Genomic DNA, 72089 nt, shown 5'->3' with positions numbered 1-72089 from the left:
CTCCGGGGTAATAGAACACAAAATTAATCTATATGCCGATGATATTTTACTTTATTCATAAAAGCCTGCTATCTCCTTAGGGGAAGTATTTAACTTAATAACTAAATTCTCACATTCATCAGATTATTCTATTAACTGGACAAAATCAACACTACTACCTATTACAGAAAATTAATGGAACCCTGCAAGCCAGGACCCACACTACTCATTTCCTATAGGTAATCTAAAATACTAAGGCATAAAAATCTCACCTAAATTAACTCATTTAATTCATTTAAACTTTATTCCACTTCTGGATAGTGTTGGAGGATGCTTTTTCCTCCGTGTGTTCCGTTTAATTTCGGGTAGTGAGAATGTTGGTTATCCGAATACAGGCTGGAGACGATGAACAGTTCCTTCAAAGCTTTTATTTGCAGAATATTCCGGGCACAAATGAGTTACAGACAATGGCTGTAGCAGATCACAAGTGTGACGTTACAGAGGACTTACAATATTCTTATACTATCAGAAGGACGGTACCACAAAGTTTCCAGTAAACAGTTCAGCAAGGTTAACTGATGAGCCGACGTGCAGAGATACGCGATATCACTCAAGGACACATCTGGCCACAGAACAGAGCTCAACTGAGGAAATGAGGAAGTTATACAGTCATGACTAAATCTGGGCAGAAAACATACACAATCCCCCTTTCGGACTCGAAAGAGTCCGACACATGAAATGAACAAAATTAAAGAAAGGTACCAGCGGCATCATTGTCGCAGACGGCTGGCGCAACATTAAGCAAGGGTTGTGTGGAAAGATTGGACATCATCATCTTATCAGTAGAACAAGAAGCAAAAGCACGCAATAATGAAGATCGCAAAAGAGGAATAACGCATCTGAGGCAATACAAGATAAAAAGTAACACCATAGCAACAGGGATAAAAAATAATTAAACCAGACGGACCACAAAGGGCCTGTGGAAAACCAGTCAAAAGGAGAAAAAGATTATTTCTTATCCCGAGACATCGCTGCTTGAAGATTCCGTAAATCTTCCAATTGAGGTTCGATGGACTGGTGAATTTCGTCCGGGATATAAGTGGTTGGTGAGGACACACACACCACCTGTGGAGGCCGTGAGTAAATCGAGGGCCAATTGATGTAGTAACAACATAGTACGCATGGCATCAATTTCGGTATTGTAACTTTGGAGTCATATTCATAAAACACTTAGACCTATAATCAACAGTTTCCAAATGGAGAGCCAATTTCTCTACGCCAATTTGGGGTAATAACGAGTTAACAATTTTAGCTCCTATGGTTGAATGTTTATATTCATCAGGAGCATTGGAACCCCAGACTGCATCACGAGAGAGCGTCTGATGCGTGTTTGACGTGAAGGAATATCTTCTCTAGTTTCTCCAGTTATTAAAAACTTATGATCCGTCACTCGGATAGGGGCACACACTCCTTTCCATCCTGGAGGAAGGACATAATATGCAGATTTACCACACAACCACATACCGCCATCCGTAGGAAATGTTCCATTGGAATGTCCTGACACATTACAAGGTGCTCCTTCCCCAGAAGCTGCGGCGTTCCCCCTTTACACTGAGTGGAAATATTTAAGGCGCCCAAAGATATATTACCAATGTCTTGGGTATAACATTGTTCGTGAACATAATGAGTGTGGTTAAAAAACACTTTCACAAGATTTTACAGTGGAGTAAGCATATGTGTACCACATGTTGATAGTTAAGGGATGTCCCCTGTCCATGGGGTGCCAGATGTCCGGGGCAGGATCATGAAGGAATCGACGAAAGCGTTGTGTTGGTGAGCTGGACGACCAGGAGAAACACACCAAACCCAGGAGAGAGGCTGTTGCAAGTCTGAGCGGGAATGCCATGGTGAGACGGGAGGAGGGTCTTGCGCCCGTTCTACAGTGATGAGTTGAACGCAGTCGGCTTCTTCAAGACCTTAGGGTTAGACTACCTGGTCCGAGGCTGATTCACCGGGGTTATTCTGCCCGTATACCATGAAATCAACCTTTGTTGAATGATGTCATCAACAGGTGGCAGCTGACACTGGACCAGTAGACGTGGTTTTCCGGTCGTCGTCAGGTGGTGGGATCGCTGAGCCTGAGGCGGATCTGGCGGGTCGTGTAGACGAGATGTGGAACCACGTGTCCCCCTGTTTTGTGGAAAACACTACTTCACCTTTATATTTTTATGCAGGATCGTGAGTGGTCGGCGGCAACAATGAATACACAGAGACTTGATATACTTTTGCTAGAATAACTGTGTCTTTTATTCCCCGCATATAGCAATCAACATTTATACTGTGCTAGGATAATCGTACGTTTTATCCCCCGCAAACAGTAATCAACACCTGCGCTGTGCTAGAATGATTATACCTTTCATTCCCCGCAAACAGCAACAATCACGACTCGATTTGCTAGAATGGTTATACCTTTCATTCCCCGCAAACAGTCGATTTGCTAGAATGATTTTACCTTTCATTCCCCGCAAACAGCAACAATCACAACTCGATTTGCTAGAATTATTGTACCTTTTATACCCCGCAAACATGTTTGCGAAGCAGGGAAGGCTGTAGTATAAACAAGGAAGAGTTCCCAGGCTGATCCCGCCCTTTATTTACAAATTGTTGGGCACCTGTATTCGTACAACAGTTCAGGACAACAACATATCCTTATATAAGAGGTTACATGAGGACATATCAAACCATGGTTATTTTTTCCCTTCACCCCCTTTTCTTCAAGACGGACTATTGTGGCTCTCCGCTCAGTGACCTGGAAAGGACCTGTCCACCTAGGTTCAGACCATTTTCGTTTAATTACTTTTAACCACACAGATTCACAAATATTCATTTCGAGGGGAGCGTCTGGTTGTCTTTCTGTCAAATGAGAGAAATTGATGGTTAGTTGTTTGAGCCCAGGTGGGCCCGGAACTTCAGCCGCAGCCAATGGAGCCGTGGGTGCAGAACACGGTCTGTTAGTGTGACACTCGAATGGAGTCCAACCTTTAGAAGAATTTAATGACATTGGAATGTTCATTAATGCCAATGGAAGAGCTTGCAACCAATTGAACGTGGATGAAGCTAAAGCCTAAAGATGTTCCTAGTCATGCGCTCAACCTGTCCTTGCGATTGCGGATGATACACAGACCCAAAATGATGTTTCAAACCTAACATTTTTTCTACAGCCTGGAGATGTTTGTTTTTTAAATGAGTTCCATTGTCTGATCTGATTTTTCTAGGAAACCCATGCGTTGGAATGTAGTGATTAACTAAATGTTTTATCACTATGCTTGCTGTTTCAGATTTGCAGGGATATGCCTCTGGCCATCCTGAAAAGGAATCTACTATGACTAGCAAATACCGGTAACCTGACACTGTTTTAATCAATGTCAGTGAAATCCATTGAAATCACCTGTCCAGGGGTGTCCACGTCCGGATCGTGTACCCCCTGCGGTGGTTTTGTTGTAGGCATACTGTTATACCTACTGCAAATGCTGCAGTCCTGCAGTTCACCTTTAACAATTTGTCTCATGAAAGGATGCCACCAGGAGTGGAGTCGTCTGTGTTTCTTCCACACCTACATGGCATGTTCCATGGGCTTCAGAAATTCGATTTTTCAATTGTTTTTGAGATGGAATGCATTTACCCTCTTTTCGCCATATGCCATCCTCATCTTTGACACCCCCTTTCGACTTCCACACACTCTTTTCTTCTGGACTTGCTTTTTCCTGCCACAACTTAACTGTTTCTACTGTCACCTCCTGTGGATTGTCACATTCAGACTCACTTACAGTTAGTTGGAGTGTTGATCGGTACACCGCAACCTTTTTTGCTGCTCGATCTGTTGATTCGTTTCCTGCCGATACAAAATCATTAGTTCGAGAGTGACCTTTGCATTTTATTACTGTCACCGCTGTTGGGAGCATTAAAGCATCTCGCAATTTGAGAATGTTGTCCTGATGTTTAATGGATGTACCGGTTGCAGTTTGGAAATCGTTTCGCTGCCATTCTTTTAATGCAACATGAACTGTCATGTGTGCATACGCCGAATCTGTGTAAATGTTTACTGACTGGTTTATTGCCAATCTGAGAGCTGCTGTCAATGCCAAAATTTCTGCTCTTTGTGCTGACTGAGAGCCTGAAATTCTTTCTGCTTGGACTTCTTCAAAACCTGTTTCTGTGGGTTGGGTTACTGCAAATCCAGATTGTAGGCCATTGTTGCCTTTGAAGCAACATCCATCTGTGAAAAGGATCAAGTCCGGGTTGTCAATAGGTGTCTCATAGAGTTCAGTGCGGAGTGAGTTTCCTTCTGTAGTTCTTACAACAACAATGCGGTTCTCCTTCGATCAGACCTTCAGCCATGTTTACTCCTTCATGAGTAAAGAGAATATGTGGTTGTGTTAAAATTCCTCGCGTCTCCAGACAACTTCACGACTCTAGCAGGATTCTTAAGTATTCGGTTTAGGTGAAGCGGATGGGATTTTTAATAGGTTTCAGGTGAATTAATGAGCACTAACTCACACACACGCACATATGTACACACACACACACGCACATACTAACGCACACACAAAAAAAAGAGAGAGAGAGAGCAATGATGATGACATGTTGAATCGGTAAGATTACCAAATAAACAATACTGAGCCCTCTCAAAAAAAAAGAAAAGAAAACAGAAAAAAGGAAATACTCAAGCAGATGTCAACAAACATGACGATGCAGCAAAGAACCACACTTTTGGAGTGAGATGGAAACCAATTACATTATTTTGCTTGGTGTCTTGTTAAAGGTAGGAAGTTAAAAGCTGAAATGACATTGCTTGCGAGTGGGCCAACATAACGATTCAGCACAATGTATATGGGAGTAACTGTCTGCCACACTGTTGTGTAACATGTATAACATGACATGAACAGGTCGTTTGGACTGATGGGACAAAGTATCATCACGTTCGAGGGTGTTATCAGAAATGTGTCGCAAAAATGTATGCAACAATGTTGTGATGATTAAGGTGTGCCAACCTCACGTCATGGGAAAGGATGGAATGTTGAATGTGGGTTGAAGCTCAGTTTATGGTTAACACCTCTAGTTTAAGGGCTCGAGACAAATGGCCATATTTCAACATATTTCGCCACTCCTGATGTAGTCTTTTAGCCCTATTCATTAGTCAGCAAATATTAAGTGCTTACTCAGATCTTTCTTACTGTTAGTACAGAATGTGCTATTTGGTATTGGAAGCCGCGCCTGGACTCCTGGAATGAGTTATTGCTTTTTGGCTAACCCCCGATGTATTCGTGCGCACGAGCAGAGTGCATACACACAAGCGCGCAGTGGGAGAGAGAGAAAGAAAGGGAGGTTGTTGGAGAGGCTAGGTTTGGACTGTGTAGGTTTGATTCAATTGGAGTATTACGCTTTTTGCCCTTGGGGTGTCGGTCAGAACACAAAGGAACAGTGGAGCAAAGATGTGGATTGGCAGCTTTAATCCAGGAACATCAGCAAGGCGGTTACAGTAGTTGCACTTTAGTGTACAGGCATGCAGGCATGGGCTGCTATGATGCAGGCAATGTGGCTAACTATGGATGCTTGTAATTCTGAAGTCCTGTGTATGCATGGTCTGATCATCTATGTGTGTGTGAAAGCGTGAATGTGTGTGTGTGGTCGAATGTATGTGTGGTTCAATGTATGTTTTTTTGGTCAAAGACGCACACGATCACCACAGCTCGCAACACATTCTGTCATGGCGGCGTCCAACTCCACAATAACCACTGCGCAGCAAGTAATGGACCAAGAATGCAATGCGCGTATTACAGAAGTAAATATGACGTCACTCTATTCTTAACATAGAATATGGAAAATAGACAAATATAATAATGATGACTATTAATATTTAGAACCTTTCTAACAGCCGCCCCCGAATGTATGAAATACATTCACTCACAAGAAAGGTGACCGAATCTCGAATGTCTCACGGCGGGCTGGTCTTCGGAGTAGCAACGTCCTCCTCACCCGTAGGAAGAACTGGCAGAGCGACCAACCTGGCCACTGGTCTGGTGTAGGTGCGATCGCCAATCTGCACATCTGCGGAGCGGACATGTACATCAGCGCTGGGATGGCCCTTGGTGACGTGACCCACAGTGCCCTTGGTCATGTCAGCTTTCGTCGCGTGCCACTTCTGGCGGGTCTGGAGACTTGGCAGATAATTCCCGAGGAAGCTGGACCAGAAGTGGTTTGCCAGAGCTTGAGTGTTTCCAGTGACGACGGCTCAGCAGGTCGGTCTCTGGATACACGATCTGGGGTAAGGATCCATCCGGCCACCCCATCAGTAGGACATTGGGTGTCACAGGGTCTGGGTCGTTGAGGCTGGACGAGACGTATCCTCGCGGCTTTGAATTGAGGATCCCTTCCACTTCGAGCAGAACTGTCTGTAGTACCTCCTCCGGGACTGGCTGGACTCCTACTGTGGTGTACAAGGCCGCCTTCACGGAACGTATTTCCCTTTCCCACACTCCTCCAAAGTGTGGCGCTGCAGGGGGGTTGAAGTGGAAGCTAATCTTCTGCTTGGTGAGCTGTAGCTGTAGGTCTGGGGAAAGGGCAGCGAATGCCTCGCGCAGTTCCCTTTCTCCTCCTTGGAAGTTTGTTCCCTGGTCCGAATACAGCTCGGCTGGTGTCCCTCTGCGGGCAATGAACCGTCTGAGTGCCATGAGGAATGAGTCGGCGTTGATCGTGTTCAGGAGATCAAGATGTACGCCTCTGGTGGTGAGACACTTGAATATGATACCCCACCTCTTCTCCGTACGCCTTCCCACCTTGACTTGGAAGGGCCCAAAGCAGTCCATCCCGGTGGAGAAGAGACTTTGGCGCATTGGCTGAGAAAGTGCTCCTCGTTCTCGCAGAAAGGGCAGTAGGGCTTGGCTCTCCTCTTTTTCCTCTTCAAGTCCTTTGCAGGTAGACTGGGGTTCTCAGGGCTCTCTGCGCCATGGAGAACAGTAACAGTTTAAGATCCCTGGCGACTCCCGGACTTGTAGGCTTTCTTCTCTTTCACCGCTTTGGGTGGTGTTGGCCCATCGAAGTCTCGACACCATGATTCATATTTGAGCCACTGGGCCAGATTGAGCAGAGTAGGAATGGTGCCTGCCTGCTGGAAGGTGCATCGACAAAAGTCTGCTCGTTGCTCTGGAGGGAGTTTGCTTAGAAGTCTCGCCACATGAGACCCACAGCGAAGTTCGGCATCACCATCAGTGCCCAATGTCCTGAAAAGACCAACCAACGCCTGCACATGGAGGGCGAACCGCTCGAAGGCTGCGGTGTCACCACGACGAACATCAGGTGAGTCAAGGACACTGGCTATTTTCTTTAGGGCTATTTGGTGGGGCTGACCAAATTTCTCATTGAGAGCATACATGGTGTCACTGTAGGGAGTAGGTGAGTTGAGGTAGGAATCTGCGATCAACTTTGCCTCTTCAAACTTCAAATGGTCCACCAGGATCTGATATTTGAAGAGTTCGGTCCCTTCCACTGGCAGGAGGTTCTCCAGCGCTATCTTCAAACGGGCGAACTCACAGGGATCGCGGCTGCTGAAGTCTAGTATTGTTGGGCGTGGCCCCCTGTAGGTCTGTTCAGTCATGACTGCTGAATCAGGGTGCTGTGAAGCTGGAGTCTGCCAGCTTTGTCTCAGCATCCTAGGTGCTTGCTGCGCGGAGACTGGTAGGTGCCCTGACTGTTGAGGAGGACTGGTTGCTGTGTAGGTAAGGAATCTAGGAGGTAGATGCTGGGCATATGCAGGCTGGTGGTAGTTTGGAAGCTGCTGAGGTACACAAGCAGCAGCATAAGGTGTAGCTCCAGTGGGTTGAGACTGGTACTGGAACTGAGACGACGTCAACGTAGCAGCTGGATACTTCAGCCTCAGAGATGGTGTTTGCGCTACAGGCTGGGAGTGCTGTGGAGGCTGGGAGCTCTGACCCAACTTGTGGTGCTGTGGCGTGGTAGAGGAAGAAGCCACATAAGGAGGGTAAAACTCTCTGCTACGCTGCCAGGATTGGAGGTGCGAAGGTTGACTGCTGGCCTTTGCTGGCGACACTTCGTGGCGGCTAGATGCCTGGCTCTTCATCTGCTGTAACTGTGAAATAAGCTGTCCTAATCGGTAAGTCATCGTTGGAGCTGGCTGGTCGTCACAGTCTGTGTCAGGCCATGGCGGGGGATCTGGCCGGTCATCTTCATCTGTGGACCGGGGGTCATGACGGCTGACAAAGTGTGGCATAGCTTGCTGAAGGCTGATGACTTTGCTGGTCAGCCTCCTCATTTCAGCCTGAACTTCAACAAGTGCAGCTACTTCGGCACGCATATCTCGCTGTGACTGCTGTAACATGCCCTTCTCTCTGTTTATGTCCCTTAGCTCATCTCTTAAGTGAAGTTTTGGAGACATGGGATGGGGTGAGGGTGGTTCTCGGACTTCCTCCCTGGGTTCTCTCTGCGGATACCGTCGGTGGGCTAGCTGGGGTTCCGGACTGTATCTTTGCCGCTCTGGGTAGTACAGATCTGCCTCCTGGAGGTCAGCATCCCACCGGTGGTGACCAGTGTAGGGAGAGGGGGTGAAGTAAGCTCCCTGTTTGTGAGATGGCCACTCCTCTTCGTACCCATGCCTGTCTCGTTGCCTGTGCCCAATGTAGTTGACATGGTGGTCGTCTAGATGGGCTGGGGGGCATGTCTGACTCTTCAGTCGTGTTCCACAGGCTTCGGGCTCCATGTTATACAAAGGTAAAGAGAGATGTCCGGCTCGAAGGACCACAACGTTGGAGAGGCTACGTTTGGACTGGTTTGATTCAATTGGAGTATTTCTCTTTTCGCCCACGGGGTGTCGGTCAGAACACAAAGGAACAGTGGAGCAAAGATGTGGATTGGCAGCTTTAATCCAGGAACATCAGCAAGAGGCGGTTACAGTAGTTGCGCTTTAGTGTACAGGCATACAGGCATGGGCTGCTATGATGCAGGCACTGAGGCTAACTATGGATGCTTGTAATCCTGAAGTCCTGTGTATGCATGGTCTGATCATCTATGTGTGTGTGAAAGCATGTGGAAGCGTGAATGTGTGTGTGTGGTGGAATGTATGTGTGGTTCAATGTATGTTTTTTTGGTCAAAGACGCACACGATCACCACAGCTCGCAACACATTCTGTCATGGCGGCGTCCAACTCCAGAATAACCGCTGCTCAACAAGTAATGGACCCAGAATGCAATGCGCGAATCACAGAAGTAAATATAATGACTATAACTCTATTATATAATGACTATAACTCTATTCTTAACATAGAATATGGAAAATAGACAAATATAATAATGATGACTATTAATATTTGGAACCTTTCTAACCACAGAGCTTTAGTATTTAACCATTATAACATATTGTAAAAATGTTAAGGAAGATTAAAACCTATAGATTTCTTACTCGCGAAGAATCTATATGTTAGGATGGGAAACAATATTGTACTTGAGTGTCAGTTTGATACAGAGAGCCTGTCATTTTACATGCGAGCCAGATGTAATGACATGTAAGCACTTATAATAATGCATGAGTTTCATATATTTTCATTATTTTGTTTAAATGACTGAGTATGTGTTGATGATGAGGCAATATTGTGAAATGTTGAGGAGATGTGATCCACTGGGTTAGCGTTCTGTAATTGAACAAGAACATCACACACAGTACAATATGATTTGCTGACAGCTGCATTGTTGACGACAAGTGACGTTGCACTTGCGTACTCCCATGAAGGGAGTAACCCTTAAGAAAGTAATACCATTTTTGGATGAATCTTCCTACCTTGTATGGGGTGATTTTCCGATGTCATATATGGGTGGACCTTCGGATGTATGCTATAAAAAAGGCATTTTGGGGATTTTAGAGGCTTTCGACAACCATTCTCGGATCGCACTTCCGTGATGGCCTCAGCTCATTTTGAGGTAAATTAACATAGGAAATGTAGTCACTATTTGCAGCTGTTTAGCAGGTTGAAATAGATAATTGGAGACTTCTAAAATATTCAGACTCAGGCAGAATAGAAGAGAAATCTTCAGCTGAGAGAAAAGGGAGCCATTAAATTAAATAAAAACCTCTTCTCCTATTATAGGCCAGTTTGCTTAAATTTTATTCAATTTTTGTGGATTAAGCGGATTAGCTACATGATTTATTTCACCCAAAAGGACCACAATTGTTCATATTATTTCCCTTTTTCAGTTGTGGGATTTTACTCTCTCATTACACCTTGAAGTTGGAGTTATTTATCCAAAAACCTGGTACCTGGTTTTGATTCCAATGAGTGAAATTTATATAATTTCCTAATTTTGATTACTTACTTTTAACGAATATAAAGCTTTGCCTTGCTTTATCACAATGTAACGATATTAAGAGGTTTTGAGTAATATTGGAATTTTTTTTGATTTATTCATTTTATCCATTTCATTAATTTATTAACCAATATTGGAAATTGTTTTGGATTTAAGAATCATTCTATCATTTATTAATTTTTATCCATTTTACTTATTTGTTAATGAAATGAAATACTTTTGAATTGTAATAAAACTAAGAAAATTCTGATTACTTTTCGGATTGTTTTCTATTACCAAAAGTATAGATTTTATATAAATGTACTGTTAGTTGGTTATAGAGGTAACTATACAAAGTAATAATAAGCAACTTTATCTAGAATTGAGATGAACTAGATTAAAGTATTTTAACTTATTTGAAAAAGGAACATAGCCTTTGAGAGTTGAGATAGTTACTTAAAGGTAACATTGAGAGTTTATTTCTTTTTGACAAAGTTAACTCGATAGTTTATAAACTTTCACAGATAGGATTTTCTTCTTATTTTAGATTTTTCTAAACAATAAGATAGTTTCCATTTATTTGTTAAATTTAAGTTAAATATGATTATTACAATTCTCATGTGGATTTGTGTAACAATAGATACACTCAAACATTATTATTATTATTTAGACCAAATTTGAGTAAAGTGTAGAAGACCTTTACTATTTTTTGAACACATTTGAGTAAAGTGTAGAAGCAGCAAGGTATAAAAGTTTTGTTATTCATTATCTCTTTTTCACCCCTATATCTAATCGTAGCCATACTCTTGACAATCACTTAGATCTTTACTGCGAATGAACAACTATACCTTAACATCGGTAACTGCTTTTTCCTGAACCTTTAAAGTTACTTCGGCTTAATTTAGATTAAGAAACAAGCCCAAGGGGGTTTCACAAAACCACCTGAACTTATTTAGGTCTTAACAATTGCAACCGATCATATAGAGAAGGAGCCGCTGTAAAAAGGGTGTGTTCAGATTACATCCTTATTTCAAAAAGGTTACTCATTAAGGGTTTATTTGAACGGGCTAAAACTGGGGCGGTGAGAACCGAAAACGAATCCTTCTCGAAGCCGGCTTGGAGAGCCTCTGTCAACTACTTGATTTCGACCATGTTACTGCGGGTGGAGATAAGGGGGAGTTTTAACCCTTTGAAAGGAGAGTCGGCAAGGTAAACGAGATCCGATAACACATGTAACTAGGTTATCTCAAATTTTTCAGAAACCGGAATTCGGACCTTAACCCGAATATTGACTGCATGTAAATTAGTGCTGTCAGTACCGAATATTTTTAGAATCGATTACCCGACTAATCAGATTAATTGAAATTTTGCATTAAGGTGTATTTTAAAAAAAATAATCCCCTGATTACTGTTTGTTAACTAGTGTTCTACTTCGTATTTGTATACATACCAAAACGATTACTAGATTTTTAAAATAGCTGTCGATGAATTTGATAATAGATTGCTTGTCGATTAATTGATTAACTCTGTAACAATATGTGCGTTTCCATTACCCTCAGATTTGCAAAGTTGCGCCAAACCAAACTGGTAATGGAAACACACATTTTTTGAAAAAAACTCTCAAATATCGCAAAAAAGTTTTTACGCTCTCATGAGGTGGTTTTGGAGACATGTCGAAATAGAAGTATTTCGCAAAAGTGTAATGGAAACACTTTTTGCGCATCCCTGTAGTAAAAGAAGTAGGAAGAATGGGGCCATTCGCATTCATGTCGGAACTGCCTCCTGACAGGATAACAAGTCTTTTTAGGCACAAAGCGATTTAGCTATAGAGTCAAGGCCTCTGTTCCATGCACGCTACATGTCATTGCTTGAGAAATGGCCGTTCTCCCCGGGAAACGAGCAATCGGGGGCGACATACGGCACACGTCATCGTTGGAATCCATTCTATCTGTCCGCAGCATAATGCTACAGTCACACCAACAGCGGGGGAGACGTTTCTAGCGGCACACTTGCATTGTAGTCAATGTACTTCACGGGGAAAACATCGATATTTGGATCGTTACGCCCATCACTACTTGGCGGTGCTTTCTTTTGTTGACTCGCTAAAGTGCTCTACAGTAGTTGTTCACCAATTGACACGCCTTCTCCTCTCCGATGTGCGCGAATACACGAATGAGCGGTATGCGTTCCAAAAAAACTCTACGTGGTGAAATGCTAGCGAAGGAAGCCTTCCAGAACGCCTCCCCCGCTGTTGGTGCGAATGTAGCATAACACAGTTATAAGCGCGCACACACACAACACCAACACCAAATGCCTAATCCCACCTGATGAAGGGACAAATATATTTTTATACAGGGTGTGCACTCCACGTTCGCCACGTTGCCAATGGCGAGGTGAAAAGGTGAGTGGCGAAGTAAATATTCCACACGCATGCCACACTGGCGTGGCCAATCTGTCTGTCAAAATTACACTCGGGTAATATCGTTATATGTAAGTGACCGTACGCCCCCACAAAAAAAAACATGGCCATATGCAAATTGCATACAGTAATCCCACGATCCTCGATGCGGCCAGTGACACACATGATTGGTTACAGTATAATCAACAACATTGCTCCAAGGGCAATGACAGCATTGTTTACATCTGCCGGCATGCTGATGCTAGTGATCGCCAGCATTAGCAACATTGTCAAGCAAGCAGTTCTGTCGCAACCCGAAGAAGGATGAAAACGCGAATATTGTCTGCTTCTGCACCAAAACGTAACTATATATAGTCGCATAAAACAACTGTGGATTACCTTCTGGTCCCGCTCACATGTTGGGAAAAACACAGATGACACAGCAGACAAACCAGTCCAGGACGCGAACCATTGCCAAATCTTCGTGGTTTGGCAACGTCGCCTAACTTTGACAGGAGGAATATTCCAACTTTTTTGGTAAAGGTGTAAAAAGAAGGATAATCACACGCTTTCACGAACAGGTAGTCGGCCAGGTTTGCGGAGAGACCGGGTAATATGCACAAAGGTAGTTTTGTAACTCATTTCATTTCATTTTCATGTGTCGTCAAATGCGCACATTTGCCCATCTAAACTCAGCACTGAATTACATGACGTAATTGATTGTCATCTTCAGTTGCAACTGCAGTTAAATGTAATAATGTTGTAATCTTGACAAAACGTTACTGTATGTGTTAATAAAATTACATATGCAAAATATAAGGGTATACAGATGGGGAATAAATGCCACTCTACAAGTTCCACCATTCAGATCAGCATCTTAATACAATAGCATAGTGGACCTAAGTCGAAGCATTCTTAAAAATTAGGTAGGGGTTTTATTCCTAAAATACACATGTATTTATTATTGTAGGCCCCTGCAACATTATGCACAGTTCAAACATTAACACTGTACTTGAATGTAGGAAAATAAAAGTGTACTTAAATAATGATTACATTAGGATGTATTGAGAATATTGAATGAAAATCATACTCCAATAAATGTTAAAAACAAAAACAAAACAAAAAAACATTTCCTAAACATTAAATACCCTATAACAAGCATCTGAGTTTTACATACATTAAATATTTTGGAAGGGGAAAAAAACATGCAAAGACTGAGATCAGTTTAGTGGGGAATTGATAAGGTATTTCGGGAAACTTGTTCAACCTCTCAATTGTCCCTTTTTTTTTTTGCGTGGGGCTAAAACGGTGATGAGCTGATGCAACCAAGGAACAGTATATAAGTGCCCTCATTTGTCGCAAATGCCACTTTTATTTATAAGAACTTTGCCCATTTTTACCACTACAATGTGCAGTTACTAGGGGTGTAAATCTCTCCAATCAAGATGATTCGATACGCATCTCGATACGTGGGGTGCGATCCGATACAAGGACGGTTCAATTTTAAAATGGAACGATTTGGTCTGATTTAGTAGGATACGATTCGGTTCGATTCGATGTAGCGGTGTAACAATTATTTGATTACTCAACAGTTATTCAAATGTCAAATTAATTTACAATTATTTTGTTTGAATATCTTGTTTAACTCTTTGACTGCCAGACGTTTTCAGAAAAGGGATGCCGCCAGTGCCAGCCGATTTAAGCATTTTGACTGATTTTCAAGGTCCACAGAAAATGTTCTGTTTGGACTATGGAAACACACGTACTACCAAATGAAAGATTGGACTTTCATCTTTCATCAGAAAAAAAGAGTTTGTTTCTACCTTATTCCGTTCTTTAGTAATCAACAATAGAAAATGGTTAGTTTGACCCAATTTCGCCTGTGTTGGACCAAAATACGGAGAAATCAAGCTTTTAGTGAAACGATATTATTTCATGCATTCTAGTGAATTTGACACTTCTTTTTGTCCATGAATGATGCCACAAACACCTAAATAGTGCTTTACTTCTATAAAACACTACCACCAAGAATGAAAAAGTGTTTTTTGATAGCAAAATACGTTTATTTACATTCAACAGTGTAACAATTTGACAACAATTTGGCAAACTATTTACAAATGTGTGCAACTGTGGTGCTATTTACAAATATGTGGATGTTTCAACGACAGTTTTTCTTTTTGTAACACTCTCCTGCGTGCAAAGAGACGCAACAGCATTTGCACAAGATTGCCTCTTCGCGTGCGCCACTTTCTTGCCGGCCGTTTTTTTCCGGGGAATAGCAAGTATATACTGCAGTGTGTCATCAAGTCTAATATCAGGATCATGCTACGGTTACGTTACGGTGGTGTTACGTCTCGCTTCCCCGTGTCCTTCAGTTGCTATACCGGGTTGGTAGGAGATGTTCTGATCCATTTTATCCACTCCATTCATGGTGGCATCGTAGTCCAGAAACAGTGTCTTCTCCGTGATCAGACTGTACCCGCTCCTCCGATGAATATGCATTGGACTCGGGGTACTCTTCATTGTCCGATCGAATGTCCGCTTGTGCAGCTCCGCGTTTTCCGGCCTTAGCAGCGCTAGCCGCGCTAGCCGCGCTTTGCCGGTGGGGCTTACTACGTGTTCATAACAGTCACGTTGGCGTAGAGCTTCATCTTCATCATCATCATCAATCTGCATTGGTCGATGCCAACTCTCCATCGCCCGATCGAATGTCCGATTGTGTAGAAGTACCCGGCCGGCTATTGTGCGCGTTTTCCGGCCTTAGCAGCGCTAGCCGCGCTAGCCGCGCTAGCCGCGCTTAGCCGTGAGGCTTACTACGTGTTCATAACAGTCACGCCAAAGCTTCCAACTTTGGCGTAGAGCTCGTTGTCATCATCATCGTTGACATCAATGCGCTTTTTAGTATTGATTGATGCTTTCCGTCTTTGAAAAAAATGCTCAAGCTGAGCTGCTTGTAACCGGTTGCTTGGTCAAGCCATTGTGGCTTGGATCAGCCATTGTCTCCTCAACACTCTAGCTCCGCCTCACGTCTTCTACTGACGCCCACGGTGGGCGGCCCATCCAACCTTGTGCAAAGAGAGTCATCGCTGCCCTCTAGGGGCCAAAACGAGTCTTTGACTAATCAGATCAGCCTGATACTTTCAGCACAGCTGCCCAAGGCTTTCCTGCACCCGTTTTTGAAAAAAAAAAAAAAAACATAGGGGACGTCTTTTAACGTCCTCGGCGCCCTTCCCTAGGTTTATGCTAAACGTTTTATAACGTTTATGGCAGTCAAAGAGTTAATTTAAAATTATCCAAATCTTGTAATTTGCACATTTGCAAACTTCTGATTTTATTTTGCAAAACAGTGAGCAACATTTTTGCATATGTAATGTTCTGACATGTTACACACCGAATTAGTAACTATCAGTCTTTTAAAATGGTGTTTTAACATGCATTTACCTAATAAAATACTACACTCCTAAGTTGTAACTACTATTAACTTTTTCAAAGTGCTATCTTACTAAATGTAAACTAATTAACTTTAAACATAATAGAAAGTAACTGAGATCTAACTGTTTTCTCTTGTGACAGTTCCTGTATACTGTATTACCCATACATGCAGTGAATAAGTTGATGTATATTTAATGTGTTGGAAAACGATCCTTAAGTTTTCCGCGTGTTCGTCCTATTCCGGGTAAAGAGAATGTTGATTTTCTGAATACAGACTGGAGATCGGTGAACAGGTCCTTCGAAGGATTTATTTTACAGAAATTTCTGGACACAAACAAGTTTACAGACAAAACGCTGCAGAAGTTCTTGCAAGTGTGTCGATCCCTCCCAATTGCACTCATCTTATACTTTCAGCATAGCGGTCCCCCCCAAACCCCTCCCCTCTCCACTTTCTCACCAGCCCTGCCCTTAAGCCTCACCCCTACCCCCTCTCCCAAGACAGACAGCACTCAATACACATTGACAGATGGCCGATTGATGTGGAAATATAGTAGGTCTCAGACAAAATGACACCTTTGCAGCAAATAAAACTTTACAAAGGAGTCCTTTTTAACACATTTTGTTCCCCCAACCAGATGGCTAATTGCGTGTGAAAAGGAAGGAAGAATCTTCAAACATTCCGTCACATTATTACACTCATCAAGATTTACTGAGGAAATTAAAGCAGTTATGACTAAATCTAAACAGTTATAACTAAAATCAAAACAGCTATAATTAAATCTGGGCAGAAGACTGTCAACAAATGCTTATCAAGGTTCTTCTTGTGAAAAAATAGCTGAACTCGATCATCACGATGATGTTACCTATCTTATTCCATTATCAGTAATGAGGGCTGAAACTTTATTTCTGTGTTACACTCAACACATGCTTATGTTTTTGCCTGTGTGTGACTCGTTCACATCATATCGGGGGCGCTAATGTTTTTATCAAGTCCTGAAAGCTCTCATTCTCCACAACGCAGTATGGCTTAAGTCTTTAACAATAAACAGGGATACTAAGGTCGTTATTACCTTTCCTCTGGTCGAGTTGTGGGTGCTTTAGTTGGAAGAAGTCCTCTCTCTGTCCGTCCGGTTGAAAACCGTCTCCATGCCATCTATTCAAGCGCGTACGTACATCTGCCGCACTTGCGGTTGACAGTCTTTGTACATGGCGACACTTTTATCCAGTATTCCATTTTTTATATTAAATAAACATTTCCTCCATACTTTGGACATTAAACTTGCCGGAGCATGTTGTGAATCTTGTCCGCGTCTTCATTCAACTTCCCTCCCTCTCAAACTCAGCGCTATCTGACGTCACATAACTGTGACAAGTTTCGCGTGACTTTTTTTCCACACCCACGCACAAACACGGTCTCCCGGGCAAAGTCTTGCGTGTTTTAGAGTCAAGGAAATGCAGTTTCAACAGCTTCATTCTCATGGCATTGAACCGATCGCAACGAGACTGTTTTGGTTGTTTTATAAAGCAATTTTGAGTAGCAGTATCAGCAACATAAAACCGATTCATAACATCTTGACCGGGCCATCGGCCGGTTCAAGCTATTTTTAGACCGATTCATTAGTCCGTGTGCTGGCGCACTTGCATCGTTAAACTAAAAACCGAATTTACGATTCAAATCAGTTTTTGTTACACTCCTAGCAGTAACCCATCAAGCTATACCTAGAACCCCCCAAAAAATCCATCTTCCCAGAAGTGTTGTGTGTTAGTTGGGCTACAATGTCTCTGCCGTGTGCATGCATGACTGGTGTACGTGGTGAGATAGCAGCAAAATAGGCGGCACTGCCACCACATAAACATGTAATGTCGTGGCTCGCTACACACAACTGGGGCTAGGAGATTTTTATACTGTTTAGCCACATTGGCTAAAAAGTTTCATGACCCAGCGCCAACCCTGTTATAGTAATCGTAACATCTCTGGACGTCCGTCTTCCGTAAACATACTATATGAGCACTTCCTAGAGAACTATGAGATATCACGAGACAGGACATTACGAAAATTGTGCTTCAGAAGCAAAACACTCTTCAATGGTAACACCTACAAGTTAAAATCCTACTTTATCGAAATATTGCTTTTATTTTGCGAAAAACTGCAATGGAAACGCATCTAATATGCTACGTGACCTGCATATACTATGTGCTCTTTTTTTTTGCATCTGGTAGAAGGGGGAGAGCAGGGGCAGAAGGATCGTCGATACTCTCTTTGGCTAATTTTTTTTTAATCTTGTCTACAAATCTATATCGTCCTGTGTTTCGGCGACGACTGCCGCCTTCCTTAGAAGTTGTCAAACTAACAGTTGTGGTTATTTTATACTTGACAAAAAGATTAGTGTTCAAGAAAAAAAGTGTTTAACGTGAAGTGATGAATGGATTATGATCATAGTTTTGAATAGTTGAGTTTAAGTAGTTGAACAAATATTAATGATGTGGACTGTTCTTCTGTTCCAATGATGCTTGCTTTGTTCCAATCCATGATGTGGGACAAAGCAAGCATCATACAAAAGATGCATAAAAGAAGCAATCAAGATTAGGAAACGGGGACCGGACACACTAAACGGGGACAAAGGAACTTTTCAACTTTCCCACACATGGTATCCACTTCTCTGGAGATCATCAAGCGACGGAGGGTGTAGTCGGCGTGTAGCGTCACGTCAGCTCCGCCACGCCGGCTGCACCCAGGAACATCAGCTAATAAGACAAGTCACAACTGTCAGTTTGACAGCTTCTGAGGAAGGCGGCAGTCGTCGCCGAAACTAGTCAAGGTAAAGCACAACCTTTTTTTGTCTTAAAAAAGAACAACCACACGATGATACTCTCTTTGATTTTGAGGCTCGAGATTGTGACGTGATATCGATCGATTTTGATATAAAATTGGAAATTGTGCTACCTTAGTTATTAGACGTGTGCCAATAATAGTCTGAAAATAAACGGAACTCGCAATATTTTGGATAATAATTACGCCAGACGCATTCATTCATATTAGGGCTGGACAATGATGGAAAATTAATAATCATGAACATATTGATGAAATCACGATTAACTCTTTGACCGCCAAAAACGTTTAATAACGTTTAGTAAAATCCAAATGAGCGCCGCCGAAGACGTTAAAAGACGTTCACTATGTTTTTTTTTGTTTTTTTGGGGAAACAGGTGGAGGAAAGCCTTGGCAAGCTGTGCTGAAAGTATCAAGCAGGTCGAGTTAGTATAATGACTATTTTTGGGCACGAGATGGCAGCGATGACTCTCTTTGGACAAGATCGGGTAGGAGTCAGTAGAAGACGTGAGGCGGAGCTAGAGTGTTGAGGGGAGAATGGCTGAGGAAGCGAAAATGGCGACCGGTTGCAAGCAGCTCACGCTTGAGCATTTTTTTCAAAGACGAAAAGCATCGACCAATGCTAAAGAGCACATTGATGATGATGATGGTGACTCCGAGGTTGACGCCGAAGTTGGAAGCGTTGACGCGGCGGCTTCGATCACGTCATAAAGCCTCACCGGCTAGCAATGCTAACGGCGGAAAACGAGCACTTCTGCACAGGCGGACGTTCAATCGGACGATGAAGAGTACCCCGAGTCCAATGCATATTCATCGGAGGAGTGGGTACAGTCTGATCACGGAGAAGACACTGGTTCTGGACTACGATGCCACCATGAATGGAGTGGATAAGATGGATCAGAATATCTCTTACCACCCGGTATAGGAACTGAAGGACATGAGGAAGCCAGACGTAACACCAGGTCACCGTATCATGATCTTGAGAGCAGACTTGATGACAACATGGCCAAACACACACTGCAGTATATACCTGCTACTCCCCGGAAAAAAAGGCCGGCAAGAAAGTGCACGCGAAGGGGCAATCGCAGTGAAACTAATCTGTGGTGCAAATCCTGTTGCGTCCCCTTGCACGCAGGGGAGTTTTACACAATAAACCACACAAAAAGAAAAACTGTGTTGTTGAAACATCCACACAATTGTAAATAGTACCACAGTTGCACACATTTGTAAATAGTTTGCCAAATTGTTTTGTCAAATTGTTACACTGTTGAATGTAAATAAACTTATTTTGCTATCAAAAAACACTTTTTTATTGTTGGTGGTAGTGTTTTACAGAAGTAAAGCACTGTTTAGGTGTTTGTGGCATCATTCATGGAAAAAAAAAAGGTGTCAAATTCACTAGAGTGCATGAAATAATATCGTTTCACAAAAAGCTTGATTTCTCCGTATTTTGGTCCAAAACATCGCATTTGGGTGAAACTAACCTATTTTCTATTGTTGATTACTGAAAAACGGAATAAGGTAGAAACAAACTTTTTCTGATGAAAGATGAGAGTTCAATCTTTCATTTGGTAGTATCTATGTTTCCATAGTCCAAACACAACATTTTCTGTGGACCTTGAAAGATCAGTCAAAAGGCTTAAATCAGCTGGCACCCACATATCCTCTTTTCTGAAAATGCTTGGCAGTCAAAGAGTTAATAAAACGATTATTCATTGATTTTAAAACTTAATATTTTTTCAACTACTTAAACTCAACTATTCAAAACTATGATCAGAATCCATTCATCACTTCACGTTAACCACTTTTTTCTTGAACACTAATCTTTTTGTCAAGTATAAAATAACCTTGTGAATATCATGTGAAAATCAAGCCTCTTGCACTTTTACTTTTTTTAAACTTTATTTTCAAACTTTTGCATTACATTACCCTCGTTATATTTATTTTATCTTGTGTTATTTTCACAAGTCTGGGGACTTAGTGGGCTAACCTGGGACCTCGGGGGACCTGGGATTTTATTTTGTGCTATGTCATGTGAAAACGGGAGTTGGTATGACAAAAAAGTTCTTGGGTATTTGTATCCTTGAATTTTGAGGTAAATAAAATTCATTAATTCCTTGAAAACTATGACTTGAAAGGACAGCGAGAAAAGAAATTAGTAAGAAAGTAAAATAAGAATACACAAAATAGCAATAAAAACAATACTGGGTATTCCTGCGCTGTTTGGCCTCTTAGGGGCGTGGTGCCGTTCATCCATGGACCATGGTACTGTACACACTTGGAATGAGAACAGAAGAAAGTTGCGATTGAATTCTATTGAAATAAATCGTTTTTTACAGATTGGGAATCATTTGTGCCTTTGAGTAGTGTTATCTTACCTGTGGGTATGTGTTGCCACAGCATTTGTGGGTGAATATTTGTTATTCAAAAGACTATCACTCCCGAAGTTGATGCAAATTTCCTGCTAGCATTTGAATGGGATCCTCCATTCACTTTAGCATTAGCACTAAGCTAGCAATGTTTTAAAAATAAAGTATGCTTTGTGTTTAAATATGCAGTGGATTAGGGGTGTGAATTGCCTAGTACCTGGCGATCTGATCTGTATCACAATTCATAGGTAATGATTCGATTCGATACTGATTAATCCTGATACGAATCTATAAATCGATTATTTAAAAAAAAAAAACTCAAATTTAGAAAATACTAATCAGTAAATTTGTACATTACACTGTTAGATTTGTATGAAAATGTGTATATTTATCTAAAACTTCAGGCTTATAACTCTAAGCCACTGTATTTAACAAACAGGTTGCAATCTGTTTCATGTTTCAACATGTTTCAACAGCATTGAAATAAAAATATTAAGGCTTAATGTTCCATTAATATAACATTCTTCCATGCTTAAAGTGTGAACCTTAACCCTAAGTGAGATGTTTTGTTGACTATTTCCATCAAAATTTGATGTTTAAATATCGATTCAGCCACATATTGAATCGATACGAGAATTGCGGGCCGTAATATTGTGATGTACCGCAGAATTTATTCTTTTTTAACACCTCTTGTGGATGTAATTTTTCTTGTCGTGTGTTTAGTTTTACAGTTAACTCGAATCGGGGTGTCATTTAATAGCTTAAAGCAGTGATTCTTAACTATTGGGCCGCGGCTGAGCGCCATCTAGTGAGCCACAAAGTAATTTCAGTTTTGTAACTGTGGGCCGCAACGGCCGCAGGCATCGTTCAATTGAGGTTTTGTACATATTTATTTATAAAAACGAATATTTCCCCGCCTCCCCGTGTAGAAAAAAAAAACTATCCACACTGCCTCTCACCTTGCCAGCAAGCTACATTTTTGCAATATTTGTTTACAAATACTATGAGAATCCATCTTCTACTGCTCCAACTGATCCATTTGCAACCGACCTTTATTACGTTGGACCAATCAGGCGTTGTTTCGGGCGGGACATGCAGCTGTGACGAAAACAGGAAGCGCAGACGGCGGGGGAAACAAAGGAACCTAACAGACGAATGGACGCTGCAATTAATTCTGTTCTTGCAGTATTACTCACGGTTTCCTTATTGAATGTTGAACAACGAGGGGCGCTTTGTGCATTTTTATCTGGTAAAGATGCTTTTTTCTTCCTAGGACGAGACCAAAGACAACATTTTCGTCCGTTGCAGTGATTGGTCAAAACAAACGGTTATGTGCACAAGATGCTGCATCGTCCAATCAGCTCGAAGTATTGTACCGAATGTCAAGCCTTTCCCGAGCAAATCATCGTGGCGCAGTCCCAGATTGATAATGTGAAGAACTCCCTTGAGTGAATCACAATTATCAATCTGGTTACACTGCCACGTTTGTTAAAAAAAAACATCCACATAAAAATAAAATTTAAAATAAATCCACATAAGAAGTTGATTCTGGAATTCTTTGCTTGTTGAGCATCTTATTGGGTGTCAGTGTTTACACATAAATAAATGTCATTGATGACCACATTGTATCATGTTATTTGGTAGTGATTTTATCAATCTTAACTAGATTTAATTGAGTTATTAAATACAAACAATAATAAGTTTTGTTATAATAATTTCAAACTACGATTCAAATGTGTACACATTTCATCCAAAATTTTGGTGACAATAAGTCTTGATTTTTGGACATAAAGTGACGTAATGTCGATTACTTATAATTCAAGTACAGACAGCCTCAACTCTCTTCTGCCTTCTCCCCCTCTTTGTCTGCCGCGGAACCGACACAGGTCAGCAGCCAACCAGGAACGAGCGTGAGCCAGCCCACCAATCAAAAACGCGCGTTGGCACAGCAACATTTGCTTGGCTGGAAGAAAAACGTCTCCGGAACTCTGTGCACACATAAGACAAATTTTAGCCTTAGAGTCATGAAAATATGTAAAATTTTCTTAAAATTGTCTTGGACGGCGGCCAGTATTAACATGGTGTGGGAATCGCTGCAGTTAAGAGTTCACTGTAAAACTAAACACACGACAATAAGAATTACATCCACTGTATATTTAAATACAAAACATGCTTTGTTTTTAAAACATCGCTAGCCTAGCGCTAATGCTAAAAGCGAATGGAGGATCCCATTCAATTGCTAACAGGAAGTTAGCATTGACTTGTTAGGAGTGTTTTTCCTTCAAATAACAAATATTCACACACAAATGCTGTGGGAACACATACTCATAGGTAAGATAACACTACACAAAGACACAAATTATTCCCAATGTGTGAAAAACTAGTTATTTTAATAGAATTCAATCGTAACTTTCTTCTATACTCTCTATACGTGTGTATGCCATGGATGCACGGCACCAGTAGCACATTAGGCCAAAGCACACAGGAACAGACACTATTTGTTCTTCCTATTTTTTTTTCATTTGCTATTATTTTATATTTATATTCTTATTTCATTTTCTTACTGTTTTTATTTTGGCATTGTCCTTTCAATTTATATTTAAAGTTGATATTTCAAGTATTCAAATAATTTATTTTCTTAAAATTCAAGAATGCAAACATCTGAGGATATTTTTTGTGTGTCTTAACACACATTTCCACATCACATGGTATTAAATACAATCACTGAGATCCCAGGTTAGCCTAGTAAATCCCAAGACTTGTGAAAATAGCACAAGATAAAAAATATATAAAAGAAAAGGTTAATGTTTAGAATGAAAATGTGTAATAAAAATGCAAGAGGCTTGAATTTCACATAATATTTACAACATAATTTGTACTTGATAAAGTTGACGAAAACAATAACGTTAAACTGTTTAAGTGCAGGGACGAATGGGCATGATGCTACGATGATACTTTTAAGTAGTTGAGCAGCTTAAGTAGTATAAATAAATACTACGTTTTGAAATCACAAATGGTTTTAATCATGATTTCAATCAATCAAATAATCGTGATTGCTATTTTTCCTACCCAATTATGTAAATAATCTAACCATATACAGTACTGCAGTTGTAAACAAGTAAGAATGGTTTTATTATTGACATAAATCTTTACAACAACCTTGTATAATTCATGAAATTTGGGTTAGGGTTAGGGTTAGGGTTAATAGGAATAGGAAATATAATTTCAATGCATGTTCAAAGCAGAGCCGCACTCCTCCAAACAGAGCCTACTCTGCCTGAACACAAGCACACTCTCGCCATAGTATATGGCCGTCAGAGTGAAATTATGAATGGGAACTCGGAAAGAACTTTGCCGACACGTTTTATGACGAACTACGATCAATTACGATGGGATTACGAGCAAATGTGCATTTTGGCGAAACAAGTGATACGCAAGGAAATTTTGAACATGTCCAAAAGCAACTATTTACAAACACAAACTAAATACAAATGCAACATTTTACGAACACTGACGAAACGCAAGATTTACAAAAATTTACGAGACTATATCCGATATAGTGAAGTAAAACGCCTCTTAAGAGAACACTTTGGGAATTAAATAAAGATTGCTGGAGCGTACATGGAAAAGGTATTGAACTGGACAGTGATTAAATCTGAGGATAGAAAATTATATGCAATGTACTTGAGAGGATGCTGTAATATAATGCAATATTTACAGTATTTGGAACAACTGGAGATTCCATCAAATATAAGCCTTATCGTGTCTAAATTGCCCTACAAACTCAGTGAGAAGTGGCGAAGTATGGCTTACAAGATACAACAGAGAACTGGCAGAAAAATCTGATTTCAGAATTTTATGGAATTTGTTGAAAACTATGCTAATTAAGATGCTCTTGGATCCACTGTTTGGGGACATTCAAGACCAAACAATAATTAAAAGGACTACACCCCAAAAAAAAGACAAATTAAGCTGACGATGCATCACGAGGATTGCATGTGGAATCTTTCCTAAAATCAAGATGGTTGACAGGTACCGAATACCTGCGTAGAGAAAAAAGGACATGGCCAAAACCCCACAAGATTTAGGGGAATTAACAACAAATAATTATGTAAAAAGGAAAATTATAATTAACAGCATGAACATTGAACATCAGCATTCAATATGCGCATTAATCAACTATCACTCATCATGGAACCGACTTCAGTGATCAGTAGCTTGGATACTGAAGGTAAAAACACTACTTCAAGTGCAAAGTCAGCAAAGGAAACATCAGACTCAATTGTCTTCACAGAGGAAGACTAAAATCTAAATTGAGCAGTGGTTCCAAAATATATCAGTGGATCATATGCAGGAGGCAGAAAAGGCTACCATTTGTTTTGAACAAAGACGCTGCTTTAGCCATGAATTCACACAAATCCCTCAGCTCTAAAAGCACCATTCACAAATTAGACAAGTTTCTTGATAATGTCATATTGAGAGTAGGTGGTAGGATAAATAAAAGTGCAATGCCAATGTACATACACATATCCCACATATCTGAACTCATCCTACAGCATATCCATCATCAAGTTGGTCACTCCAGGAAGCAGCCACATGCTTAGGTCAAAGGTTTTGGCTCCCTCATGCAAATTCCTTAGCCAGGAAAATCATCCAAGATTGTGTGTTTTGCAGATGAATGCAAGCAAGACTTGGCAAACAGAAAATGGCGGATCTTCCAGAGGATCGTTTGTACCCAGATCTACCACCTTTTGGTCACATTGGCATTGACTACTTTGGTCCAATTGAGGTCAAGCGGGGCCGATCCCAATTGAAACGGTGGGGGGTGATCTTCACTTGCCTGGTGAGTCGAGCAGTCCCCCTGGAAATGGTAAACTTTCTAACCACAGACTCATGCATAAAAGCCATATGCAGATTCATTTGCAGAAGAGGATAAGTGATGAGCATTAGGACCGACTGCGGTACAAATATTTTTGGAACCCAAAAGGAATTACAGGAAGCTTTGAAGGAGCTCAATCATCAGAGGATTCAAAATACCCTCCTGATAAAAGGAGTAAAAAATTGACTTTCAACCATCTTTTTGGAGCACATCACGGCGGAGTCTGGGAAAGACTAATCAGAATTGTCAAGAAGATCCTCATATCTGTTCTAAAACAACCACTAGACAACGAAACCCTGTCAACAGCACTGTGCGAGGTAGAAGCCATCCTTAATGACCGACCAATAACTACAGTATCAAGTGACCCTAACAATTTGGAACCACAAAGCCCAAACCATTTGCTTCAGCTAAAGGCGAAAACAATCATGCCAGCAGGAATTTTTGACAGAAATGATCCGTATCCAAGAAAATGATAGAGACAAGCACAGTATTATGGAGATCTATTTTGGAAATGATGGACGACGGAATACCTTCCCTTGATGCAAGAAAGGAGCAAATGGAAAAACATAAGAAGGAACTTCAGTACTGTAGATCTGGTTAGCATTGTTGATAACAGCCCCAAGAAACTCATGGATCATAGGGCGCATCATGAAAACTTTTCCGGATGCCAAGGCCGTTGTCAGAAGTGTTCTGGTTAAAATCAAAACCAGTACAATTCAATGACCAATAGACAAGCTCTGTCTTCTAATGGAGACAACCGGATAAATGGAAGATGGCTGTAATTGTTTTGTTTTATTTGTTTTCGGCCCACACAGACTGTTTCAGTACGATCCGGAGAAATAATTGGACATTTGAAGAGCATAATCTTGTTGAGCAAATTTTTCTATTCCTTCTATGTTTGGCTCCTTTGAATGTAACTGTTTTGCTGATGCCCACATTTAGGGGCCGGGATGTTGGAGCCTATGTATTCATTTTCTTGACATTGTGATCATCATTATTTAATTGAATTATTTTCTTGCCTTTCCAGCTCCTCATCCTCCAGCCATCCTGCTGATTCCAGATTTAAGACAGCTGGTTGGGCTGATGTGGACTCCTTTTGTGGTGTGTTGAAGGACTGAGGAGAGAAACACTAAAACGTCAACCACTAAAACGGTACTACATCAATAGTTCAATAAGTTTTGATTTGCTTTTTTTGTTTTGAAGTCAACCAAGGCGATGTTTTGTGAATACCTTTGTTGATTATGAAAATATCCCCACAAGTGCTTATTGTTTAGTGAGTTGAAAACCTCCTCCCTGGAAGCTACTCTTACGCTTTTGAAATTTTTGTCCCCCCATGAGTTATGTACAGTTGTGTTGGAAAGCAAAACCAGAGAGACGTAGACGAAGAAAATAGAAAACATCCATTCGAACGGATCAAAGACTAGCCAGAATGGCAAAGACTCAACCAATGCTCAGCGCCAGGGAGATCAAAGATTACTTGTGTGTACTGTGACAATTCGAAGACGTCTGTGTGAAGCTAATCTATTAGCAAGAAGCCCACTTAAAGCCCCACTGTTAAAAATAAATAAAAAATAAAGACGTGTAAAGAGGATGCAATTCGCCAAAGACCACATTAACTTGCCTAAAGAGAAATGGAGAAACATTTTGTGGATTTATGAAAGTAAAATGGGTTTTTTTTGGGGTCCAAGGGCCACAGACAGTTTGTCAGACGACCCCCAAACACTGAATTCAAGCCACAGCACACTATGAAGACAGTGAAGCATGTATCATGTTATGGGGATGTTTTTCTTACTATGGTGTCGGGCCTATTTATTGCATACTAGGGATCATGGAGCCGTTTATATAAAACAAAATACTTGAAGCGGTCATGTTACCTAATGTTGAAGAGGAAATGCCCTTGAAATGGGTGTTTCAACAAGACAACGACCCCAAACACACCAGTAAACGAGCAGCATCTTGGTCTTAGACCAACACAATTACAGTTATGGAGTGGCCAGCTCAATCCCCGGACCTTAATCCGATAGAAAACCTATGGGGCGATGTCAAAAGTACTGTTTCTGAGGCAAACCCAAGAAATGCAGAGGAACTGTGAACTGTTTTTAAATCATCCTGGGCTGGGATACCTGTTGATAGGTGCAAGAAGTTGGCCGATTCCATGCAACACTGATGTGAAGCAGTTCTCAGAAACCGTGGTTATACAACACACTCACAGGAATGCTAAATCCAAGAAAATATTGAGTTTATAAAGTAAATATTCAAATCTGTAAAGAAAAATATAGACACTGCAATTTTTTTTATCAGCACAATTTTCCTTTTATCTACCTTTTTCTTAAAAGCAATTCAAAAATTTACAAATGTTTCTTCATGTTTTGATTTAGAATATGTTCCCAATGCATGAAAATAAAAACTATTGGACTACTACTACTAGGATTTTGGCCTTTTTAAACACACTGCTATTATTTTGAACACAGGAGGAGAAGCTAGAGGCGTGGAGGTTTGCCCTGCAAAGGAGGGGAATGAAGGTTAGCCGTAGTAAGATGGAGTATCTGTGTGTGAATGAGAGGGATCTAAGTGGAAAAGTGAAGTTACAGGGAGAAGAGACCAAAAAGATGGAGGAGTTTAAGTATTTAGGGTCAAAAGTCCAGAGCAATGGAGAGTGTGGAAAATAAGTGAAGAAGCGTGTGCAGGCAGGCTGGAACAGGTGAAGAAAAGTGTCAGGTGTGATGTGTGATAGAAGAGTTTCAGCTAAAATGAAAGGAAAGGTTTATAAAATTGTGGTGAGACCAGCACTGTTGTTTGGTCTGGAGACAGTGCCACTAGTCAGGTTTCCATCCAAATGTTTCAAAAATGTTCATGCGAATTTTGTGAAAATGCGCAAAACGGACATGCGACTTATGCCCGTTTCCATCTGCTCTTATTTTGCGAATATGCGAAGCAAGATGACGTTGTAGTAATGGAACTTTGGGATAATGGGGAGTATCAGGTAGGAATGTTGGTTTTGCTGGACTGACTGGAAGTAGTTTGTCTTGTTGGCTTCCTTCTCACATGTAAGTAAAGTGTGTCGTTACATTGAAAGCTGATGTTAATAAAGCCATCTAAAATTGCATTAATGTTTTTTTTCTTTAATTAATAAATTCATAAAAAGAATCGTGTTTCTTCGTCTCCCCAAACATATCTTACTTTATCATCCGCCAATTATTGTGACTACAAACATGCGTGTGACGTAGTATCGGTCAAAACGTGCAACGTATATCTGGTCTTGTAGTCGCTTATTCGGCAAAGCTGTTCCAGCGCCAAAATGTGCATTTTACTTAATACGCTTCAAAAACTACCCCCTCCAAGCGTAAAACATTTTGCGAATTTTGCGACTTTTTTTTATTTTTGGCGTTCGTTTTACGCAATTCTTCAAAATTAGAATAAAAATAGGTGGATGCAAACCCACCTACTGAGGAAAACACAGGAGGCCGAGCTGGAGGTGGCAGAGATGAATATGCTGAGGTTGTCTTTGGGAGTGACTAGGATGGATAGGATCAGGAATGAGTACATCAGAGGGACAGCACATGCTAGAGGCTTTAGCGATAAAGTCAGAGAGGCCAGACTGAGATGGTTTTGACATGTTGAGTGAGTATATTGGCAGAAGAATGCTGAGTTTCCAAATGCCAGGCAGGAGGTCTAGAGGAAGACTAACGAGGAGGTTTATGGATGTAGTTAAAGAGGACATGAAGGTAGTTGGTGTGAGATCAGAGGATGCAGAAGACAGGGTTAGATAGAGGCAACTGATATGCTGTGGCGACCCCTGAAGGGAAAAGCCGAAAAGAAAAGAGGAGCAGCTATTATTTTGAACACAACTGTACTTAAAAAAAAAAAAGGTGAAATAACTGAAAACACGTTTTCATTTTTACCTCTGGTAACTCCTTAAAGATTGTTGGAAACCCCTTTCAGGTCACTACCTTTTGAAGCTCATCGAGAGAATGCCAAGAATGTGCAAAAAGTAATCAGAGAAAAGGGTGGCTATGTATGTACTTATTTGATTATTTCCTCATTCTTTGTATAGCTCCATACATAAATTTTGTATAACATAATTCCATATGTGTTCTTTATTTATCGTCATAGTTTTGATGCCTTCAGTGACAATCTACAATGTAAATAGTCATGAAAATACACAACGTACAAACCTGCAACTTGAGGCAGCTTAAAATCAGCGTCGAGTAGTTGACATCTGTTCTCTTGTTTCATACCAAAGCGCTCTTCCAAGTACTTTGATGCCATTCCTGCAGACATTTTCACACGATAATTCCAACTGTTGATCTCTGTTTGGCTATACGGTGTCAATGTCAATAAACGTGTCACTATGTTTGCGGCTAGCGAGCTATGCTAAGCTTAACTGGGCTGAGAAGCATGAACGCGCAAGTTTATCTGGACAAAATACTTCTTTTTTTTATCCTTTCAAGTATTGATGGACACACTCCGGTCACTGCTAATTCGAGAATAATTATTTTGCACAGCGAGGGTGGTTATGGAAAAAATACAACAAAAATGTGTCAAGGCAGAGCGTGAAGGATGGATGCTGGAATTCGTGGAAGGTGGGAAGTCGGAAAACGCCCAACTGGATTCTCCCAGTTCCAACTTCTGTCATTCGAGGTGAATGTAAACAAATATTGCTCATTCAGATAAATTGTTTCCTGTTATGGTTAATGCAGTCAGTCCAAATGGCGTTGGGTTAGTCAAGGCACTTTTTTCGAATAACTAAATTATTATTTTTCAATTGATAAATATGTTTATAATCGTGTAAATAATATTTTGCCATTCATGGGCTTGTGTATACAGTGGTCACCATTGTCGAGTGACGTCAGATTGATGCTGGTCGTTGATGTCGGGGTACTTTTTTTTCTTCTCGATTTTGCATTTCAGATCTCCAGTTCAAAGGGGCGTTCCTGTGCACACTTTCTGGTATGAAGTCGGAAATGTCAGAATTCCCAATTTCCCCGAATGCAGTAGTAGGATGCCGCCCCCTTGCCGTAGCAAGAAATGAAGCCCCGGCGACCATTTTACGTAGCCGCTCGCTAAGCGCTCCAAACGTGAATACAGTACATAAGTTTCAACGCGCCGTTTTTTGCATTAATTTTTGTCTGAAAAATTCCACAGTGTGGGGCGTATTGTTGTAACAGTAAGTCTGTGATAAGCACTACATTCACATTTAATTGGTGAGAATGTGATGATAAATGTTCTCTTATATATGAAAGTGCTACAGAAATATTAGTTTACTTCATGTTGAACCACACAGAACCATGAAAAATGAAATGAAAGCTAATCCTGGGCAAAATTTTCTGCAAAATGTAAACCAAACCTTGTAAGACACGATTCACGATAATGAGATAAAATACATTGTATGGTCGATGCAAAGTGAAATTCATTCTTTGAGAGGCTCTCATTATTCCATAAAGGGTTTTTGGCATAAATCACGCCATGACAACTCTTTTTAGTTAATACTGAACAGAAGTTGTCAGTAACAGTGGCAAGTCGGCTGTCCTCTGACTTCAGTTGCGAGAGGTCAAGAGTGCGTCCGTGAATGCCAAGCGACAGGAGAAGAAGGTACCCGGAGAAACACACGCGCTTCACCAAGTCTTCCTGTATTGATAGCGGACGTGCAAAAAAATAAAAAATAAATACTTTTTTTAAAAACTCGACTCAGGATGTCCATCATCACATCACTGGACTAAAATATCATTTGTTGAAATTTTATGTCCGCTTATTCGTCTCGGTGCATGTTGAAGATTCTTGCTCGGCCTAGCTTATCTCATTTTGACTTAGCTAGGTAGCCGGTAGCGCATTTTGTGATGAACACATCGCTCAACAAAGATCAACTGTTGTGATGTATGTGAGGATAGTAGAGTGCGAAGAGGAACTTAGAGGCGCAAAACAGGACAACAAGTGACAACGTCAACTACTGGATGCCGTTTTCAGAATGCAGCCATGAAATGTGCTTCACAGAGCAGGTAGGGTCAATTCTTCCTCCCACTTGTTTGAGAAATACTTTTCAACAGTATTCGTGTACACACTTGGACACAAACGTGCTGCATCATAGTGGCATGTCTGTGGCATGGATGATGCACACCTTTTAATTTTTATTTTTAGGTCTACGCTTATTTTTTATATATTTTTCCTGTAAAAAAAAAAAAATCTTTTAAACTACTTGTCAGTAACATTTTATTTTGAAAACCGGTCTTTTATTTTGAAAACCGGATGTTGTTCTCTGTGCCAACGTCCCTTCGCACACACTACCGTAAATCCTAGAAAAAGACAAACAGAAAGGGCGAACTTGAAATGAAGAGCGGTTGGCTTGATTCCGTAAAAAGAAGAGGCGGCTAGCTTCACTGCAGACATGGGCCAGAGAAGCGACGAGGCTCCTCCGGGCTGCAGCTGGCTGGCTGCGACGCTCACAAATTTATTTATTTTACTAACATCATTAAAAATGCATCCACTCGTCTCGTACGTAACATTTAATTAATTAAATTATGTACATCAGCGTTGCTCTAAAACTATTCCCACCCAGCAAAAAATTGTTGGAAAGACGTCACTAGTGTCTGTCGAAAAGATGTCTGAATTTGGGTGAAAAGTGAAAAGGCGTAATTTTCAAGACGTTAACAAGACATCCTTTTACAGGCTAAATTGTGTTGAAAAGTGAACCAAAAGTCTAAATTTGATTGCCAGGACATTTATAAATTATTCATTAATCAAAATTATTACACACTAATAGATATAATTTAATCAAAAAGTCATGACCGAATTTTCACTCAAGAATGACATGAAAGATTTATTGTCAAAATTGCTTTAAATAACAAATAAATCATTTTATAACTTATCATAAATCCATCCATCCATCCATCATCTACCGCTTATCCGGGGTCGGGTCGCGGGGGCAGCAGCTTTAGCAGGGAAACCCAGACTTTCCTCTCCCCAGCCACTTCAGCTAGCTCCTCCGACGGGATCCCTCCGACGAGAGACGTAGTCTCTCCAGCGTGTCCTGGGTCGTCCCCAGGGCCTCCCGCCGGTGGGACATGCCCGGAACACCTCCCAGGGAGGCGTCCAGGAGGCATCCGAACCAGATGGCAGAGCCACCTCAACTGGTTCCTCTCAATGCGGAGGAGTAGCGGCTCGACACTGAGTCCCTCCCGGATGACCGAGCTTCTCACCCTATCTCTAAGGGAGAGCCCGGATACCCTGCGGAGGAAACTCATTTTGGCCGCTTGTATCCGGGAACACGGTCAAACGCCTTCTCCAAGTCCACAAAGCACATGTGGACTGGTTGTGCAAACTCCCATGCACCCTCGAGGACCCTGCCGAGAGTGTAGAGCTGGTCCGCTGTTCCACGGCCGGGACGAAAACCACACTGCTCCTCCTAAATCCGAGATTCGACTTCCCGATGGACCCTCCTCTCCAGCGCCCCTGAATAGACCTTACCAGGGAGGCTGAGGAGTGTGATCCCTCTATAGTTGGAACACACCCTCCGGTCCCCCTTCTTAAAAAGGGGGACCACCACCCCGGTGTGCCAATCCAGAGGCACTGTCCCCGATGTCCACGCGATGTTGTAGAGGCGTGTCAACCACGAAAGCCCCACAACATCCAGAGCCCTTAGGAACTCCGGGCGGATCTCATCCACCCCCGGGGCCCTGCCACCGAGGAACTTTCCAACCACCTCAGTGACTTCGACCCCAGAGATAGTGGAGCCCACCTCAGAGTCCCCCAGACCCTGCTTCCTCAAAGGAAGGCGTGTCGGTGGAATTGAGGAGGTCTTCGAAGTATTCTCCCCACCGATTCATGACGTCCTGAGTCGAGGTCAGCAGCACCCCATCTCCACTATACACAGTGTTAATGGCGCACTGCTTAGCGCTCCTGAGACGCCGGATGTTGGACCAGAATTTCTTCGAAGCCGTCCGGAAGTCGTTTTCCATGGCCTCATCGAACTCCTCCCATGTCCGAGTTTTTGCCTCAGCGACCGCTGAAGCTTGGCCAGCCGGTATCTGTCAGCAGCCTCCGGAGTCCCACAGGCCAAAAAGGCCCAATAAGACTCCTTCTTCAGCTTGATGGCATCCCTTACCACTAGTGTCCACCAGCGGGTTCGAGGATTGCCACTATGACAGGCACTGACCACCTTACGGCCAAAGCTCCGATCGGCCGTGGAACATGGCCCACTCGGACTCAATGTCCCCCGCTTCCTTTGGGACATGAGAGAAGTTCTGCCGGAGGTAGGTGTATAAACTCTTTCTGACAGGTTATTCCGCCAGACGTTCCCAGCAGACCCTCACAATATGTTTGGGTCTGCCAGGTCGGACCAGCATCTTACCCCGCCATCGGAGCCAACACACCACCAGGTGGTGATCAGTTGACAGCTCCGCACCTCTCTTAACCCGAGTGTCCAACACATACGGCCGCAAATCTGATGACACGACTACAAAGTCGATCATCGAACTGCGGCCTAGGGTGTCCTGGTGCTAAGTGCACATATGGACACCCTTGTGTTTGAACATGGTTTTCATTATGGTCAGTCCGTGGCGAGCACAGAAGTCCAATAACAAAACACCGCTCGGGTTCTAATCAGGGGGGCCGTTCCTCCCAATCACGCCCCTCCAGGTCTCACTGTAATTACCCACGTGAGCGTTGAAGTCCCCCAGCAGAACGAGGGAGTCCCCAGGGGGAGCGCTCTCCAGCACACCCTCCAAGGACTCCAGAAAGGGTGGGTACTCTGAGCTGCTGTTCGGTGCATAAGCACAAACAACAGTCAGGTGCACTTGTGCTTGGCGTACAAACGGGTGTATCTCAATTTTTGTGTTAATGCAACTGTTAGGGGACGCCTTTCTGGGCTTTCCGGCGAACACAGCTGCCGCACCTCCAGTGCAACTGTCAACAGAAAGACGACTGCCCTCGGCCTTAGCGGGCGCATCTCAACGCAACGTGAACGCTGCGCCTTTTTCCCTGGTCTGAGGCAGGAAAATAACAGCTTTCAAAGCTAACAACACGGAAGTCAATGAAACCAGTAAGCTATGGCTACTAAATAACCACAAGCGATAGTGTCGTTATTGGCTTCACAAGGTTGACACTAAATAATTAACTAATTAATATCCTAGCTACTAATTTAAGTGCAGTGTTTGAACATATACAATGAGCCATAACGTGTGGTGCTAGTTATCCAAGCACTGTAGCACAATGTTCAATGTTAAATTGCACTGCCTACAGACACGTTTATCTTGACGTACAACCTACGTTACGTACCGAAGAATGCATTCTTAACTGTTCTCTCGTTCGTATTACATTAACACAGTAGTCAACATTACAAGACCCCAAATGTAATACTTACATCTCTTCTCCTGTTATTTTCTTTCTCATTTCTTTCGTCTGTCCAGTCCAATCCACTAACGTCCGCCGAAACAACAGGTGCCGATATTGGCGTTTTGCGCATGCGCCATGTGCGAGGGAGGACCTGTTCAGTGAAGGTGGCTGCTACTGTGCCTGCCAAAATCCTCATTAGTAATATTAAACAAACAACAACAAACTACCATTCGCACTCACATTGTAAAAACAGTTAGAATATTTAATAAATACATACAATAATACATACACACACATGCACACGCGGACACATGCGCGCGCACACACGCACCCACCCACCCACACGCACACACACAAATAAAAAAATAAAAAATATATATTATGACATACGAAGTGGAACCGGAGGGAGAAAAACGGTCCACTAAAAGTATTACAGTGCATATGCTATGGACTGATATGTTATGATAATTAATTATGCAAAAACGTCATGATCGGCTTCAAAGAGGCTATTTGGAAAATTGTTTGAGCTCTCCAGCCTACCAGCAATCCTGTACCCGTTACTCTCACGTTCCATTTCCCATTGTCCCTCTTCTTTAAATCGGATAAATCTTCAACAATTTTAGTAAAGTAAATTTTGACCGCATTGGACAAGCAACTTAATTTTGGGGCTAAATTTTGACCACATTCGATGGGCTAAATACAACCCAATTTTAAACTACTCTTTTTGGGCTAAATTTGGGCCATATTTGACGGGTTATAACACAATCCAGTTTTCAAGGTCCATTTTTGGACTAAATTTGGACCACATTGGTTGGGCTATAATATGACCCAGTTTTCAACTTCTATTTTTGGTCTAAATCAAGTCTAATACGGACGGACCCGATTTAGCCCAAAATGAAACGTCCAAAAGACGTCTGGTTCTGAGTGGGTAATTTTTAAATTCTGATAAACATAGTGTTAAAGCAAGGAGCGACTCCTGTTCTTTTTCAGTGGGTTAAAGATTTAGGCTTAGGCTTAGGTTTTTACATCACATCAACAGTGCGCTCCGCTGAAGTCTACCCGCACCGGATGTTTGGGTTCACTCATACGTCGAATGCGGAAGTGATTTGTGCATATTGACCATTTGCACCGATGTCACGTGATCACGTGACTGCCCTTTGACGGACGGTGGAAGGAAATGATTGTTGAATGGAAGTGGACATGACCCGGAGCGACTTAGTGACTGTTATTTTACAAATGTAAAGTTATTATTGCCCATAGAGCCATGGAATCTATTACTTCAACCGAAGGTCGCCTGTCAGTCGAAGTTGCACATTTCGTCGGGACTCATAGAACGCGACATATACTTAAGTTGGAGATTGCTACGAGATTTTTACTTAAATTGGAGACTGCTAGTTTGAAAACAGCCCCTTACCCTCTGTTGCCTGCTGTTTTTACCAAGTTAATCAAATCGCCGACTTTGCCGGAATTCACAGCGCACGACCTATATCATTATGTAGTGTTAGAAAACGATCCTTATGTTTTCCGCGTGTTCGTAAAATCAGACTGGAGATTGGTGAAACAGGTACTTCGAAGGATTTATTTTACAGAAATTTCTGGACACAGACAATATACAGTCAAATCACTGTCGTTCCTCCTTGTGTGTGTCTCGCCCCTCCCACTTGTAGTCGTTCTTATAGTTTCCGCATAGCAGCCCCCAGAAAACCCCTTCCTCTTCTTCCTTTGCTGCCCTTAAGCCCCGCCCCTCTCCAGTGCCGCTCCTAAGTCCCAGACAGTACTCAATATACATGGACAGATGGCCGATTGATGTGGAAATATAGTAGGTTCAGAAAACCTGGCTCCCTTAAAGCAAATAAAACTTTACAAAGGAATCGATAACAAATTCTCTCCCCCGAAACAGATGGCTAATTACGTGGGAATAAGAAGGAATAATCTTCAAACGTTCCATCACATTATTCAAGTTTTGCTGAGGAAATTAAAGCAGTTATGACTAAATCTAAACAGTTATAACTAAAATCAAAACAGTTATAATTAAATTGAAACAGCAGAATGTCAACAGTAGTCAATGCCGTCTCTTCTCCTTACACCGGGGCTGATTCAAAAGCTTGTCGCTGGCTGAGTCTCTGGGACGAGATGCTACGCTCACACCGGGGGACAATATACCTCGTGACGCAAAGGTAAAACTTGTTTATCATGCTGACTTATTTTTAAATAGTCCATTCTATATTGAAACGCTGTGATGATGTTATGTTATTATGTTTACTAGCATGGAACAAATGACTATCGTAGTGGCAAGCTATGCAGTCATTTCATGAATATGACTCCGGCTCCAGAGTGAAAAACTCCAAGCACAAAGACGAAATCCCCCATAATTAAACTGTCAAATGCACTTAATAATTTTGAAGAAGGTGCATTTTAAAACTAAGCTGTGTGTTCATGCAGTTGGATTGGACGCTAACTATCTGGCTCGTTAATGTGATTTGGAACACGCAATTTGACACCCCTGTTACAATCTTTGTTGGAGTGTATGTTTTCTAGTAAAATGTATGAACATTTATCTACTAATTACAACCTGTATCTAAGGTTTTATTTATTCAGAAATTTCTGGATAGAAATACATGTGTGGCCAAACGCCATGCTCTCCCCATGCGTCTGTCAAGCTCCTCCCACTTGCAGCCGCCATTATAATTTCAGTATCCCAAAAAGCCCCTCCCTTCCTCTTCTTGCCCTGCTGCCCCAAGCCCCCTCCCCTTGCTCTGCCCTCTGAGTCACAAGACAATAACAAATGCTCAATTGCTATGTAAACATTGCCCGGCCACATAACCCCCCCCCCCCCCCCCCAGCTGATCAACCAGGCGGAAACACAGTTTGCACGACATCCTGGCACTTTTTGTAGACATCATAAAACTTTACAAAGGAACTGATTATAACACTTTTTCTCCCCCGAAACAGATGGCTAATTAAGTGATAAAATTTGGAAGGAAGAATCTTCAAACGTTTGGTCACATTATTACACTTATCAATCTTTGCTGAGTAAGTTAAAACAGTTATGACTAAATCTTAACAGTTATAATTAAATTGAAACAGAAGATTCTCTTAAATTCCTCTCTTGGACTCGAAAGACTCCAACAAAACAGATTAAACATTTTAGACGAAATTTCCAGCGGGATCTTCATCGTCGCAAACAGCTGGCGCAACATTAAGCACGGGTTGTGTGAGAAGATTGGACATTATCATTAGAATAAGAAGCAGAAGCACGCATCAATGAAACATCCCTTTAGCAGTGAGAGGAGGTTGTTTAGCAGTGATGTGTCATTAAAAAACAATTTGATTCATTAAAAGATTTTTCAGTGAAATAAGCATATGTGTATTACATGTTGATAGTTAAGAGATGTCCCCCTGCCATGGGGTGCCAGGGAGTTTGTGGAGAATCAATACTTCGTTCAATACGATGTGTTGTGGTTGTGTTCAAGAAAGAGTGTCGCGATGCAGCAGCAGATGGAGATGCGTTCTTTAGCATTGTCAGCTTCTTTCAGGACCCCAGGGTAGACTGCACGAGGTCCTTGGATTGGTCACCGGGATTATTTTGCCTGTAAATGAGACTCAATCTTTGTTGAATGATGTCCTCAATAGGGAAAACTGGACACTGGATCAGTAGACGTGGTTTTCCGGTCGGGTCGTCAGGCGGTCATCAGATGGTGGGATTGCTGAGCCTGAGGCGCATCTGGCGGGCCGTGTAGACGAGATGTGGAAAATTAGTCCCTTCCTATGTGCAGGCAAACTGCACAAGATGTCCTCTCCGTCACCTTGTGGGGTCCAGTCCACCTGGGTGCAGACCATTTTCGTTTAGTCACTTTTAAACATACATATTCACAATCATTTATTTTTGAAGGAACATCGTTTTTTTGTTAGTTGGCAGTTAGTAAATGTTAGTTGTTTAAGTTCTGTAGGTCCTGGAACGTGCGTCTGTTGGATCAGGAAAAGGTATGTTTGTGTGACATTGAAACAGATCCCAGCCTTTGGCTGAGTTTAATGACATTCGCACATTCATTAATACAAAAGGAAGAGCTTGTAGCCAATTCAAATTTGATGAGGCCAATGCTTGTAGCCAATTTTCTTTAGTATTTCTATTTTTCTTTAATCTGTCCTTGGGATTGGGGATAATACACTGAACCAAATGTGCTTTAATCCCAATGCCTTTTCTACAGCTTGTAAATATTTATTTTTGAAATCGGTTTCATTGTCTGATCAAATTTTTTCTAGGAAACCCATGTGATGGTATGTAATGATTAATCAAATGTTTTACCACGGTATTTACTGTTTTAAATTTGCATGAATATGCCTCTAGCCATCTTGAAAAGGAATCCACTATTACCAGCAAACATCTGTATCCTGACACTGTTTTATCATGTCAGTGAAATCCATAAAAAAAATCTTACCCCAGAGCTATCGTCCGGCCGGACCGTGAGCACCCTGGGGAGGTTTATATATATACATACTATTATACCTTTTGCTAACACTGCAGTCCTGCAGTTCATTTTTAATAATTTGTCTCATGAAAGGATGCCACCAGGTGTGTAAATGTCTCAATGTTTCTTCCACACCTAAATGGCATATTCCATGGGCTCCAGAAATTAGATTTTTCAATTGTTTCTGAGATGGAATATATAATATATTTACCTTCATTTCGCCATATGCTTCATTATTGTCTCCTCTTGGACTTACTTTGTTTCTGTCACAGCTTGATGACCTCCTGTGAATTTATCACATTCAGACTCCCTTACAGTCAGTTGGAGTGTAGGTCAATGCCCCGCAACCTTTTTTGCTGTTTGATCTGCTAATTCGTTTCCATTCTTTTAATTCAACATGAACTGTCATGTGTACATATTTTTCCAGTGGAGTTGATGCATACAGACAAACCTGTTGACTTCCTTCTTTCTGACAAATATCAGCTCTGATCTTTTCAAACACATCAAGATATAATCACCAAAGCTGTAGCGGTGGACAGATGTTGTTTTGAAGAGAGGAAAAACAGAGACCTCGTGGCTTGTAGATAAGAAGCTCCAGACGGAGCTATCAGCAAGCCCCCACGCACAACAGGGGGGCAACTCCAATGGAGCCAGCAACTGACGAAGACAGTCGTAAAAGACAACAGCCTTTGAGGCAGGCGATTGTGATGTAAAAGAGATAAAAGCCTTAGCCAGGTCAATGCAATTGAAATGAGTGTGAGCTTTTGCAACTTGAGACCATGCAGAGTGAGGATTTTGGGTCAGAAAAAAATAGGAGTTAAAACGGACACATTAATCTTTTTCAAGTCATAAATTACACAAAACTTTCAAATATCTTTCTTCTCAACGGGGTAAAATAGGCGTGTTATAATCAGAGCCGAAAATTTTACAACACTCCTGCTTTGAGCAAACCATCAATTGTTCCTGAAATGCTAATCATCCTAGCCTCTTTTACAGAGTATTGGGGAACATATAGGTGAGACGTTACAAAGATCAACATCAGTGGGATTCATGGATCACAGTGATGTGGGGAAAAATCTAAAAGTAACCAGCAAAATCGCTGTTGGTTGTTTCACTTCCATGGTGCCAATCCAGAAGCTGGTGCTCTAAAATGAAAGTGGGTAAAAATGTAGTAGACTGAATCCAATAAGCATCAAATGACGGGAAATAGAGCAATTAAGATTGAAATAAATTATGCCAATCATCCTATTTTACATTCACATATGTTGTTTTCAATTTCCTGAAATGCCTTGCTATAGATCTCAACCCCTGATCTGTCATAGAACAGAGTGCAATGCATACAATCAGTTAACATATCATAAGATCTGAGGTTACGAACCCAAGGTGACCAGAGAGCTCAGAAGTGCTCAGCTTTGAGCCAACAACTGGAGTCAATATCTACTCTTTCCCAGTAGATGTTGGCAGTGGCGAATGCCACAGGGCATTGTTCAACAAGCGGGCACTGGGAGGTGGTACTGGATGCATATCAGCAGTTAGGTGTTATCATCCGGAAATTCCAGTATAAGTTCATCAGGGCTGCATTTGATGAGAGGAGATCTCTGCCCAAAAGATTGACTGGACAGTTATGTGCAACCACAAAATAATGCAAACGAGTCTGTGAAAAATCCTTGAACAGTCACTGAGCATGTGGATTCAGGGCCCCATTATTGTAGAAACTGTGCACCAGATAGAGGCAGATACTGTTGGTTTGGCACAGGGGAATGTCATTGCTGCGGCGCGAAGTTTGTTGGCCTCTGCCTCACCACCCAGACGCTGGAGGTCGCTGTCTGCAATCGTGGGCCCGATGACACATGTTGGGCCACCCAGGGGTGCACCTTGACCAATGAATGTACCTGCTTGATACATTATGCACTCGGAAACGACAGAGGGAGATGAGATCACAGCAAGAGAGTTTACTTCCTGCTTTTTCAAAAAAAATTAACTGCACCATAGCAAGTTTTGGGAATGCCCTTCAAAATGGCTGCTGGAAATACTTGAGAATGCAAAGTGGAAACCGTAGGGGCGTATCCCGCTTTCAGATTGTAATCAGTGAGGGCCAGAAAGCAGTGGGCTCCCCATCTGCTTTGGAAGTTAGCATCAGATCTGGAATGACACACTCAGAGAAAAAACAAAGGTTAAATAATTTTCTCGTCTGAGAGCCTAATTATCAGGGAGAAAAAATAAAAATAATAATCATAGTCAAAAACAAAACTTTATAATAAAATATCAAACTATAAAAGCAGACATAATTGTTTAAAAAGAACACGAATATCACCTGCTATTAACATTTGCCCTGTAACAGCTTTCTGAATACACACTCATTTCCATAGCAGAGCAGAGCTATCAGCGGGGTGCCTGAAAACCTGTTTTTCCACTTTCCTATTCGAAAGGTGAGTCCTCAGCACCATTATCACAACATTCTTATCTTTCACACTCACCCTCATTTGGAGACAATGAAAACATTCCACTGTTTTTCCTTTTCTTTTTCGCAGTTCTCATCTAATTATTCAACAATTCTTTCTCTACTTCCCTATCTTTTGCAGGCACATACAAGCGCACACACACACACACACACACACATACGTAACAGGTATACACTAAACAATAACTAGAAAATTCCCATAACAACCACACAATTGACCCTGGTAATTTTATAATAAAGAATAGTCCCTCACACACACACATGCTCACACCCCCTTCCGTTCTCTCTTCACACCTAGAAGTGTGACCATGGTTTGGAAGAATACGTAGGTCAAACCATACAGTATTGCAGTCAAATTCACCCTCCATTACTATATTATTTACTTACTCCCTCATTTATTATTATATTCAAGTCGTATTAACCATTATAATTAATTCAGTGACGTCTCACTTGTGGTACCACAGTCCAATAGGTTATATTAATTCAACAACGTTGCTCATTACCCCACCAAGAAATAAAATAATAATAACAAACAAACACGTAGACGACAAAATGCAAGGACTTATGATCCCTAAAGATTCCAAAACGCGGAACGAGATAGGAACGGGATTGCCATGTGGTTTGTCGAATAAATATATCCGGATCTCCCGATTCCTTCACAGCGGCCGAAACTTCAACTTCTTATCCCAAAAATAAATGCCTCAGAAATGAAAGGACTTACGATCTCTGCAGATTCCGTCACAGAACGAGACGGCCATGTGTTTCCCTCGAACAAATATGTAATACCTCAGAAATGCAAGGGCTTACGGTCCCTCAGATTCAAACAAGAACGGGACTGCCATGTGTTTTCCGTAATTTAATAAGACCACTGCTTCAACCTGTACCCTCATACAGCTCTCATAGCTTCTTCACTCAGCTGCGCGCGATCCAACGTGACGTCACTCCCGTAAACAAAGACAAAATTTACCACGACACAAAACCATCGTGTATAGTTCATTGTCGTGGTAAAAATCAAAATCAAGGACTCCGTGTCCCTGAGCTACCGTAACGGAACGAAACAAACCCGTATTTTAAACACTACTAATACCTGTTCACTCAGATCTCATGTATAATTTAGCCAAAATGTAGTTTTGTTGGAAAACAATCCTTTAAGTTTTCCGCGTGTTCGTAAAGTTGTTTTCAGAATCAGAGTTGAGATCGGTGAATCAGGTTTCCTTCGAAGGTTTTATTTATTCAGAAATTTCTGGACAGAAACACATGTGTGGCCAAACGCCATGCTCTCCCCATGCGTCTGTCAAGCTCCTCCCACTTGCAGCCGCCATTATAATTTCAGTATCCCAAAAAGCCCCTCCCCTTCCTCTTCCTGCCCTGCTGCCCCCAAGCCCCCTCCCAAGTATGATTTCTATTTTGTCTTCCAGCAGGTAATCAATGGCGCACACACATCAGCACCTAGCAACGTGACAGGCAGGACACCAGTACCATATTTGTTAAGTATCACCAATGTTCAAATGGTAACACTGTGAGTAAAAATATTAATTTTAATATCTCACGACAGTGAATATTGGCAGCAAGACGCACCTTGTTCCACAACGCAGCCAGGACGCCTGAAGTTTAATGTTGGTTTGCTGTGGTATGGGTTGTAGATATGTAATTTAATTTATTAATTATATTTATCTCCCAGGATGCTATAGACGTCTCATCCATAATACTGTTGGGACCCAACAGGTTAACAATTGGATTATATGATGACAATGGTGAGAGTGTTTTATTTTTATTTTTTTTAAAGGCAAAATAAAAAAAAGGTAATTTAATTGTCTTTTCTACTCCACACTGTCCACAGCCAGTACTCTACAAGGTAATATTTGTGCAGGGGTGATCGCAAGAGTGATTCAGAAGTGTGTAATTTTATCATCAACAAATATTTGCACTCCAGTGTAGAGATTTTTTTTTTTTTTTACAATGTATCTCGGAGATCTGAAACCAAAAGCTGTGATATAAATAATGGCAGTATTTTTGCAGATGTCAGCTTTCAAAAATAGCCGTGGCTATTATTTAAAAAAAAGAAAAAAAGAAAAAGAAAGATCAAACAGTAAATGTAGATGGCAGAGTTGAGAATTTCTGATGGTATGGCAAAGATGGAATTTAGATGTTTCGCTGTTTTTGTGTGTGTTTATTTTACCCAATAGTGAATCCTGGCTCCAGTGTGATCTCAAGGAGTGGGACGCCTAAAAGTAGGTTTTTATTTGCTGTAACGATGATGTAATTAAAATGTGCAATTTACTTTGTTTTATGATCAACAGGGGATCAAATTCGAAGGCAAAGCACTTTACAAGTTAAAAGTGTGTTGTGTTGTGTAATGAGTTTAACAGTGGTAACAGGTGACTTGTCATGTAATGTAAATATGTTATTTTCCTCTTCGCCCAACAGACTCCAAAACCCCCAGAGTAAATGAGCGCCGGTCTCAAAAACTGTCTGGATGCCACAAGGTACAGATTTAATTACAGTAATCTTGATTATCGAAGTAATCACAACCACCTTGTCTCATCTTTGCATATTGATATTTGATTGGTTGTTTGAATACATTTATGTTAATCCCCTGTCAATTAAAAGCATATATGAAATGCCTATATTGTAATTGCAATCTTCAATAGTGATGTTGCATTTATGACATGCAATTGCCTAATCAAAGGCCAAAAAACCCAGGTAGTCCATGTACATTTTGATCACTTTAAGAATGACTTGTAGGACAAGCACTTTATTTGTAGGCAGAACTACTTCACTTAAAGGTGTATTCAAGGATCTTTTCGAAAAGTAGAAGTCAAACGTCCGTTTGTCACTTTTTAAAAATGCGCACGCCGAAGACCATCCTAACTGCTCTTCTGCTCGTCCGGGGGAAACGCCTCTCAAATGCCAGGAACGTGCAAGCTCATCATCATCATCTTCATCAGTCATAGACGGATGTCCTCTTGCAGCTCTCAGCCATTTTAAAAGTATGCAGTGAGTTCGGTGGAGCTACAACAATGAATGGCTGAATCTGACGCTCAGCTGCTACATGCTACTAACACTCCAAGTGCGCATGCGCAGCTATGAACGAGCATGCACAACATCATTAGGCCAGATTGATTAACGGGATCAAGACTCAATTGTCAAGATGATCCACCCGGAAAACGCAGCCACAAAAGATACTTGAATACAGTATGGTAAAAAGTCAGACAGAATGCCATATACTTTTTGTAACAAGGCAAAGACTTGTTGTAATTGGAAAATTTTAAAAACTTTCAGCAGTGTACAACTGTGCCATGACGGAGGAAAAAAATGAGTTATTTAAAAAGTTTAAACAAATTTAATAAAAAAATGGTAATTTAAGTGAGTAATTAAAGTTATTCTGTTATTTTTATGTCTGTTTGTATTAGAGTTTCAGATGGTAGTTGTGGAGACCCTAATGTCCATCCTTGGATGAGTTAAAGAGCCTCAACTCTTGGAGAGAAATCAAAGCTGAGAAAAGACAGTTGCCCATAAAGACTTTTGACATCATGTCCTGTGAAATTCGAAATTGGTGTTGTTTTTTTCTTCTTTTTCTTTTTGGTTTATGTATCCCAGGTAGGTAGTGTCTGGATTTGTTTTTTTTAAACTATTTTTGTAATTTTGTAGACTTTAAGTCACTTTTCCACCCCAAGTTCAAAACAAAACAAGTGTTTATATTATATTGGTAATATTGTTGTTATTTTAATTTCATTGCAATATGTTTAAAAATGTGTAAAGAAATTAAAAATATATCCGTTCCGTCTTCAATTCCGCTTATCCGGGGTCGGGTCGCGGGGGCAGCAGCTTTAGCAGGGAAGCCCAGACTTCCCTCTCCCCAGCCACAGTCACATAAAAATATATCTTCACATTCAAATGCTTGTGATGGTTGGATTAATGTTTGAAAAACAATGTATTGATTTAGATCTAAGTAGGATAGTTTGGTTAATGCTAACATCAAGAGATGTATTTATATCCAATAAAAATAAATAAAATAAGCATGGCATTAGTGTTACTGAAACCTAATTAAAAGTTCCAAAAACACGTGATGTGAATTGTCATCCTGGAACTATATCAAGATAAGGATCACAGGTTGGTCCCTTTTTTAGACAACCTGATTTAACATTCCATTTTGACAACTTTTTAATATTCTTTAATATTGTTTTGTTGTGAATACTGTCAAGTCCTTTTTTGGTGTGACCGGATGGGATGGAGATGGGGTGCGCCAAGGGAATATTTCACCCAGGGCGCAAATCTAGCCAGAACCGCCTCTGCACGTCTGTCAGCGTGATGCGTCTAATGATTCACAGTACATCTTTTGAGGCTCAATAACTCCCTTCAAGTGAGTGTGATAGGGATTCTGAAAGCCGAAAAGAAAGGATTGTCCTACACGGTAGAATCAAATCACGGTACAATCTTTTGATTGACCATTGAGGTTTCACTTTCCATACATTATAGGAAGTGATTCTCCAAGTCAAGTGCTGTGGCCATTTAGCTCAATGGTTAAAGAGGCTACACGAGCGGATTAAGGTGCCAGTGTATTTTGGGGTTTAGGTTCGAGCCCCGACTGCAACATTGTAAACTCCATGTATTTCATTTATGCACTTAATTTATTACTGCTAAATTGTTTGCACCAGGTGTTTCATTAATGTAGTTAGTTGTTGGGTTTTTCGTTTTTGAAACCAAACTTTCATGCATTGGATTAGACAATTCTGAAAACACCCTTGTGTGTTTTTCACTCAGATTTTCAAATTGACACGTTCACACTATTGACTGTATCTATCCATCCAAATATTTTGAATTTAAATGAAAACAAATATTACAATAGGAAATACAATGACTGATGTATTTGATGTCATCAAATTAGTGTCATTGAGTTTTTTTTATATTCATGAAAAGTTATTTATCATAATTATCTACTTTTATGTATCAAAAAGCTGTGAAAACTGATCATTTATTTATGTTACTGCACTTTTTTTTCTTTTTGTTATATTGTTGATTTTATTTTGTTTAGCCTCTATATGCTTTTAACCAAAGGTGTGGACTCGAGTCATGAATTTGACGACTTGCAAATCGACTTGGACTTTAGCAACAATGACTTGTGACTTCACTCGGACTTTAGCCCTTTAACTTGAAAATACTTCCTTCTTCCACCAAAACAAAAAGAGCAGAACTCGTTACGCGCCCTGCCGCGTCCGCTCCGCCTGGGTCTCTCTGTCCGGCTTCTGGGAACCAAGTGGATGAGCCTATGCAGATTGGCGGGGGTTGCCTGACACCGGAGGAACGTGCATGCCGCCTCAGGACCGGCGCGTGTCCCTACTGTGGGCAGCCTAACCACCGGGTAGTCCTTTGCTGACAACCCAACGTAGTACCAGAATGGGTCATTGCCTAGTCCAAGGCACCCCTGCCTCCAGCCCTAACGAACCACGTGAGTACTGTGATACAGTTTTACCTGATGTCTCGGATGATGATTCCGGCATTAGAAGGCTTGAGTTGGCTGGAGGGGTTTCTTGGGGAACTGCGCGGAACATAGTTGTGGCTTTGGTCAACTGGGGGGCTGACGACAATTTTGTCGACCCCCGTTGTGCTCAAAGCTTTAGGCTAAGAGCCTATTCCGTTACCCAAGGAACAAATCGTGTATAATTTGGACGGAACCCTTCTGGGGGTTGTTACTTGCCCTGGCTTAAAATTCACAACCCAGACATTAATTGGACGGTGTCGATTTTGGAGAATTGGAGTGTTTTCTGTCATGGGCAATGCTCATGCTCTGCTAAGGGGGGCCACGTCTCCCTCATTAAGACAGTGTCTTCCAGCTCCCTGAACCCTCCGGGACCTCCTCCACGCATCGTCGACGGAGATCCTGTCTACATCGTCCAAAGCATCTTGGATTCGAGAAAGCGGGGCAGGGGTGTGCAGTATCTCGTCGACTGGGAGGGTTATGGGCCTGAGGAGCGGCAATGGATTCCCCACTCCTGGATCTGTCTCTCATCCATGCCTTCCATGCCACTCATCCCTCAAAACCAGGTGGTCCGCCAGGGGGCGTCCGTTAAGACTTGCAAAACAATGACTTACAATAACTGCTTTTAACCTCCCTGGCGTCTTCTGTGTTTGATTTGTTTGTATTGTGTACAGTATTTTGTCAGGGTTATTCTCAAATCTTTCTCAAATCATGCAACTCCGTGAGACAGGAATCAAGGACCACACCCAAGTTTCTTTCTGCAGAAAGGAGGAAGTGGATGCTCTCAGCACTAAAGGACTTCCTGCCTCCACCTACTTGTTCTGCGTATGTATTCACAAGTTCAGAGGGCGGAACAAATTGTGGTACTAAACTCATGATAAAAAACATGCATCTGGTGTGTGTGTGTGTGTGTGTGTGTGTGTGTGTGTGTGTGTGTGTGTGTGTGTGTGTGTAGCATATCAATTGCAGCAAATAGTAAAGTGCTTATTATACAATGTTTCCAACGTTCCCCCCCTAATTATCAAACAAATAGCACATTTAAACATCATATTGTCAAACTTCAAAATAATTTCTTAATAAAAATTAATGGAATGTGTACTCATTTTGTTCCTTTCACTTAAACCATTGATGTCATCCAAATCCTCATCATATTGTTCTGTTAATTTGGAATAATTTTCTTCATTTTGTTTTCAATATACATATGTCCAGCTATCAGACCCGTGTTTCAATTATTGTTATTGCTAATTAAAATATTATACAACATCCTTGAATTCTGAGTATCACCTCCAAAATTATTTAAACATACCGATACAATGTATTTGTTAAACAGACTAATACAATATTCCTATCATAAAGCATAACATAATATATATATTTTTTAAACACAAATCAAAGTCTTCTGTCAACATTATCAATACCACATAGAGCATGACGTAACATTCTCTTTTCATCAAAAAACATATTAAAGGAATAATCATCAATACAACAAGTGTTGTCCATAAAGTGCAATCAGTGTGTTGTCGCACGTTCCTTTCAAGTCCCGATTTCCTCGCTAAGTTGCAGGTAGAAATCATCAGATTTTTTCATTTCGATTTTTTCTTGTCTTTTCAAGAGGGAGAGGTTACCAGCACATAACCTCTATATTTGTCAGTCAGCAACATGTGTTCTTTTCCTGTACTTGATCCATCGAGTGTGTATGTAATACCCAGTGTTCGTGCTCCAGTAAGCATTGTCCAGTGTTTTCGCTCTAATGTGTGTGTATTTTCCAATGTTTGTAATTCAGTGTGTCCATTGTTTCCTTACATATTGTGCCAGCTGTCTCTCTTCCCCCTCAAGATGGCCCCAAAAACAAAAAATAAAAACAAAAGACAGCTTCGAATGAGTCCGATCGAATCTTACCCTTTCGTTCGATTCAGAAGAGGGACTTGTTGTCTTCCAACACTTCCTGCACAATTGACAGCCCCTGGACTTCACAGCGGTTGAGGAACCTTGTGGGGGAGCGTGCTCCCATCCTCCTCACTGACTGACTTGGTCAGGTCCACAGCTAGACAAGCTGCTTGTCTTTCCCCTCTTTGACCTTGATTCGGTCAGGCTTCGCTCCTCAACCAGACAAGCTGATAGTCAATGGTACCTGTTTTGTGGCGTGCGATGGGTGAATCCAGCAGGATCGTTCAGCGATCTTCACCGCCTTCGGGGTCGTCAACAACCCTTACAAGGACCTTCCCACCTTGGGATGGACTTTTGATCAAAACAGTCACTACCCTGATGGGAGGTTGGCCTTCCTGCAAAGGCAGAGAAACGTCTGGCATTTGATTTAACATTTTCACTTCCTTGCCATTTGACAATCTCCTCATATAGTCACTTAAATCAATGTCTTTCATCTAATCGGCTTAACAGGTTATTTACAATAGGCACATTAAATAGTCTATCACACAAAATTCCAAGCAGGCTAAACCGTGTTCCTTTTATAATTCTCATATACATTTTAACTAAATCCAAACTATCCAACCATAATCTTCATACCTCGGTCATGTATTTATTTTTATTTTTTCTAATGTGACTTACAAAGTGACTTTCATTCATTACTCCAAATAACTAATATGCTATATAGAGAGGTATATGATACTGGCTTAAGTTCTACTTCATGTTTTCTAAACAAAACTGAGGTCGTAACCATATAAGCAATCAACTGTCTGTTCAAATGGCTTTTTTCTTATTTTTTTCTTTTTTTTCTGGAGAAAATGGCTTTCAAATATTTTAATAAAGCCAATACCGCCATTGTTCAATTTAATTCACAAACTGCATTTTTCACATTCATCTATCAATTAAAATTCATCAGACATTGTTATCGGTGTGTGAATTCAATTTCATAAGTGGCATTGTTATCTTAGCGTAATTAGCGCCCCAAAACTCATGCACTAATTGCACAGCCCCAAAATCAACCCGTGGGTGTTATTTTATTTTAAAATAGCATAATCAAAAACATCAAAGAGCTCACAACAGGTCACAATACCACCCATGGGTTTAAAATATTATTTTGTGTTTTTGTTTCGAATCTTAGGGCCGACAAGATTGCTTCTTTTCTCGTTGGGTCTCCATAATAACCACTTTACAGTCAAAACATAACCTAAATATTTGTTACGTTTGATGTATATTCTATGTATAGGTATTTACCCCATATTTACTCTTGCTAAGTTTGTGAAGCATTTATTTTGTGAAGGGGAGTATGACCCATGCTCCTGTCATCTTCCTTGACAAGAACAAGCTGTGGTCTTATTGCAGGATGGCGACTGGATTGTTTTACAATTGAGGCTTAACCTTAAAACATGTCTGCAGTGCTATCTAAATCCAATAAAAGTCGGAGAGCTGCGAGTTTGTGTTCAGAGTGGAAAGGAGATGTGAGCTCTCTTGTCTGCTCTTCTTGGTGAGTAAAAAATATATAAATCTTGTCTTCCGTTCTGATTGTTGTTTATTAAATGTTCCAGGTTGCCTAAACCTGACATTAACACACCCATGTTTTACAAAAGTAAAATATAACCTTATTTCAAACATTCTCCATTTATATATTTATATATATATATATATATATATATATATATATATTTTTTTTTATATATATATATTTATATATATTATATAGATAGATATAGATTTTTCCACAACAACTTTCTTTGACATGGGCCCAAAGAAAGACAGCAGTGCCAGTGGCAGAAAAGAAAAACGTACAGTGTTATGAACCATAGTGGATTTAGGAAGGAGATTATCTCGTCGTTGTAACTACTTCCGTAAATACTGGCACAAGGACCCCTCTTAGCTGTTCAACAACATGCCTGATGCTAAACAGCGCACAAGGACCGCTTGGTAGTCTAACAATATGCCCAATGTTAAATACACTAACTCAGCACTGAACTAAAGCATGCATTTATTAACATAGCATTTTTCATCCACTGAGGCCATCACACCACAAGAAAAAAAAGGTTAAAGTATTTTTTATTGTTTAAATACTGTAGAGGGTGTGTTTTTTTTACATAAATAGAAATTAAAATAGGAATTTGCTGTTTTTGGAGCTTGGGAAGAGATTAATTACATTTACATTATTTCTTATAGGAATTTTTTTTCCGAAGGTTGAACAATTCGGTCTTTGAACACTTCACAGGAACGAATTGTGTACAGGTACCACTGTATGTATGTATGTATGTATGTATATATATATTATAGGGGTGTGCCATCTAAGGCACTCCACGATTCGATTCAATTACCATTCAGGGTGCTACGATTTGATTATTGAACGACTATCACGATACTAATGATTATCACGATTGTCACGATTATCGATTATCATCTTTTTTTTCCCCTTCTTAGGATTTTTTTCTTACTTTGTAGCTACTTCATATTTTTAAGGTATATTTGTCAGTATTCATTAATTAAAGTAGCCAAACAAATTTATGCCCATTACTTTACCTGTAACGAATGTTGCCCGTCACCCTTAATTTTTATTTATTTGCCTTTTTAAACGCTTCCCCCTGGGGGATGTGTGTGCAAGCCTAAACCCTGTGCGTTCTCAAACCAACCAGAGACAGTTCAAAAAGGAAAAACTCTTTGAATTTCCCTCCAGCATGGACTGGATTTCGTTTTTACAACCCACAGGAAACACATAATACAGCGCTTACATATACCTCAAAGCCTGTTTAGCAAGCAAACTAGCGATAAGACTGCTTATCAGTCCCCAGACCATCTTTTATTGTCTGGTCTATCCACAGGAATCAGCCATGTGTTTTTCCTCTTTGCTCTTCTCCTCTTCCCTTCTCGACCATCACAAGAGACACGAGAGAGCGACCACGTGGCTTCCTTCTTTGAGCTCCGGACTTGAGTCACGCCCCAAAGCACGCATCAAGCAAGTACTCGCAACCACACTGCACGTCCCAAAACGCGCGTGTCTGTTCCTGCCGAGAGCCGACCCACCTACCTTCCGCTCTCTGAATCACGCAGTGTCCCGCGGACCCGCTTCCATGACGGCTGTTAGGCACTGAGCCACTGCGCGCCAGCGACCCATTTCTGCTCCAGCCGTTCGCCCGAGACGCCCCGCAACGCCCAAACCAACTGACTGCGGCCTCTCAATCGCGCAAGCACATCGCCACCAACCGGAGACCTGTAGCGGCCTCTCAGTCGTGCGCCCATCACCATCAGCCAGAGACTCCTGTGCAGCATTCCAGCTGCGCGTGCGCCAACCGCCCAGATTGCCTCCAAGGAGTTTTCTTTAACTAAAGATCGAAGCTCGCCGAGTCCCTTTCTCTCCCGTGCACCTGAACCAGTCCGTAAGTGCGCCTTTATTGCAATCAGACCATATACCACTGGCGCCACACTTTTATTCAAATATAAAAGGATTGACAGGTCAAAACGCTTCCATCTCTATTCCCCATCTACCTTTTTCATTACTTTTTTTTTATCTTAGTTAGTTAGGTTACATGTTTTCTTTTTTCCTTTGATTCATATTTTTTATTCCGTTTCATTAATAGGTTAGTTAGACTGTGACTGATATATGTGTGTTTACTAAACAAATTTGTTATCTAGAAATTAAATTTCTGCCAAATCATTTGTGTTTACTGAGTGGATTAGTAATGATCTTATTAAAGCAAAGAACTCCATGATTAACTAAAGTAGCAACTTCAGATTATGAATACTTGATAATAGGATTTGTATTGTTTATTTTGCTCCTACAAACAAGCAAAGTCAATGTGGTGCTCCCAGAGGTTGCTGAGGAAATGACAACTCAGTAACCTCAGTAAATGTCTCAATCGCCATTACGGCAACCCAAATAATCGCTACACACCAAATGATCAGGAATGATGTAAACATGCCCATACAACACAAAGCTGCCCTTAAATTAAGATGTTCTTTTTCACAAGAAGGTGCAAAAACAATTGTTTCAAAGGCAGTACAAAAAATAGATTTCTCTATTACAATAAAATAACATTTACTCTGGTGGAGTGAATTCCACATTTTCTGGAAATAATTAAACATAAAGTGCCTTTAGAAATAAATAAGACTTCTTTTAACCCAAATACTTAGTGTTTTCACAGATTTCTCTACTTTTACAAAAAAAACCTTTCCCTTATTCAGCGAATGTAGTTTGAACCAACACAAGATAGCTTATTCAGTAATAATATAAAGACTTCCAAACAAAATCTTCAGTGGGAAGCATAAATCCAGCAGCAGTTTGCCATCCACAATCAAAACAGCTTTAAAACAATGTTCTACAACATCAACTGTTTTCTTAACATTGTAATGTAAGTGCAACATGGAGGCAAATCATCACCTACTAATCATCATCATTGCCATCTTCACTATCACTATTGCTGTCGTCAGTCTCGGTAACTCTTTCAATTTTAAACAGCTTGATTCATACTTTGATCAGAGAAGGCTGGCCCCAACAGAATATCCAGCGAGACGATGATGAAGCCCTTCTTTTGGCAGCAGACTTTGGTTTGGCTCCTCCTCACTGGTTGCTGAGCTGGCTTTGTTGTGGTCGTGGTGCGTATCCCCTTTTACCTCCACCTCTTGCTGGCTGTATTACACAATGGTAAAAACAAACAAACACACAAAACAGAAAACCCCCAGTTTTATTGAAATCACAATTACAATATTTCAAAACCACATATGACAAAACAAATGTACTTATTTAATTACTTTAAATAGTAATTATGGAATGCCAGGATTAGCTATTTTTCACTTAGAAAGCCTAGAGGGCTCTTAATTAAATAGCAGTATTACCTATAATGATGCAGCCTCAGCAATCAATCTTCCATACGGCTCCTCTTTCTCTCTCTCAGACAGGAAAGGTAAGGCTTTAAAACGTGGGTAACGGGCAGATGCTGTGTGAAAAGTGTTTATCTTCCGCTCACTGCTGTGCTGCTTGATGAGATCCTCACTGATCGCCTGTTTTATTTCTCGGACCAGTGGTGAATCTTCAGCACTGGGCCTTGTGTTCTGGATGAGCTTGGCATGTACAGGAGCAATCAAACTCACAGTGGGGGTTTTCTCTTGAGAGAAAAGAGTTGTAGCATCCTTCATGGGCTTGAGGGCAGTGATGAGATCTTCTGCATTTGAGATGTCAGCTTCAGTGAGAGTGGCAATGTCTGAGTCTTTTTTTCTCATCTTTGGAGAGAGCAAGGTGGCGCAAATAGCTGGGTGTTGCTCCAGGAACCTTTCAACCATCTTGTACGCACTGTTTTACCTAGTGCACACATCTGTCTTAAGCTTGTGGCTTTTGAGGCTAAGCAGGTTCTGATTCTCCTCCAGAAGATGGTTGGCAGTGGTGCTGCGGTGAAAAAACGTGGTGATCCGCGGTGACCCTTCCCAAGAGCCTCGTCACAGCAGGCAACTTCAGTGCTTTCTGAGAAGCGAAGTTCAGAGTGTGAGCATAGCATTTAACATGCAGGAAGTTTCCCAGCTGAGCAGCAACAACCATATTAGAGGCGTTATCAGTGACCAAAACCAAATCTTTGTCTGTTATCTGCCATTCTTCTGCACCAGTGTGGCTCTCAGTCATCACCCTCGTTTGGAGGACATAACTCCAAACGAGGGTGACCAGCTCCCAGTCGTTGCTCAACTCACTCAAAGTGCGCCGTTACCGTGACATATAATTCTGTAGCAACTGAAGTCCACACATCACATGTCAGAGCTGTCCTGCATGCTTTCTTCAGTGATTTCAGCACTTTGGTTTTGGTCGTGTTGTACAGTTCGGGAACAGCTTTAGAGGCAAAATACTTCCGCCTCGGGAGTTTGTATCTGGGCTCCAGCGTCCGCACCAGAGCGCAAAAGTCCTGGTTGTTAACGACCGCATATGGATGTAAATCCTTAGCGATAAAGGTTGCGATGGCTGATGAGATTCGTTTCGTCCTTTCAGAGCTGCGGAGAAGTTTTGACAAGCTATTGTTCGCTGGTTAGCAGCAACAACCGGTGGATTCTTCTCCTCTAACCCAAGGTGGAAACGCGAGAAGTGCTGTCGCATGTTTGTAGTGTTACCGCTCTACTTAATCCTGGTTTTACGCGTTCTACACATTGAGTAATTTTTGTCAATGCCCTTTCTATTGTCTTGTTGATAAAAACTGAAATGCTTCCAAACGCTAGCTTTTAATCCTGAGGAGAAAATCTGTCGTTCAGTAAATTCCACTGCTGCCATCCTCACCTTGTCCGTTTGTTAGGCGGCAGGCGTGTCTTTTACTTTCTTTCAGTGAGCAGCGGTAGTGTTCCGTTATTAAATTATTATGGAAAATAATCGTTTTTGAACATATATTAATCGTAATGAAAACCGAAATGCTTCCAAACGCTACTTTTTAATTCTGGGGAGAAAATCTGTTTCTGTTTCTCATTAACTTCCGCTGCCGCTATCCTCACAATGTGCATTCCTTTAAGTGTCCAGGCAGCAGGCGTGTCTTTTACTTTCGTTCCGCAAGCAGCGGTAGTGTTCCTGTCAATAAATTATTATGGAAAATAATCGTTTTTCAACATTTATGAATCGTAATCTAGTCGCCACGTGTCAAACCGCGCTGAATCTAATAATCGATGTATTGGCACACCCCTAATATATATATATATATATATGTATATATATATATATCTCATATCATATCATATCATATATTTTCCTTACAGTGTAAATTTAAACCAGAATATACAATTTGGGTGTACAGTACTGTTATAGTATTGTTATTCATTACTTAAATTTTCATCAAGAACATCTTGCTTCAGAATCCAAATGATCTAATAATGACTAGTGTCTAGTTAGTAAATTTAGTACTTTCAATCAGCACTCGGCCTTTAGAAAGTCCTTAATCACTAGTCAAATGTATCTCTACTTCAGCATCTTACTTCAATAAATAGTCTTTAGCATAGATAATATTTACTTCGCTCTGATTTCCACTTACTTACATGCATTCATTAAATCAACATCAGAATTACTTAATATTCAGAATTCATAAGGAAGCAGGTTAAACAGCTCTTCCTGTTCAGTCAAAAACAAAAGTACTGTCATCTCTATTCCTTATCTCCTCTAACGCAGACTCTTCCCATCTTACTGTTTGCTTCTACCATAACTGTTATTCCTTACCACTTATAATATATGCTTACGTCTTAAACCTTTTAATAATCTTTTTCTCTTCAATGCCAGTACTTATCAGGTCCTGCTGGGGAGGATCCGTTCACTTATCAACAGCAGGAGCTGAAACAGAATTCTCTTCGGAAAACATTTTTCAATGTAACCAATCTTTTATAAAAACCATAGGGCTATATTCAATACAACATTGTTAAGGCTCTTACTTGCAATTTTTGTGTTGCTTCAATTAGGATCTACATGAGTCACTGTCAAGTTTGTTAGTACATGCAAACACCACAATAATACCTAGTAAGTATTTTTCAATTAATCAATAAGGGTTTAAAATCACTACCTGTCAAAATTAATAGTAAATAGTCTATAGTCTTTTCGAGTACATAATTGTTTTATTCTGTTAGAAAGTCATGAAGTCATTGCAATTCCACATAGAAACTTTTATCATTCAAGTGATATTTTTCATTCGCACAAGGCCTTCAGTTAACTTTGCAATTTGGGAGTGTAGTCAAAAAGGGAGTGTAGGCTAGCTGAATTCTTGTCCACATAAGTGGAGGAGTGGATTCACTTAACCAGGGTCAGACAGATAAGGGAGAAACAGAGGCCTCTCATATTACACTTCCTATCTGTCTATCATCAACACCACTACTTGTAAACACTTGATTGAATCACACTCTGAATTCATCCACTAATTCAGCACTTTTCTTTTATTTAATTCTAATATCATTCAAATTTCAACATACTGTTTCTTCCTATTTATTTTATCAGTCTCATTTCACCTCGTACCCCCCTGGGAGAGGGACTAATAACTTAAGTATGGCACTATTTATGGGACCTTGCACACGCACACACACCTTCTGCTGACCTTTCTTCTTCTTCTTCATCATCTTCAACTTATCTGCCTATCTATCCCTTTTTAACATTCTCATTAATGACTGATTCACATTCAAACATACAACCAACTACTAATGTAGTGAAGTAGCATAATATTAAGCATGAAAATGTCCTTTTTGCTTTACGTTAAATCACTCCTCTACTGCGTTTCAAATATCACTCATCATTGATTACCACTCAGACCCAGCAGTACATTATCTATACCTGGAGTTATTAACACAATAACAACCACAAATCTTCTCAAATGCCATTCCTCAGTCTAACTCTTAATGCCATCAATATATCAAAAGTTAGAAGTACATTTTCATAACTTAAAGTTTAATTTTACGGGGGCGGCGGGGGCTGGGTTGTGGTGGGTGGCGGGTGTGGGTGGGGGGAGCGGGGGCTGTGGGCCGGTGGGGTGCCTGGTGGGCCTGCCGTGCCCCCTTCTGCTGCGTTGGGCTTGGGGCGCGCGCCGTGTTGGGGTGGGGGGCGCTACTGGCTCCTGGGTTTGCTCTCCGGCCGGTGGCCCCTGCGGGGCCTGGGGGTTGTGCCTTGGCATTGCTGCGGCCTGGGGGATTGTGCTTGTTCTGTCCTGGCTAGGGTCGATGGCTCCCCTCTTTGGTGGAATTTAGATGTTTCTAGGGTTGGTGAAAGATTCTGGTTGGTAACCCGGTGGGTAGTAGGTGATGTCTGGCCGGTGCTGGATTTCACTTTTCTTTCTTTTCTTTGATCCTTCTTCTTTAATCCTTCCTCGGGTCTCCTGACAACCTCACAACTCTAGCTGGATTCTGATGTATTCGGTTTAGGTGAACGGTATGGGATTTTTAATAGGTTTTAGGTGAATTAATGAGTGCACACCCACACGCACGCACATATGCACACACACACCCGCACATGCACATACTCACACACATACAAAAAAAAGAAGAAAAAGACAGAAAAAAAAAGCAAGCAATGATGATGACATGTCGAATCGGAAATATTACCGAATGAACAATAATGAGCTCTCAAGAAAAAAAAAAAAAAGGATTAGTCGCCCCCCCTTAGTACATATATTCACCATTCACAGCAATGCAAATTTTGACTTACTTTTAATTAGTACTCTCTGATATTAACTCCCTTGAGTACCAATCAATCCAATTAAGCTCCTTAGTTATTCAAGTTAACCTTATTCAATCCCACAATGTTTTTATTTTATTTATTTTCTCTCACAGATTTCCCCTGAGGGCTGGGTATCAACTCCTGACAGGACCACGCACGTCAGATTTGACACCACCCAAAATTTTGTTATGCAGTTATGTTAGACATTATCTAACAACCCTTTATACACAATTCAAGCCATTTTAGATGTCATATTTTAGACAATATGACATACAGACACACACAAGAGCTCACAGAGACAAACACAGACACAATAGTTATGCCTCAATATCAGCAGGCTGTTAAGGCTCAACCATTTTTCTTTTATTATCTTAACCTTGCACCAGCGCAAGTCTCACTTCTCATTCACACAAGTTTCATAGCAGAGGTTTTTATTTCACGGAATTTAAGTGTACACAGGACTCCGCCTTTCTCTATGGAATTTATCGGACTCCGCCGTCCCTCATTTACTTCATTGACTAGTATCCACAGGGTTTTTATTTCTTAACGCGCAATGACCTCCAGTCATTCACTTCCCCCTATTTTAGATTTGTCCAGGAGAAATTACGACCCCCTAATTACAGGCGCAAGTTCCGCACTTCGACCCCTCTTTTGGGTTCGCCAGGAGGATTTTCAACCCCTTATCTCAGCGCTACACAAACACAAACACACCCCAACACGCACACACACACACACACAAAGTACTCACCACATGCATCCTTTCCTCATTTCAGGGAGCTGCTGTTCTGGATTGCCGTCAATCCGCGATCTCGGGGAGCTGACCGAAGGCCGATCGGCCACTATCAAAACCTAGTCTGGCTGTGCACAGGCTTCCATCGTCGACAGTCATTGCGCTCCGGGATTGCAGATATTTTTGCATTCGGCTCTTAGGACCAAAAAATGTCAGGGTTATTCTCAAATCTTCCTCAAATCATGCAACTCCGTTAGACAGGAATCAAGGACCACACCCAAGTTTATTTCTGCAGAAAGGAGAAAGTGGATGCTCCAAGCACAAAAGGACTTCCTGCCTCCACCTCCTTGTTCTGCTTATTTATTCACAAGTTTAGAAGGCGGAACAAAAGGCGGTACAAAACTCATAATGATAAAAAACATGCATCTGGTGTGTGTGTGTGTGTGTGTGTGTGTGTGTAGCATTTCAATTGCAGCAAATAGTAAAGTGCTTATATATGTGATTAAAAAAAATTCCAACATACTTGTATTAAATTTTCTCACATATTTTGTATACTGTTTATTGTTCGAATAAAGTTTATAAGAAGAAGAAAAAAAAGTCACCTTGGTTACATGTAGTGATATTTAAGGTCCAGCAGGTGTCAGTAATCAGTGACACAGCATCAAAACAGTGCGCCATTTTGTCAACATGCTTCATGATGCCTCATTGACCTATGACCTGTGAGTCTTAGTAGATTAAGACAAGAAAAGGTTCCAGTCCTGTAAGTCTTAATAGCCTAATAACATCGAGGTACAGCTTTATTGTAGTATGATAGTTGGCTTTGTTCTGTAGTGTAAAAGTGTAGGCTTATGTGTGTAAGGCTACAAGTATACACATAAATGAAACTTGATTGTTTGTGGTCCTTTGTTCCTGTGCTTGTCCCGTGGGCCCGTGTGTGTGTTTGTATGTTGATGTGTCATAATGTCCAAAATTATGTCTAAAAGGGCTTGTTAGATAGGGTCTATCATAATTACATAATTATAAGTGTACAAAGTTGTAATTTACAAATTTTCAATAATTTACAAATTTAGAATATTGATATCCATATGAAAATGAAACAAATGGACATCAAAAATATATTCTGCGTATTCTCCTGATGGTTGCAAGAAAGACAATCCTGGCAAATTAGAAGAAAACATCTCCACCAACAAAAGCTGAATGGATTTTGAGATTGAAACAAGTGTACACGATGGAGTACATGACTGCTAAATTGCAGATGAAGACGGACTTATTTCTAAGAAGATGGATGTTAGTGAAATACTATTTAAATGTGTGAATACTATTGGGAAATGCTTGATTAAGATATGCCCTGTGTCAAGGTTTGTTCATTAATGTTTTTGTTAATAAAGTAATGCATTCCAATTGCGCCTGATTTGAATGAATTATTAATTCTTCATCTAATTCAACGAATCAAAAAATTCTAAGTGTAGCGCCTTCAGATTATGGTTATTTACATAGTTTAATCGTTTGATTTCTTCCATACACAGTTTTGCCCCACTGGCAGCAATTGTTGTTGAAGTCTATAACTGTAATTTTATACTTAAAATAAAAAATATCAAAGGTATTAATGCAACCTTTTGCACTTATGTGCTAGTAGAACACTTAGACTAAGGTTTTGGTTCATAAAATATTGTTTCCAAGCACTTCTGTCACATGGCAGCACTGTCACATGGCATCATCTGCTTCCTGTTCCTTCTGGCTGAAGACATGGCTAATGCAAATCCTCCAGGAATAAGGTAACTTTCATAAATTTCTTATGATTTCCCCCCAAATATAATTGTAATTATTTAATCATTGAAGTCTCTAGAGTAATCCTCACCCTTTTTTCTTTTCTTTTTATTAATTTTTTTACCTGGGGTAAATATTTTGTTGTTCATAGTCCTATTTCTGTGAGTGGCAACAAAAGTTGCCAGTGGGCACACAGCTTGTCACTAACTAAAGGAAAACATTGTCTGCAGGATTGCTTATAACTTACTGTTTCAAGTTGTAGAACAGAGGGCAATCTTGGTCCTGCAGGTTTTGGAGGTTTCTCACTTCCAACACAAGCTGATTCCAATTAACAGGATCGTCATCAGGCTTATGCAGAGTTTACTGAAAGAAACCAGTTCAAATTGTTTGTTGTTTTTAATTTTATACAGGTAGGGTTGCCACCTTAGATTTGTGAAAAAAAGGGACACTTGTTAGGGGCGGAGGGCTCGGGCATTATGGGGTAGATGGCACGAACTTCCGTGTTCCACACATTGGCGTCGTTTCCGGCCACTGATGGCCAATTCAGTCCCCCAACCGCGTGCTCCTGACCATCGGCGGGAGTGTGCAGGGCGTTTCAACTCTCTGAAATGCTACGGACAACTGAGACAGACACACTACACACTCACACTTGTCGACAGGAACGCGCAACCAAGGGGCACAAAAGCGAAAGCGCAAGAACTGGGATGCGGCCCACACGTCGCAAACAGGAGACGGAACCAAAGCTGATGTGAGACATCTGAATTCAGCCATGTCAACACACTAGACAAAGAGAGAGACATCAGGAGAATTATGCATTGGACATGATGGATGTGACAGGAGCATATTTGCATTTCCAATACTAGGTTATTAAATTGATTACTTACAAAGATCTAACCAAGTTTTTACTGCCGTCTACAAAGACTTGCCACTACTAGGAACAATACCGAATATCCGCAAAATATGTCCGTCCCCAAAAAGGGTCTGATTAGAAACGATGAAAAACTGTGCAAGGTATAACAGTTAACATGGTGTTGCGAATCGATACTTTTATTTTTTACATCGATGCATATTATAAGAAGTTTAAATATAAAATTGATTTTCGATGCATCGTTAAATCCCTATTTACTACATTGATTAAGTGAAGTTATCTAGGCATTACCAAGTTGTAGGACTCCCTGTTGTCTCTCTTAATGTGCCTTTGTTTTCCCTTTGAAACTGGTTGTCTGTCTGACGCAGATGTTCTTGAGTCTGTTGCACTTAATCTGGGTGGACTCCTTGGCCTGCTGCTGCCATCTTCTACATTCCATATAAATGTAGATTTAAAAACATGATTCGACATGCAAATATACTAAGTTCAAAGTGGAACAACTCATTTCTGTGCTTACCTCTTTGTTGTGACACAGAAGTTCTGGAGCCTGTTGCAGTGATTCTGGATGGACTCCTTTGCCTGCTGCTGCTACTCCATTCTGTATTAATGGATTAAACAAATACAGATGAAAACATATTTAGTGATTGGATGTGCAGATATACTAAGGGAACTTCTCACAGCTCCTCTTACCCCTTTGTCTTTTCTGTGACACAGATGTTCTTGAGCCCGTTACACTGATTCTGGATGGACTCCTTGACCTGCTGCTGCTGCCATCTTCTAGAATAAATGTAGATTTAAAATACAGATTAAGCATTTGGGTGTGTATATGTATTAGGTTAACAGTTGTAAGACATTCTATTTACTAGCTTACCAATTTGTCATCCTGACACTGATTCTCTCCCTGATAGAGTAGCTCTTGACCCTGACAAAGGTGCACTTGACCCTGACAAAGGTGCACTTGACCCTAACAAAGGTGCACTTGACCTTGCACTCAAACTGGACTCATTTGTCTGCTGCTGCCAATTTCTATATTGAATACAGATTTTAAAAATACAAATGAAAACATGATTGAATCATTGAACATAATTGCATTAAAATACATTACAAACATTTTAAACTTAATGAATTTGGGCATCCACTCACCTATTTTTCCATGAGTATTTGGCATCCCCTTTTGCTGCCTTCAGTAGTCCATGCTGTCCCTCCATGAACGATTTAAACTCCACGCATAATACTTTAAAGTTTAGTCTGACTTGAAGTTCTGCTTTGACCAGCCCCACTGACATCCTGCTTTTTTTTGTTTGTCTGACCAGACATCCTCCATGTGGCTAAATACACGCTCAACATAGGCATTACTGACCGGTATAGAGAAAATAAGACTTTGAGCAGTTCTGTTGCACCTTTCAACTTCTTGAAAAAAAACACAATTTTTTTGTCCGGTGCCAGGTCTTCTGGGATGCATTCAAAGATACTGTTCAGTACAGTGTAGTTCTGGTACAGTTTGTCTTCATCTATGTCCAGAGCTAGTTTGTTTACCAATCCTTTGAGTCCATCCCACTCCATTGGACCACTTAGACGGAGACAGCTGGTGTGAGACAAAACTTGATCATCAAAATCAAAGTTAGCCTCAAGGTACAGAACAGCCTTTTCAAAGAAGCAGTCAGCCAGTGATGCAAACTTTGTGTGTTCTCTTGCACTCCGTTTTTGGGTTGCTTGCTTTGCTTTTTGACCATAGAACATGTCTGCACGGCGTGTGATTAATTGGCTGTGCAATTGACTCATTACTTAATGAATATCCAAAAGAGTAGCACTCTCATTTTCCAGCTTCACAATTGTGCACTGAAACTCTTGCATGACATTGTGCAGGAACAGAAGGAAACACTCAGTGTCGTCTCATCGCTACTGTTGGCATCAGCATCACTATTACACATAGCCCTCCAAATAATGTCAGGGCAGTCCTCCTTTCCAAGTGACAAAAAGTAACATAGAGCAGGCCAACACTCCAAGAGCCGCTGAATTGCAGGCAACAGAGACAGCCAACGGTCGCAACATGCCTCAGTATCTCTTTATGCTGTACTGAAGTAAAATCTCAAAACTCCTCCAGAGAATCTGCTCTTTTAGCTGAGCATGAGAATTCGCTGTGGATTTTTAGGACAATAGCTTCAGCATCATAACCCGCAGCACTGAGAATTCTGTTTGCAGTTTTCAGGGTGTTGTGGATCAAATTAAATTTTCAGTTTCCCTTCATGATGCATGTATTGACTTCTTTCAGTTTTTGGAAAACTGAGTTATGCTTGCCAAAATTCACAGATGCATTGTCAGCTCCATATGCACGAATCTGATTTAAACGCAGGCCATTTTTTTCTGTGATAGCCACAATTTGCTCATAGATGGCACTGCTATTTTCTTGGGGGTTCTCGTAAAATTCCAACAGTCCATAATTAACGCCGTCCTCTTTGTGGAAGTACTGAACTGTAAATGGATACACTTTTGTGTTGCCTGAGTGTGATGCTTCAGAACAGACAGAAAAATATGGTGCAGTGTGCAGTTCTGTGGCTAAATACTCCTGTCTGTAAGGAGCTAAGACATTTTGAACTAAAGCCTCACTTTTTGTTCTTCTACATTACATTTTTGTGGCAATAGCAGAATCATTAAAGATCTTCGTACTTTATTGCTGCAGTCCATTGATAAATAGCTGTGGCCGTGTTTCACACCATAATAAACACTTGTCAGCTCTACCACTGCAATTTTGTCTTCTTCAGCTGTACCTTTTTTGGTCATAAAAGTGGCAATGGCTGCCTGTTTTCGTTTATTTGCGACCACAGCTTGATGTTTCGTTGTTTTCGCGTGGATTTCTAAAGCGTTTTTTTCCTTCATATTTGATGGATATTTTTGCCGGACACAAAATACAAGTAGCATAAAAATTGTCTTCCTGGGTCGGCCGTACCCATTCAAACCCTGAAAGTGTTGCCCAGTGGGGATTGTAACAAGTATATAGTTTTTTTCGTGTAGCTGACTTAACTGAACTTGCTTCTTCTTCTTCCTCGTCAGTTGTCTCTCCTCCCATGTTAAATTACGTAGAAAAAACAAATGCCTGCCTGCCTGCTTGCTTCCTGTCGCCCTCTCTTTTTTTCCGTCAAGTTTCCTCCTTTTTTTCTTCTTTATTGACTCGTGCTGGGGTGAGTGCGACGGGAAGCAAACAGAGACAATTTTAAATAACCACAGACGCGCATCGTTTCTCTCTGGACTACAGAGCGAAGGAAATACAATTAGGTAATTGCATTTTCCCGAAGATCCGGGACAAATTGTGTCCTAGGAGAGATTTATTTTTTCCCGGGCAGCTGTTAAAAAAAGAGAACAATTCTGGGAAAAACGGGACGGGTGGCAACTATCAGGGTAACCAAGGTTTGAACCATGATCATTAGCTACCTTGTTGGGATGATCATATCCATTGTTATCCATGTTCCGTTGTATGTTTTACCTTCCTCACCCCCTCCACTTTTTAATTTATTTATTATGATATTATTTTGGGATTATCATTATCATCATCATCATTATCATCATCATCATTATTGTCATTATTTCTACTATTATTTGGTTACATTTCACTATAGTGACAAGCTGTGTGACCACTGGCAACAATTGTTGCCGGTCATAAAAATGCTACTTTCTTCCAAACAAAGTAGAAAAAATAAATACATAATATTATTCAGAGAGTCAACTGATAAAATGGTATGCCTTAAAACTCCCAAAGAAATTTGGGCACAAATGGGTTAAGTAAAATCAAACATGGTGCCCCTAAAGGCGACCAAGGGAAGTACTACTCCACTTTTAATCTTTCCTTTTTCTGGTTAGTTACTCCAGAAAGAACAAAATTATCTCATGATATGTTATTAATTGATATGTGTAACGATAACATGTTTTGCTTGGAAGAACTTAACTTGCCAGTCTGACCAAATTTAATTCTTAATTATTAATTATTTAAATAATTTGGAGTTTAAAAGTCTTGGACTTGGGTTGAGCCAAAAGAGTGACGGCGTCCGCACCCCCTTGTGACGGACACGTCCCGCAACTTTAAAACAGCCGGGGGAATTTTTTTTTAGAGCTCTTGTTTCCGGCCCTCTGTTCCTGCTTCATTTACCTTTTTCACCTCGTCTGGCCCAGAACTGACAAAAGGACTCCCCGGTGCCGTGCCACGTTTTTCAACCACGTGGCATCTCTGTTCCCTGAACAACCAAGTGTCTCGGACTTGGCGATCGCACCGAACCGCCGCTGTGCTCCAAACCCCGGCGCGCCCCACCTGCCAGACGGACTTTTTTCGCTTTTTTTCCCCCGCTTTTTTTTTGTGTTTCGACCCACCTCTGTGGCACAAATTTTATTGTGGAATATATATATATATTTTTTTACCTTGCCTTTTGGAAGCAATGTTTTCTTCAATCGACCTTCCCTCCACTAGCTCGATTCAACTCACTCCAGTAAGTTGCATAGCCACTTTGACATATCGTTGGTGCAACTTCCATTTCAAATACCTCACAGATTTGGCAAGTCAAACCTTTTCTTTCTACCTTGTTAAATTGTTCCTTTCCTATTTCTATTAGCTTTATTTTTATCCCTTTTCTTTTCACCGTATGATAGTTAGGTAGGCACCGTTTTGATTCTGTATGTGTAACCGTAGTGAATAAATGCAAGTCTCAATCGTGCTTTTGTCCGAGTGGATTAGTAATTATTTTATTAATACAAAGAACCACAAACATTGAATGTGGTGACTTCAGATTATGAATAAATAAATGAGGATTTGGATTTTATTTGTTGTGTTTCTTCAAAACTGAAAGTAATTAGAATGTGGTGCCTCTATAGGCGATTGAGGGAATTAGGACTTCCTCAAGCGCCGATCAATTTACTAATTCGTCCAAAAATACACAAATTATCACTACAGAATGGTGCTCCAAGTGAGGCTTTTATTTAAAAGAATGTAAATTCGAACATGCATGATTTTGGTTTTTGAAAGATTTCCACGCAGCGTGTTTATCATTGGTATTCGCCAAGTGTAGAGTTCTTTCTATACCATAGAATTGCATTAATTCACCCCTTTTAGCTTTGCACTAAGCGTCTGTTTAGCCGCTATCTTGCGTGTGGTAACATCTTAGGTGAGCCGCTAGTGTGAAACGAGAGTGTAGCAGGATTGATTGAGAAAACGAGAGCCAGTTACTATTGGAAGAATAGTGATTTGTATGTGAATACGACGTGATAGAACTTGAGTTTGCAACTTGTAAATTTCAGCTGGCTGAATTTAAAGTTGTGCGTTTGTTTTGTGTTTCCGGAACTTGTGGGAAGTCAGGTGACAGCCGCCGTGCAACACCTTGACGAGACTCGAGTTACGTGCCTAGGATTAGCTACCCTTGAGTGACGTAACGACATTTGAGTCATTGCCCCGTTTCCTCCCGCACCTAACGTGTAGGAGAAGTTGTGAGTTGCAAGTGTGCTTTCCGTAAGCCACCGACTCCAAATAAGCTTACTGTGAGCGGGTTAAGACAGGGAAGCTAAGACGTTAGCTGCATACCTGTACCGTGTATGCATTTCCATTAGGTGGCGCCATAGTCCTTGTGAAGTTTGAGCTGTGTGGTTCGTGGGGACGTGGAGTTGAGTACCTCCCCCCTTTGTCTTTTTAGCGAGCCACACCTCAAGGCGGCCCCGCTGGGGTGTGAAGCCTCGTAGGTTGACAGGCTGTCATTCAAGCGTTGGCTGCTAGACGAGCAACATCGAGCTCCGATCTGCTCGTCATTGCCTGTCAATCAAACCACTGCTGCGGTGGCCGCTCCGCGGTTTAAGCTATGCAAGTACTAACCCACTAAACATTGCTTTGTAAATTGAACACCGTGTTGAGCATACCCCCCCGCCTGGCGTGAGCTACCGTGGGTCTCGCAGGATAATAGTGATTATCCGCGTCCTTTTAAACACACTTGTAGGCTTAATTTACTGCTTGTGTTTAATTATTACATTAATAATCAACCGCGTTCTAGCCTTATAAGCTTTCTAGTCTAATAGGGGGTATAGTGACAGCACCGCGGCTTTACAAACAAACACACTAGGGCCAAACCAATTAACAGAATTACTTTTCTTTTTCTTCTGTTTAATCCAGTTTATACTAGTGCTACTGTTAACTGATGGTATCCTTGCCTTAACACTTTGCTGTCTGTTTCTGTGTTTTGGTTAGTTTGCTAGTCAATTATTTTCAATAATTATAATTTTTCCCTCTATCATTTTTCTGTTGTGTCTTAGTCAATAAGGTGTGAATTCTAAAAGCTACTATTAGGGAAGCAGCTTGAATATTTTTGTAGTTTTACCATTTTCACCCTTGAAACCCATCCATAAAGGGACATGTGCATAGAACTGCATTGACACTCCAATTATTTCATTTGACTAAGGCTATTAATCCATTTTAATTTCATTTCCCTTTCCTGTTTTTGTTTATTTAATTTAATTTTCAATTTTTAACTCTACAACACCCCCCCCCCCCACAAATAGTTTTTTTTCTGCGTTTGACCCAGTTTATGGGTTAGTCTCTGTAACGCTAGTTAACTGTTGTTACCCCTTCCCCATTTATTAGAGCTACTCTTTGCCGAGTGAACCAATTAGAATTTTGTTTTAACAAAAAAATTTGCCTCTCTTCCTTCTGTCTTTTTATTTTTTTTACCATTTGTTTTCCCTTTTTGTTTTGTTTTGTCTGTTGTTTGCAGCCCCGCTGCAAATCTTCTTTTACTTGTGTGTCTATTTCCTTTCTGACAGTTTAAGCCCATTGTGTAATGTTGACGATCGTACTGGATAGCGGGGTAGTTAGGTAAGTGTGTACGCTAACTAACTAACTACTTAACGCTGGTAAGAGTCTAATGGTCAAAAAAAAAAAAAAAGCTGTTAAAAAAAAGTGTTAACGAACATGGCCGCACCACGAGAAACTACTAGCCCCTGTGAGAGCTTGGAAACTCTGACCCAGCTAGTTCAGAAGCTGACTAAAGACGTCTTTCCTGAATACGCTGACTCTATTAAGAATGCGGATGTTGACACACTTAAGAATAATCTCGCACAGATTATGAGTGACGCTGAAACGAAAGCCCCGAAGGATAAATAATTTTTCCGAAAGCTCGGATGTCTGACATTGAACCTTACAGCGCAGTTGAAGTTGAGCGATATCGAGGAGTGCGAGGTGAAACACCAACTTGAAGTGGTACGACAGCAGAACCGTGACAACGGCACAGCTGACAGCCGCCAATGACCGAGTGAATGTTGTTGGAACCCAACTGGTTGACGTACGGGCACAGTTGGACGACGCCGAGGCCCACGCAGATGCGGTGCAGGCTGGAAACTTGGACAGCGACGCCAATGAACTTGATTCTGACGATGACTCTCCTCAAAAGATTGGCGAGTTGAACCAAGCTCTCGCATCCGCCGAGGACAAAAATCGACAACAAGAAAGACTGTTGAAAACCACAGCTGATGAAGTGACCTGGAAAGATTTGGACAAGCTGGCTCGAAAAATCGCCAGGTTCGAATCGAAACCAGGGGGGTCCCATAACACATCAGAATACCTCAAAGACATTGACTATCATCTCCAGAGGTTTCCAACGGCAACCGTGGAGGATACGTTGTACTTTATTAAAATGACTTGCATACCTTGTAAACGGCCTCCTGACTCAACGGTATTGGTACTTCATGTTGACCCAAATACTACAGCCGACACGCATGTACCGCTATCAACCGACAAAGTGAGCCGTTCCCACAGCTTTTAGGGGAACAGCTCATAAATTCTATCTGAGCGTCACCCTGGAGCAAGTTCTGACCTACGAAGCCCTCGTAGATTCAGCGGCAGACGTCATGTCAAACTCGATGTTTTAACAACTCTAACGACCTAACGACCGACCGCTCCGCCTACAGTGGTGCCCACTCACCGTTGGCGCCTTTCAGCTACTAACACACTGCTGGAGTCTGTTGCGATGGTACATTGGACCATTGGCCCTATGGAATTTATCCATCCAGTCTATGTGGGACTCATTGAATCGGTCCCCCTTCTTATGGGCCAAGACCTGCTGTTTGGCTTCCAACCCATCATCGACTACCAGAATCTCGAGATTTGGGCCCAGGTGCAGCAGGCTCTGCCGACACATCGCCCAGACCCTGACCGGTCTCAGCTCTGCACTGTGACTCGGGTGCAGCCACCCCATGGGGAAGCAGGCGCCCCCATGGGGAGCTGGGACACGACACATGCCAAGGCAGGACCTCACACGTCCCCTCTCAAGGACCGGCTAAGAAGCTACGACACCTTCCTTTGCGACCTTGACCCGCCACTGCCTGACACAGGGTACGCCGCGGGCCTCATCAAAGGTGTCCAGGTGCAAGGCACGCCTGTCTTTGACGCTGTCCTCGCCTTGTGGGCTGACAAGTCAACCATTTCTGCAGTTTTTGCTGCCGACTTGCAAGATCACGACCCAAACATTGCTTTCGCCTCCAAGTCTTGTCAGTTTCCGTTGAACCTTCAGTGAAATTAGCGCTCACTGACCCACTACTTCCTGGTTGTCTTGGACATGCCCCACACCCTCTTTGTGGGTGCAAATTTGCTTGTTCGCCTTGCAGTCCAGGTAGACACAATCAACAATGTGCTGTGGTCCCTCACCAACTCAGAACTTCTTGCGTGTGTGCGAGCAAACCAGGTCTTGAATGTCCGCTCCGCGTTCTTCCAACCCTCACCGGAATTCATGAACCTGTCGCTGCTTTTGGAGGCCACTCCCATTGTGGATGCCTCGCTCACCACTCTGATCTTGGTTCACAATCCCATGTCTCATGACGTTCGCATACTAAAAGCAACCCGCCTGGGTCTGCTACTTGTTCTTGACCGAAGACGCAGATGGCCGAAGACTCACCAGGCCATCTCAACTTGTCAATCAACCCTGTCGGTCCCACAAACGATGAAGACATCGTCCCAGTGGACCTGGGGGCAGACCAACAACTGGTGATTTACGCATTGGGCGCGTTGCCCCCAACGCCCTCCAGCTCCTCCTCTGAAAACCCTTAACCAACTGCGACCCAGAATGGGGACCTCCAACTGTACCCAGAGTTCGAGGCACACCTCTAGGAGGTCCTGCGCCGCGCCGACGCACTGCGATCCGACCAGGACCGCGAACGCTTGCGCACGGTGTTAATGAAATACACACCCTCTTTTGCCAAGGACTCCTTGGACTGCAGACTGATGGACCTACATGTGGTCCGCATCCCTACTCAGCCCGGAGCTCCTCCAACTTTCGTACGCCAGTACAAGATTCCGATAGCCCTTTACGAACCAGTGCAGAAGACTATCGACGCTATGCTGGAAAAGGGCATCATTCGCCCCTGTAACAGCACTTACTCGGCTCCGTTGTGGCCAGTCTTGAAACCAAGCGGCACATGGAGGCCGACCATTGACTATCGCAAACTGAACCAGCAGGTTCTTCTTTCGTGATGGCCCATTAAATAACTTGAACAGGAACTTCCTAAGGTTCGAGATTACAAGATCCCCACGTAGTTGACCTCTGTGCGGCACCACTGACGTTTTAGGAGGGACAGTTTGGCACCTGCGGAGGACAGCTGTCCAAGAACGTGGTCGATTTCCACCAAGTGATCGTCCAAAGAGGAGCTCCACA

The 72089-nt window shown here is 41.4% G+C and overlaps 1 long non-coding RNA gene across 5 annotated transcripts; it reads right to left on the bottom strand.

Moving 5' to 3' along the window:
* Window positions 1–38426: 38426 nt before the first annotated feature.
* LOC147155508 (uncharacterized) lies at window positions 38427–68960 on the bottom strand. 5 transcript variants are annotated; one of them, XR_015092033.1, is made up of 8 exons: window positions 63293–68960; window positions 63112–63198; window positions 62939–63019; window positions 59805–62849; window positions 54745–55366; window positions 54380–54538; window positions 49873–50255; window positions 38427–39389 (listed from the first exon to the last, which is right to left on the bottom strand). It is a non-coding gene; the product is annotated as an uncharacterized LOC147155508 (long non-coding RNA). The 5 variants fall into 5 exon arrangements; XR_015092032.1 differs by lacking the exon at window positions 38427–39389 and having other exon boundaries at window positions 44529–50255; window positions 59805–62333; window positions 62713–62849; XR_015092030.1 differs by lacking the exon at window positions 38427–39389 and having other exon boundaries at window positions 44529–50255.
* Between the last annotated feature and the right edge of the window lie 3129 nt (window positions 68961–72089).

This window comes from Leptonotus elevatus, chromosome 21 (genome assembly GCF_054856555.1).
Source record: "Leptonotus elevatus isolate MCC_2025b chromosome 21, RoL_Lele_1.0, whole genome shotgun sequence".
NCBI lineage: Eukaryota > Metazoa > Chordata > Actinopteri > Syngnathiformes > Syngnathidae > Leptonotus > Leptonotus elevatus.
This window is presented reverse-complemented; position numbering and strand designations above follow the sequence as displayed.